This window comes from Cherax quadricarinatus, chromosome 35, assembly GCF_038502225.1.
Source record: "Cherax quadricarinatus isolate ZL_2023a chromosome 35, ASM3850222v1, whole genome shotgun sequence".
NCBI lineage: Eukaryota > Metazoa > Arthropoda > Malacostraca > Decapoda > Parastacidae > Cherax > Cherax quadricarinatus.
The window spans coordinates 8739356-8811444 of record NC_091326.1 but is presented as its reverse complement, the minus strand read 5'-3'; the positions used below and the strand labels follow the sequence as shown (position 1 = coordinate 8811444).

The following is a 72089-nucleotide window of genomic DNA, read 5'->3' as shown; positions in this document are numbered from 1 at the left end:
TGTATTCTGTCTATTAATAAAATTTCATATAGAATACAAAATATGGGGGGATGGCAGGAGAAAATATTCAAACAACTCAGGGTAGAACCTCCAGTTTTCCATGAGGTACGTTTGTCTTCTCTGAGGATGACTGTCCCCATGCTCCAAGGGTCTCTGACCCTTGGAGCATGGGGCAAGTGTGCTCTAAAGTTCCTCAAAGAGCTGGGTGAAAAGCTCATCATAGAAACCAAGGACCACAGGGCGACCAGCTTTCTCTTTCAGAGACTCAGTGTTGCGATCCAGAGAGGAAATGCCTGCAGCATTCTGGGCATGCGGCCCACTGCAGGGGAGCTGGACGAAGTATTCGAGATGTAGCTCTGAGTTACCTATGTTGTTTTGCTTTCTGTTGTATTTTTGTGAATGTTTGGCCAATGTATTTTTGTCTTTAAATAAAACATACTTGAAATATAGGGGGTGGCAGGAGAAAATTCTCAAACAGCTTCAGGGAAAACCTTGAGTTTTCCCTGAAGCAAGTTTATTCTTTTCTCTGAGGATGAGGGTCCCTATGACAGTTCTACAGGTGGTACCTCCCTATATATATATATATATATATATATATATATATATATATATATATATATATATATATATATATATATATATATATATATATATATATATATAGATATATATATATATATATATATATATATATATATATATATGAATACATGCAATAAGATCACAGTAAACAGGTGATTTTAAAATATGCAAAACAACCACTGTGAAAGAGTAGTGAAATTCCAAGCGCTTTCGTGACTACTCACATTGTATATATGTATATGTGTATATTGTATATATGTATATATGTATATATATATATATGTATATATATATATATATATATATATATATATATATATATATATATATATATATATATATATATATATATATATGTGTGTGTGTGTGTGTGTGTGTGTGTGTGTGTGTGTGTGTGTGTGTGTGTGTGTGTGTGTGTGTGTGTGTGTGTGTGTGTGTGTGTGCGTGTGTGTGTGTGTGTGTACTCACCTAATTGTGGTTGCAGGGGTCGAGACTCAGCTCCTGGCCCCGCCTCTTCACTGATCGCTACTGGCTCCTCTCTCTCTCTCTGCTTCCTGAGCTTTGTCATACCTCTTCTTAAAACTATGTATGGTTCCTGCCTCCACTACTTCACTTGCTAGGCTATTCCACTTGCTGACAACTCTATGACTGAAGAAATACTTCCTAACGTCCCTGTGACTCGTCTGAGTCTTCAGCTTCCAGTTGTGACCCCTTGTCCCTGTGTCCCCTCTCTGGAACATCCTATCTCTGTCCACCTTGTCTATTCCCCGCAGTATCTTGTATGTCGTTATCATGTCTCCCCTGACCCTTCTGTCCTCCAGTGTCGTCAGTCGTGTGTGTATGTGTGTGTGTGTGTGTGTGTGTGTGTGTGTGTGTGTGTGTGTGTGTGTGTGTGTGTGTGTGTGTGTGTGTGTGTGTAATGTCACTATGGTTATTTAATATATTTATAGATGGGGTTGTAAAAGAAGTAAATACTAGGGTGTTCGGGAGAGGGGTGGGATTAAATTATGGGGAATCAAATTCAAAATGGGAATTGACAAAGTTACTTTTTGCTGAGGATACTGTGCATATGGGAGATTTTAGAGAGATATTGCAAAGGTTAGTGGATGAGTTTGGGAATGTGTGTAAAGGTAGAAAGTGGAAAGTGAACATAGAAAAGAGTAAGGTTATGAGGGTATCAAATGATTTTGATAAAGAAAAATTGGATATCAAATTGGAGAGGAGTATGGAAGAAGTGAATGTTTTCAGATATTTGGGAGTTGACTTGTCAGCGGATGGATTTATGAAGGATGAGGTTAATCATTATCTATGGAGGCAAGTAAGGGAATGCATGAAAGTATAGTGGTACCAACACTCTTATATGGGTGTGAAGCTTGGGTGGTAAATGCTGCAGCGAGGAGACAGTTGGAGGCAGTGGAGATGTCCTGTCTAAGGGCAATGTGTGGTGTAAATATTATGCAAAAAATTCGGAGTGTGGAAATTAGGAAGTGTGGAGTTAATAAAAGTATTAGTCAGAGGGCGGAAGAGGATTGTTGAGGTGGTTTGGTCATTTAGAGAATGGATCAAAGTAGAATGACATGGAGAGCGTATAAATCTGTAGGGAAAGGAAGGCGGGGTAGGGGTCGTCCTCGAAAAGGTTGGAGGGAGGGGGTAAAGGAGGTTTTGTGGGCGAGGGTCTTGGGCTTCCAGCAAGCGTGCGTGGGCGTGTTAGATAGGAGTGAATGGAGACGAATAGTATTTGGGACCTGACGAGCTGTTTGAGTGTGAGCAGGGTAATATTTAGTGAAGGGATTCAGAGAAACCGGTTATTTTTACATAGCCGGACTTGAGTCGTAGAAATGGGAAGCACAATGCCTGCACTTTAAAGGAGGGGTTTATGATATTGGCAGTTTTGAGGGATATGTTGTGTATCTTTATACGTACATGCTTCTAAACTGTTTATATATATATATATATATATATATTATATATATATATATATATATATATATATATATATATATATATATATATATATATATATATATATATATATATATATAATACATATATATAGTAGGTTGGTAGACAGCAACCACCCAGGGAGGTACTACCGTCCTGCCAAGTGAGTGTAAAACGAAAGCCTATAATTGTTTTACATGATGGTAGGATTGCTGGTGTCTTTTGTCTGTCTCATAAATATGCAAGATTACAGGCATGTCTTGCTACTTCTATTTACACTTAGGTCAAATTATACATACATGTACACGTTTATTTATACACACTCATCTGAGTTTTCTTTGATTTTATCTTAATAGTTCTTGGTCTTATTACTTTTCCTTTTATATCCATGGGGAAGTGGAATAAGAATCTTTCCTCCGTAAGTCATGCGTGTTGTTCTTCTTATGACCAGAGCTTTGGTAAGATGGGTAAGGGAGAAGGATGGGTAAGGATAGAAATATTGGAAAAGGGTGGGAGGGGGGAGAGAGGTAGGATATAAAAGGTAAGTGGCCCAACCACTTTGGTGTAATTTAAAAAGTATATGTGAAATGATAAGATATTCTTTAAGGGGTATAATACTAACCCATCAGAGTCACATAGATATAACAGATATATAAGTACATGACTCTGAATTGGTAGTAATTATACAAGTTGCAATTGCTTTTTTTTTTTTTTTTTTTTTTGGGGAGGGGGGGATTGCACAACGTTGCACAACGGATATTTATGCGACAATGAAGGCAATAATTTTCTGGCCAGTTTATAGAATTACGTGACAATGGCTTCTTACAGGTGGTGTCCAGCCATAATAAATAGCATAATTTTTACATTAGATTGTTATATAAGATGTCTCCCTAGTTGGGGGCGATGATTTTCTCAGTATACATAGAAGGGTTCTGGTGCTACCCAATCTTCTTCATCAGGGAGGTTGCTCAATATCATGGGTCGATGGTAATCATCTTTATGGATAAAACGACGGACCCTCTGTGGGAGAGTCATTCTTTGAGTCCTGTGAGGAGGAGTATTGATGATATAATCCGTGGTATTTACCACTTGTATAGGATGTTCTCTATCTGGCATGTATAGTTCTTGCATTGTATAGAGTTGTTTCTTTTTTAGGGTGTCAAGGCGTACATTTATGGCAGTAATATCTTGTTGTATGTGTAAATCTGCCATTTTAACTCTGTCTCTCCTCCTGGTATTGGTAATGAAGCGAAGAGCTCTATTCTGGACCCTTTGTAACCGTAGCATGTTGGTCTTTGTTGTTAATGACATTGGGACACAAGGGTATTCGAGTATAGGTCTTATTATCATTTTATACAGATGTGTGTTGTAAAAGTCAACTAAAATGCCGGTAACAATGGGCTAGTAACCCCTTTTCCTGTAAAGGTTACTAAAAAGAATAAGAAAATTGTTAAAGTGGAAAGTCTGAATGTGCGTGGATGTTGTGCAAATGATAAGAAAGAGGTGATTGTGGATGTTATGAATGAGAAGAAGCTGGATGTCCTGGCTTTAAGTGAAACAAAGCTGAAAGGGGTGGGAGAGTTTCAGTGGAGAGGAATAAATGGGATTAGGTCAGGGGTTTCAAATAGTTAGAGCTAAAGAAGGAGTAGCAATAATGTTGAAGGATAAGATATGGCAGGAAAAGAGGGACTATAAATGTATTAATTCAAGGATTATGTGGAGTAAAATAAAGGTTGGATGTGAAAAGTGGGTTATAGTAAGCGTATATGCACCTGGAGAAGAGAGAAGTGTAGAGGAGAGAGAGGGATTTTGGGAAATATTGAGTAAATGCGTGGGGAGTTTTGAACCAAGTGTGAGAGTAATGGTGGTTGGGGATTTCAATGCTAAAGTGGGTAAAAATGTTGTGGAGGGAGTAGTAGGTAAATTTGGGGTGCCAAAGGTAAATGTAAATGGGGAGCCTTTAATTGAGCTATGTGTAGAAAGAGATTTGGCAATAAGTAATACATATTTTATGAAAAAGAGGATAAATAAATATGTACACAAGGTATGATGTAGCACGTAATGAAAGTAGTTTGTTAGACTATGTATTGGTGGATAAAAGGTTAATGGGTAGGCTCCAGGATGTACATGTTTATAGAGGGGCAACTGATATATCGGATCATTATTTAGTTGTAGCTACAGTTAGAGTAAGAGGTAGATGGGAGAAGAGGAAGGTGGCAACAAGTAGGAGGGAAGTGAAAGTGTATAAACTAAGGGAGGAGGAAGTTTGGGCGAGACATAAGCGACTATTGGCAGAAAGGTGGGCTAGTGCAAAGATGAGTAGTGGAGGGGGGGGGGGGTTGAAGATGGTTGGATGAGTTTTAAAAATGCAGTATTAGAATGTGGGGCAGAAGTTTGTGGTTATAGGAGGGTGGGGGCAGGAGGAAAGAGGAGTGATTGGATTGATGAAGTAAAGGGTGTGATAAAAGAAAAAAGTTAGCTTATGAGAGGTTTTTACAAAGCAAAAGTGTTATAAGAAGAGCAGAGTATATGGAGAGTAAAAGAAAGGTGAATTATTATTATTATAATCAAAAAGAAGCGCTAAGCCACAAGGGCTATACAGCGCTGCAGGGCAGGAAGGAAGCGAGGGCATCAGGTGGCAAAAGGGAGGTGGATGAGTAATAGGTTACGGATAACAGCGGAGCAGTGGATGGTGAAAGGGTAAAGGGCAGCAAGAGACTGAGCTAGAAAGGGCTGAGGGGAGTGCGTAAGGTATCATCATCAGAGTTTGTGGAGTAAATCAGTCGTTGTCAAGAAGTCAATGAGAGAGTCAGGATTAAAGGAGGGTCCATCAGCAAGAAGGGAAGGCAAAGAGAGAGTAGTAGAACGAAGACGGCGTTGGAGGTAAATTCTGCGTGCTCGTTGATAGAGAGGGCAGTCTAACAGAATGTGGCTAATCGATTCAGGAACTTGACACTGCTCACAGAGAGGTACAGGGTGCCTCTCCATGAGATACCCGTGAGTAAGACGAGTGTGGCCAATGCGAAGACAGGAGAGAGTGGTCTCCCAACCACGGCACTGATGACAAGAAGACGGCCAGTAACCTATGCTCGGTTTAATAGAATGAAGTTTGTTACCAAGCAGAGTTGACCAACGTTGTTGCCAACAGGTGTGAAGGTGGGTAGCTATTGCAGCAAAATAGTCCAGAAATGGAACACCTCTGTAGGAAATTGGTAGGTCATGTACTGCTGACCGCGCAGCAGTGTCTGCCTGTTCATTGCCCTGTACGTCGACATGACCAGGGACCCAACAAAAAATAATATCTTTATGCTTCGTAGAGATACAGTGTAACCAAAGTTGGATATGGAGAACTAGGGGGTGAGATGTATCAAATTTTCGTATAGCCTGTAGAGCACTAAGGGAGTCTGAGACTACCACAAATGATGACACAGGCACAGATGCGATACGAATAAGTGCTGCAAGAATGGCATACAATTCAGCAGTAAAAATGCTAGCCGAAGATAGTAAATGCCCCCGCACGATGCTGTCCGGAAACACTGCTGCGAATCCGATGCCGTCTGAAGACTTAGAGCCATCTGTGTACACAGCGATGGCATGAGAATGGGAGTGGAAGTGATCAAGAAAAAGAGAGCGGGAAGCCACCGTAGGCAGTTGAGCTTTCGAGCATGGGAGTGAGAAAGAACAGACCCGAACAGCTGGAACTTCCCAGGGAGGTAGGGAAAAGTGAGATGCTACATGAACATATAAAGGTGGTAACTGAAGGGAACACAAGAGTGAATGTAGGCGAAGAGAAAAGGGATGGAGCAAACAGGGGCGGCGAACGAATAAAGAATGTCTACTAATATCAGTGACCATTCTATAAATGGAAGGATTGTGGAGATCGTGAGAGCGTACATAGTAGCGAAGGCAATGGGCATCACGGCGATCAGACAAGGATGGAACATTCGCTTCTGCATAGAGGCTCTCAACAGAGGAAGAGCGAAAAGCACCAAGGCACAAACATAATCCTTGGTGATGGATAGGGTTAAGGCTAGAGAGAGTAGCAGGAGAGGCCGCTGAATAAATCTGGTCACCATAATCGAGTTTCGATAAAACGAGGGCTGAATGTAGGCGAAGCAGAGTTCGACGATCAGCTCCCCAGGAAAGATGAGCAAGGGTTTTAAGAAGGTTTAGCCGGCTGTGACAAGTTGCCTTCAGAGAGGTAATGTGAGGTTTCCAGGATAACCTACGGTCAAAGAGAAGGCCTAGAAACCTGACTGTATCACGTTCGGGGATACGGGAGCCATAGAGATACAAAGGATGATCAGAGATGACAGAGCGTCTAGTGAAAGTAATTTAGTGAGTTTTGGTACTTGAAAATTTAAACCCATGCATGGTGGCCCAAGTGAAAACATGGTCGACCACATACTGGAGAGAAACTGCAATGAGATGACAGTCAGCGCCTGCACAAGCAATAGCGAAGTCATCAACATAGAGTAATGACCAAATATTGGGTGGAAGAACAGAGGTCAAATCATTTATAGCAAGAAGAAAAAGTGTTGTGCTTAGAAGACATCCCTGAGGGACACCTTCAGCTTGGACGAAGTCCGGGGAAAGAACATTATTGACTCGAACACGGAAATGTCTGTCAGTTAAAAAGTTCTTAAGGAAGGATGGTAGATTGCCTCGGAGGCCTAAGGAGTGGGCCTGGGCCAAAATATTATACCTCCAAGTTGTGTCATATGCCTTCTCAAGGTCAAAAAATATGGCAATAACTGAGTGATTATTCGCAAAGGCATTACGAACATACGTATCCAAGCGTAGTAAGGGGTCTATGGTAGAACGGCCCTTAAGAAAGCCATATTGACTAGCGGAGAGACTGTTGTGTGTCTCTAAATACCACATTAAACGTCGATTTACGAGACATTCCATCACTTTGCAAACTGCACTAGTAAGAGCGATGGGACGATAGTGAGAGGCATCATGTCCTGTAGTACCCGGTTTGCGGAAAGGGAGAACAATGGCAGATTTCCACAGCTAGGGAAGAACTCCTTGTGCCCAAATAAGATTGAAGAGGTGTAAGAGGACTACAAGGGCTGACCGATGTAAATGTTGTAACATACGAATATGAATGTCGTCAGGCCCAGCTGCCGATGATCGGCAAGCTGAGAGCGTTGCCTCCAGTTCTTGAAGTGTAAAAGGCATATTATACTGTTCTTCTCTGAGAGAAGAAAAGTCCAAGGGTACTAACTCTCTGGCAGACTTTGCGGAAAGAAACGAGGGGCATAGATGGAGCCCCCGGGAAATACGGACCAGATGTGTGCCAAGTTCAATGGCAACGTCGAGAGGGTTTGCTACATCAACACCAGCGACCCGTAGAACAGGAGCCGGGTCAGGAGAGTATTTACCACTCAATTTCCTCACTTTTTTCCAGACTGCACTCATAGAAGAAGCAGAGGTGATGGTGGAAACATAGTCTCGCCAGCAAGTGCGTTTAGCTTCACGGATGACATGGCGAGCGATCGCACGCTTCTGCTTAAAATCAAGAAGTCTCTCAGCGGTTCTATTGTACCGGTACCTGCCCCATGCAGCGCATTTCAAACGTACTGCATGAGCACAAGCAGGAGACCACCAAGGCATGCACTTCTGAGAATGCCTGCCTGAGGTTTGGGGTTTAGAATGAGAAGCTGCGGTATAAACTGACGTCGAGAAGAGGTGTAGGAGCTCATCAATGGAGGATGAAGAAGGAACCTCACTAAAAGCAGTGAGTTGCGAGTAAAGATCCCAATTTGCCCGATCAAATTGCCAGCGAGGGCTACGGAAAGGTGGTGAATAGGAAGGAGAAGTAAGAATGATTGGAAAATGATCGGTCATGTAAGTCTGGTAGAACAGACCAGGTGAAGTCTAGTGCAGTGGAGGAAGAGCAGACTGATAGATCGATGCAAGAGAGAGTATGAGTACGAGGATCAAAATGGGTGGGAGTACCCGTATTTAAAACATGGAGGGGGTGAGAGGCGAGAAAAGCCTCCAACTGGATGCCTCGTGAGTCACAATGAGACCCCCCCCAGAGGAAATGGTGTGCGTTAAAATCACCAAGTAACAGAAGTGGTGGTGGTAAGGATGGAACAAGAAAGGTAAAGTCTGGGATAGAAAATGCTCGAGAAGGAGAGAGATATAAAGAACATATTGTAAACCACTTATTCAAGTGGATACGGGCTGCAGTGTAATGCAGCGAGGTATGGACAAATAGTTGGCAGTACGGAATATCATTGCATAGAAGGGCACTTTCATTAAAAGTCCCATCTGAGAAAGGATCTGAAGAATACAATAAATTATAGCCTGAGATAGGTTGGAAAACAGCCGAGTGTAATTTTGGTTCTTGTAAGCAAGCACCAACAGGGGAAAACCTGGAAAGCAACATCTGAAGCTCACCCCAATTACCCCTGAGGCTGCGGATATTCCACTGTAAATAGGTCATGATTGGCGATGAAGAAAATACCAGGAATCCGTAGGGAAAGGCCCCTACAGACTAGAGGGGTTAAAAGTCAACGTGTGGTGGCATTGGAAGACGTTCAAGCAGCGAAGGAACGGAGCGTTGCGAAGAATGGGGTTGTGAAGATGGAGGAGAGAGAAGAGAAGAAACAGGAAGTGAATCAGTGTCCATTGAAGGTTTAGTCTCTGCAATATATTCTGAAATGGCTTCAAGTGTTTCTGAATTCAAAGATGTATGGGAGACCATATTGGAGATAGAAGGGGGAGGGTGAGTAAAGATTGGGACAGTAATGGACTGTACCAAAGTAGAGGGGGAGGAAAGAGTGTAAGGGACTGGAGATGAAGTGTGGGGGGGGACAGAAGAGGCAGAAACCTGGGAGGTGGCAGAAGAGGGAGAAACTTGGGAGGGGACGGGGGTGGAAGGCATAGTACGAGGAGGGTGAATCTCCACACTTGTAATAGAGCCAGAGAGAGGGGAAGAACTAGGCACAGAGACTGGAAAGGTAAAGTGTGGAGGTGGAAGAAGGGAAGGGGCAAAGAAGATTTGAACAATGTGGATTTTTTGGACTTCTGAGAAGTAGAGGGGCGATTGGTATTAGGTGTCGTACGAGGTCTTGTCGATACTGGGGCTTGTGAGGAAGGACGCGAAGATGTGAGAACAGACTGAGTTGTAGTCAGGACGTCAGAGCCAAGGACAGCAAAAGGATTAGATGCCAGAGTGGCTATGGGAGGGGTAACAACAGAGGAGGCTGCAGAAGATGGGACCCCAGAAGTGGGGGGATGTTTTGAAACACAAGAATAAGAAACACGGGGTAGTCTCCCTTGGAGGCGGAGATGAGTAACTGCCATAGCATAAGGGAGACCTTCTGCCTCTTTGAGGCAATGGATTTCACGTTCATTTAAGTAGACCTGGCAATGGCGGGAGTACGAAGGGTGAGCTTCATTACAATTAAGGCAAGATGGAGGTTGACTGCAAGATGTATTAGAATGGTCGTCGGCACCACAGACTGGGCATTCGGCCATAGATCTGCAGTATTTCGCTGGGTGACCAAAACGCCAGCAATTTCTACACTGTTGCGGTGTAGGTATCACCTTTCGAACTTGCAACCGATGTCCCGCGACATATACAGAGGACGGGAGTTCTCGGCTGTCAAAAGTTAAACGAGCTACATTGCAAGGGTAACGTCTCTGCCCACGGGCAGGAAGGACATAAGTGTCTACTTTGAGGATTGGGAGATCCTGGAGTTCCAGCTGTTCAAGAATGTCATTGCCACATGACTGGAAATTCTGTTGGACAATATTATGGGGCAGAATGACAGTACCACTACAAGAATTGAGAGAAAGATGTTTTTCAATAGTGATAGGAGTAGTATCTATATGCGAAAGGAGAGAAAGATCATGAGCTTGGGTAGCATTCTGGACAGTGACGATGCGCGTACCGCTCTTGAGAGCATGAAATGAAAAATCTCATACCAACATGACGCAGGAGCGCTTTGCCAATACTATGGTCAGAAAGGTAGGCAGAAGTCGGTCTTAAAGTAAAGAATTTAGTCCATTGTGTGGTCCGAAACTGAGCGTGGAGAGGGAGTGCGTGACGTGTCGGTCTTTTCCGAGTAGAATGGGAAGGTAATGAAGGAGCATCATCAAGAGATTGACGTTGGCGTTTAGGAGTAGGACCGGAGTTGGTCTGGCGTGAAATGGGCGGGCGATTCGAAAATTGCCGTACCCTAGAGGGAGAAGCCGGAAGCATAGTCAAAGGAGAGCGGAGTTCAGACAAATCGAAGGAGTCAGTTGAAGCCCCGGTACCTGAAGCGGGTGAGGAAACAGCACCAGCAAGAGGTACAGGGGCATCAGGAGTGTCCGAAGAGTGGTCTAAAAACAAGGCAGGGTCAGAATGGGGTGCAGTATCAAGAAGGGGCCCGGGGGTAGTGGGTTCTGCATGGTTAGGTTACTCCTTTGCTTTTTGCTTTTAAGAAAAAAAAGAAAGAAAAGAAAATAAAAATAAAAAAAAAGAATAAAAAAAAAGGGGGGAGCCGGGAGGAATAGTTCCCAGGAGGAATGAAAGGGCCGGAAATCTCCATCCGCGCCCAAGAGGACCTCAACACCACTAGTAGCGCAGATGCAGCATGGAACCCGTGCCATACCCTACCCTTCATGCCAGTAAACCAGCAATCCAGGATAGCAACCTCACATCTGCCGAGCTACCTCGGTGGACAAAAGAGAGGGCGGCCGGATATCCGCCACAAAGCATACCTCCTTTGGCCACCACCCCCGGAATCCGAAAGGTGGCTTCCCGAGATACACCCGTCGCCCGAAAGACACCCAGAGCTACTCCGGGATACCGGAGAGGGATCGGGACATCCCCAGGCGATCCAGATTCCACGGCAAACTACGCCACCGCCAAGAACCTCAACGGAATGGGATGGACCCCAGTATCCTTTCCCCTACCTAGGAACTAGCGCGCCTGTGGGAGAAATCCCACAGGCCAAAAAGAGGAAGGGCAAAAGGGAGGGGTGGGGAGGAGGAGGAGGAAAGGAAAAAGGGGAGGATGGGATAGGGGAGGGGAGATTGGGGGGTAATTAGGTTCGGTCTGAGGAAGAAGACCGAGTGGTCTAATTCCTCAGACCAAAAGCCTCTTCACCACGCCAAGGAGCCCCCCTTGAAGAGGAAAGAAAGGTGAAGAGAGTGGTGAGAGAGTGCAAAAGGAGAGCAGATGATAGAGTGGGAGAGGCACTGTCAAATTTTAATGAAAATAAGAAAAAGTTTTGGAGTGAGTTAAACAAGTTAAGAAAGCCTAGGGAACGTATGGATTTGTCAGTTAAAAACAGAGTAGGGGAGTTAGTAGATGGGGAGAGGGAGGTATTAGGTAGATGGGGAGAGGGAGGTATTAGGTAGATGGGGAGAGGGAGGTATTAGGTAGATGGCGAGAATACTTTGAAGAACTTTTAAATGTTGAGGAAGAAAGGGAGGCGGTAATTTCATGCACTGGCCAGGGAGGTATACCATCTTTTAGGAGTGAAGAAGAGCAGAATGTAAGTGTGGGGGAGGTACGTGAGGCATTACACAGAATGAAAGGGGGTAAAGCAGCTGGAACTGATGGGATCATGACAGAAATGTTAAAAGCAGGGGGGTATATAGTGCTGGAGTAGTTGGTATTTTTGTTTAATAAATGTATGAAGGGAAGGGGGACAAAAGAGATTGTAAAAATTATAGAGGAATAAGTTTACCGAGTATACCAGGATTGCGGATGAGCAGGGAGGCTTCAGAGTGGGTAGGGGATGTGTAGATCAAGTGTTTACAATGAAGCATATATGTGAACAGTATTTAAAGGTAGGGAAGTTTTTATTGCATTTATGGATTTAGAAAAGGCATATGATAGAGTGGATAGGGGAGCAATGTGGCAGATGTTGCAAGTATATGGAATAGGTGGTAAGTTACTAAATGCTGTAAAGAGTTTTTATGAGGATAGTGAGGCTCAGGTTAGGGTGTGTAGAAAAGAGGGAGACTACTTCCCGGTAAAAGTAGGTCTTAGACAGGGATGTGTAATGTCACCATGGTTGTTTAATACATTTATAGATGGGGTTGTAAAAGAAGTAAATGTTAGGGTGTTCAGGAGAGGGGTGGGATTAAATTATGGGAAATCAAATACAAAATGGGAATTGACACAGTTACTTTTTGCTGATGATACTGTGCTTATGGGAGATTCTAAAGAAAAATTGGATATCAAATTGGGGAGGAGTATGGAATTATTATTATAATAAAAAAGAAGCGCTAAACCACAAGGGCTATACAGCGCTGCAAGGAGGAGTATGGAAGAAGTGAATGTTTCCAGATACTTGGGAGTTGACGTGTTGGCGGATGGATTTATGAAGGATGAGGTTAATCATAGAATTGATGACGGAAAAAAGGTGAGTGGTGCGTTGAGGTATATGTAGAGTCAAAAAACGTTATCTATGGAGGCAAAGAAGGGAATGTATGAAATTATAGTAGTACCAACACTCTTACATGGGTGTGAAGCTTGGGTTGTGAATGCAGCAGCGAGGAGGCAGTGATGTCCTGTCTAAGGGCAATGTGTGGTGTAAATATTATGCAGAAAATTCGGAGTGTGGAAATTAGGTGTGGAGTTAATAAAGGTATTAGTCAGAGGGCAGAAGAAGGGTTGTTGAGGTGGTTTGGTCATTTAGAGAGAATGGATCAAAGTAGAATGACATGGAGAGCGTATAAATCTGTAGGAAGGCGGGGTAGGGGTCATCCTAGAAAAGGTTGGAAGGAAGGGGTAAGGGAGGTTTTGTGGGCGAGGGGCCTGGACTTCCAGCAGGCGTGCATGAGCGTGTTCGGTAGGAGTGAATGGAGACGAATGGTATTTGGGACCTGACGATCTGTTGGAGTGTGAGCAGGGTAATATTTAGTGAAGGGATTCAAGGAAACCGGTTATTTTTACATAGCCGGACTTGAGTCCTGTAAATGGGAAGTACAATGCCTGCATTTTAAAGGAGGGGTTCGGGATATTAGCAGTTTGGAGGGATATTTGTGTATCTTTATACGTATATGCTTCTAAACTGTTGTGTTCTGAGCACCTCTGCAAAAACAGTGATTATGTGTGAGTGAGGTGAAAGTGTTGAATGATGAAAGTATTTTCTTTTTGGGTCACCCTGCCTCGGTCGGAGACGGCCGACTTGTTGAAAAAAAAAAATATATATATATATATATATATTATGTATATATATATATATATATATATATATATATATATATATATTATATATATAATATATATATATTTTTTTTTTTTCAACAAGTCGGTCGTCTCCCACCGAGGCAAGGTGACCCAAAAAAAAAAAGAAAGAAAATACTTTCATCATCATTCAACACTTTCACCACACTCACACATTATCACTGCTTTTGCAGAGGTGCTCAGAATATAACAGTTTAGAAGCATATACGTATAGAGATACACAACATATCCCTCCAAACTGCCAATATCCCAAACCCCTCCTTTAAAGTGCAGGCATTGTACTTCCCATTTCCAGGACTCAAGTCCGACTATATGAAAATAATATAAATATATATATATATATATATATATATATATATATATATATATATATATATATATATATATATATATATATATATATATACATATATATATACATACATATTTATAATTTATTTATTTATTCATATATAATAGGTGTTTTAAACTGCAATAATAGTTTTGAATTAACTTTATTTCTGCAATTTGAGTAGTAAACACTGAAAAACCGCATTTCAAAATTTCTAGAGTAAAAATGAATTTCTCTTCCACCTGAATAGTGAACACTGAAGAAAAACTATTTAAACAAAAAATATCTAATTATGTCCATATGAGAACTTTAAATTACAAATATATAAATGCAATTAAACATGTAACGGTAAATCCAAGTTTTATTAGAATCTGTTTTAATAAAATATTTTCCTTCAAGAAATTAATAATAAAAAGACTTGCATTATTGAAAAAAATCTGCCAAAAATGTATTTCCCTTAATTTAGAATTAAAGCACGTGTTTTCTGCTTCACTGAGAATATTAATAATGAAAACCATTCAGAAATTTATTCAATAATATAAAAATCCATCCCCCCAATGAAAAGCAGGGGTGTCACTAGCACGTTAAGAGACCATACAATAAGTGTCAGGGGCCCGAGACTGTTCAACTGCCTCCCAGCACACATAAGGGGGATTACCAACAGACCCCTGGCAGTCTTCAAGCTGGCACTGGACAAGCACCTAAAGTCAGTTCCTGATCAGCCGGGCTGTGGCTCGTACGTTGGTTTGATGCAGCCAGCAGCAACAGCCTGGTTGATCAGGGGCTGATCCACCAAGAGGCCTGGTCACAGACCGGGCCGCGGGGGCGTTGACCCCCGAAACTCTCTCCAGGTAAACTCCAGGTAAGCAATAACCGAAAAGTAACATCATTTTAAAGAACAAAGCACTCATAGTATATATAAATTAAAAAGCAACACAACATAATAAAAATTAACAAAGATATTTATGGAAATAAAGTATATAATTTTTTTCATGAACTTCAAGAATTAACATTAGTTTTTTTTTTGTAATAGCAGGTTTTGTTCATTAAAGTTTTAATAAATTCAATTTAAAAATTTCACACTAATATATGCAACAATTATTATTATTATACTATCATACAAATTTGCTTACTACTCGCTTGTAAAACTTTCACCAAAATTATTACATTATGATAAACTCAGCGAACTTGCAAATCATCACTCAAACGCTACGGAAATTCCACTCACTGTTCAGTAAATTCAAGTTACTTATATGTGAAATTCAGTATATACTTGGTATGAACCACTTAATTAAATTAAGATGGTAGACCAGAGGTCTAGCTTCTCCCTACGAGCCCCGTGAGGGCGGGGACTGTGACTAGGCCTGGGGACACTTGGTCCCAAAGATGAGGGGGTACGTGTACCTCCTCCCATGAGACTTAGGTCTCGAGATACTCTCCAGATAGGGAGCCAAGGCCGGGAAAAGACCCGGGCCGGGAGAATACCGACGAATAAGAAAAAAAAATTAAACTGTATATTGTCTTCACACAAGAAAACGAAAACTTTGCCCCTTTTTTTCTGCAGGGTTAACAAATACAGCGTAAAATATAAAAAGTCAGTTGTATGCTTCTGATCCTCAAAATGAAAGTAACGAGAAAATAAGTGCCTTGTTTTCACAAGAAACTCTATAAAACGGCAATGTATAAAATAAACATTTCCTACAAAAATATCAAATAGGAAATCACTATAATTAGTAAGCTAAACAAATTTACTAATGCAATTGTTTTAAATCGGACAAGCTGCTTGAAGATGAACAATGAGATTTTTATCAACAAATAACAGCAAACCGTAAAAAGAATACGGTCTATATAGCATATGCAAGAAAACAGATTTGTTGAAAAAAAAATTAATTACAATATACATAAAAAGGCATTTCCAAGGCGTGGCATGCTAATTTAGTTCAGTTAGATCCCTTCCAAAATACAAAATCTAGATATTTAAATATAAACCTTGTGCTTATTACTGCATTGTTGTAAACATGAGTAACACATACAATTCTAATAAATTATTTTGGTATTAAATAGTTAATTGTGGCAAATATGCACACGCGTAGGGTGTGTCTAAATAAATTGGAAAAAGGGCCAAAAATTTTCACCTACATAAATGTGATATGACCCATCGCATGAACCGTGAGGTCAGTTAATGTGGAGAAAACTTGACCGCATACACTACACTGAATACTACTGTCATTACTGCCATTAACAAAATGCTCCACATGATGATTGCCATTATTAACAAATTGCTCCATTTGGTGACTGTCATTACTCACAAAGTGTGCCATGCGATGACCTTCATTATTCACATACTCCATGCGATGACCGTCATTATTCACATACTCCATGCGATGACCATTATTTACATACTCCATTCGATGATCGTCATTATTCACATACTCCATGCGATGACCGTCATTATTCACATACTCCATGCGGTGACAATTACTCACATACTCCATGGGATGACCGTCATTATTCACATACTCCATGCGGTGAGTCTCATTATTCACATAATATTCCATGTGGTGACCATCATTATTCACGTATTTGGTGTGGTAACCGTCATTATTCACGTAATATTCTATGCGGTGACAGTCATTATTCACAGAATGCTCAATGCGGTGATAGTCATTATTCACAGAATGGTCAATGCAGTGACAGTCATTATTCACAGAATGTTCAATGCGTTGACTGTCATTATTCACAGAATGATCAATGCGATGACCGTCATTATTCACAGAATGCTCGATGCGGTGACAGTCATTATTCACAGAATGGTCAATGCGATGACAGTCATTATTCACAGAATGGTCAATGCAGTGACAGTCATTATTCACAGAATGTTCAATGCATTGACTGTCATTATTCACAGAATGTTCAATGCGTTGACTTTCATTATTCACATGTTCAATGCATTGACTGTCATTATTCACAGAGTGATCAATGCAGTGACCGTCATTATTCACAGAATGTTCAATGCGTTGACTGATATTATTCACAGAATGATCCATGCGGTGACCGTCATTATTCACAGAATGTTCAATGCGTTGACTGATATTATTCACAGAATGATCAATGCAGTGACCGTCATTATTCACAGAATGCTCAATGCGTTGACTGATATTATTCACAGAATGATCCATGCGGTGACCGTCATTATTCACAAAATGTTCAATATAGTGACTGTCATTATTTGTATATGCCACACGGTGATTGTCACCATTCACAATATGTTCCATATCGTGACTGTCACCATTCACAAAGTGTTCCACGTCGTGACTGTCACCATTCACAGTAAGTTCCATGGGGTGACTGTCATTATTCACAAAATGTTCCGTACAATTATATGTATGTACATCCCCATTAGGAAATGTATCTACACAACTCTCTTGAGATGATGCAAGTTCGGTAGTGACTTCAGTGCTAGATAATTGTTTTCCGTCTCTCATTTGGGTGACAGTCTCAGCAGTTCCTACTAAAATATACTTATCTGGGATCCCTGGCCTTTCACCAGACCTGTTGGATACTGGTACACACTGATCACGGCTAACAAAATTTGTTTTAATGACTGAATCATTCTCACCTTGGGGTTCACCTACCTGTTCTACAACGCCTTCAATAATATTGTAATTATTAATTTCAACCTTAAATAATTCTTGGCAATTATTAAGTTCAATTTCAACTATTTCCAGGTAGTTCCGTTCTTCGTGATTTTCTGGAAAAGTAAATAACACTTCCTTGTTTTTTTCATTTTCATTCGGGATATCACTCGAATGATTTGCTCCCAGCATAGCTACGTCACTTTCTTCATTACTTCCAATAAACTTCTGAGATGCCTTATGATAATTATATGGACTTTTGTGAAAGCAAATTATGTAACTACATTTAAATTGCTTGCCACAAATATTGCAATCTATACATTTTTGGTGATTCATAATGTCATCTTTTGAAACAAAAACTGCCCCACACACTTCACATTTATATACTTTATTCCTAGATTTCTCAATTATGTCCCCGTGTGCCATTTTGCAATTCAGAGTTAGTTTGTTTGAGTTTGCAAAACTTTCTCTGCAGAGCCTACCTTCAGACTTCACTTCTGTTAGTTTGTTCCTGTTGTTTTGTAGTTCACTGTGGCATTTTGGTCTCTTTCTGTGTTTTCTTATTTTGTATGGATTTCTAACTGAATGTACTCGATCATGACTCTTCAGATTAAATGAATGTAGAAAACATTTGCCACACTCATCGCATTTGAATGTTTTTTTACTTGCATGCACTTTATTATGCTTCAAAAGATCACAGTATTCAATGAATGATTTATCACACATCAAACATACATAAGGCTTTTCACTTGTATGAACTCGAGAGTGAATCTTCCAATCTCTAGATTTTGTAAAACTCTTTTCACAAACATGACACACATATGTTTTATTTTCATGGGCTTTTAAATGGTTAATAAGACATTTTGTGTACACGTATGTCTTCTTACAGGTATCACATTGCTTATATCCCTTATTATATTGCCTATGATCCTCATCATCTACCGTTACTAATTGTCCTTCAATTATTGGTGAATCTGTCATAACTTGACTGATTTTAGATCGATCTGGTCTGTTACTAGAATGCTGGATTTTATGACTCTCAAGAGATGAGTTGGCACTGAATCTTCTCTCACAAATATTGCACTTAAATAACTTCTCGTCAAAGTTGATCCTACCGTATACTTTCAAATTTGCACCATTTATTTCATTGTATGTGTATGAATCTTCATCCATGTGTTGCCTTACATGAGCCTTGAGTTGGCAAAAAACTGCACACTTAACACCGCAAATGCTACACTCACATGGCTCCTTACATGACTGAGACTTTTTATGTTTCCAAAGCTGCTGGTAATACACAAAGCATTTCTGGCAATAATTACACTGGAAACGTTTTTCCCCTGTGTGTTTTCTTGAGTGATTCCAAAGACACTGGTAAAATGTAAATGTTTTCTTGCAATCCTTGCATTTATAAGGTCTTTCTCCAGTATGCTTTCTTAAGTGACTCCTAAGGGAAGATTTCTGCGTTAATCTCTGTTTGCAAACCTGGCATTCGTAATAAAGTCTACCATCAACCATTACTTTCACCTCTTCATTAATTAAATTAACAATGCTTTCTTTGTAAGATTCCCTTGTTTTTTCGTCTTTATGAAAGACCTGACAATCATTTATCTGGTTATCTTCACTAATACCTTTATTACTAAACATACATAAACTGGGATTCATCTCCTCATACTGCTGGGTATCAATGAAATCTGGCAATGGTGCAAATTCATTCCAAAATAACTGACCTTCATCTGTCATATGGACATGTGTGTGGCTCTTTAGCTTGGACAATTGTGAAAATGTTTTGCCGCACACTTCACAAGTGCAAACATTAAGATTATCAGACATATTTCTAAGGCTTCTTCCGCAAAACATTAAAAAAATTAGCTTTACATCTACAGTTTGTCTCAGTTCGTTGAGTTTCTCAAATCCCGAAACTTCTGAGACAGAAAATACTTCAAATACCAGCAAGTGAACATTCAGAATGTGTACTACTGGGATTAATATTTAGAATCTAAAAGTATCATTAGAAAATTATCAAAAAGTTCACCAATACATTTTTTACTGATACACATGTAATTTAAATCCATGCAAATAAATGAAGAATAGTGAATCCTAATTCAATTTAGTTTAGCAAAACTGTTGCATACTTATTCGAAGTCATTCGGAAACACTGTTACATGCTTTTTCCAACAGTCATTCGGAAATTATTGATGAACTGTAACTCGAGTCAGGCGAGGATTGAAGTTTGTGTTCCATATAGAAGGGACGTTTTGTGCGGGAGTGAAGAAAAGTTTATGGCTGCAGACTAAGCACCCTACGCCCTTTTCCTTGGTGTAGTAACAAACCTGTAAATAAAAACACATTTTGTAAAATATTGTTTAGTCACAAATCTTCATTAACACAATATAATTATATTCAACCAAAGATTACAAACGCTGTTGTTTTTATTGTCTTTTTTTATTCTTTATTAGTATCTTAATCAATTCTGTACACCTACTCGCCATGGGTTTGAATCCCACCCGTTCCGTGGTTTGTTTGTAATTGTGTTATTACGATTTCGTGAGTTACGACCCAGTGGTCTAGTTGGTGTTGATGTGGTCTTGCATGAATTAAATATTAGGCTCTGTCCCAGTACTCCTTACACAATATATTACTTTCACAGTATTGTAAAATTCTCATTTTATTCTATGAACCCTATTACAGATATGAATGCTACTGGGAACATGCTTACACCCAGCTATATCATGTAAAAACTGAATAGTAAGCTTTTACTGTTAACCTAAAGAAAAATGTACTGTATATAATACCTATGAATCACACTTTGCAAGAATTGTAACATTTGAATTTCACTTGCATTATCCTTACAAACCTTGTACATAGATCAACCTACAGTCTTAACTGTCTTAAAGATGCAAATGCTGCTAACGCTGAAGTAGCCATCTGGCGTAAACTGAAAACCATTAGTCTTTCTTTAAAATTTTCTTTCCCCTCCTAGTATAAGGACTGTCATTCACTTATCACAAAAGATACACTTCAATAGGCTAAGTGTAAACAATAATTTTGCTGGTTATTTTCTTGGAAAAATCTCGAATAAGATTTAGGTGAATAAAATTTTTTACCGAAAGTATAATCATTCGAACAAAGCTATCCATTTACAACGTTAAAGAATATCCAGCTTCTTCTATCATTATCATGCCAGAAAGCTACAACTTTACCATGCTAGTGGCCTATAAACTGAAGCTCTCGCTTCACACGGTGAGTGTCCGGGTTAGATTCCTTGTGCGGGCTGAAATATTGGGCGCGTTTCCTTACACCGGTTGTCTATGTTCACCATCAGTATAAAATGGGTGCCTGGGTGTTGGTCGACTGGTGTGGGTCGCAACCCGGGACAAAATTGGCCTATTTGCCAGAAACGCTTTGCATAACAAGTGGCTTTCTATATAGTACTATGTCATTGATGTCAGCTAGGCCTGTATACCTCGTACATGTACATAAAATAATAATATTATATTATTATAAATGCTTGGTGTTCATATTATACATCGGGCAGCAATCATTCCTTTGTGTTGCACTTTCTGGCTTTGACATAAAAATTATAAGAGGAGGCGAGCAACGATGGATACCTGGAGGTTACCTGGAGATTATTCCGGGGATCAACGCCCCCGCGGCCCGGTCCATGACCAGGCCTCCCGATGGATCAGGGCCTGATCAACTAGGCTGTTACTGCTGGCCGCACGCAGTCCAACGTACGAGCCACAGCCCGGCTGATCTGGCTCTGACTTTAGGTATCTGCTGATGCTTTGTAAAGTGTACATCATCTGGCCAGGCTAACAGAGGATGACATTAGAACTGTCCAGAAACTGAGATATAAACTTAACTAAACCAGATGAACCATACATCCAGGATGCAGACACTGCCATAGGATCAAAAACTAGCAAGCAAAATCCGAAAGACTATCTTACTTGAAATTACCCAAATACTCTATATTTAGGTCCTATCAATCCTACTGAAGGCTCACTCATCATAGTCACTTAAAAAACAAGACAGGAAACTTGCTACCACTCATGTACAAAAAGAAAAAGCAGCTCATGTGCTGTCGCCCGCTATTACAACTATTTACCAAATCAGTTGAATCTTCAACTTTCCCATCCATACTCAAGATTGCAAGGATTACCCTGATCCAAAAAGGAGGCGATCCAACTTAAGTGAATAATTATAGGCCTATATCAAACGTGGCCATAATATCTAAAATCCTCGAAAAAAATAATATATAAGCGAGTTTACTCCTAGCTAATATCTCACAACATACTTAACCCTTGCCAATTTGGGTTTAGACCTGCGGAAACCATTCGATACAGTGGACCTGCAGGGGTCGAGTCCAAGCTCCTGTGTGTGTGTGTGTGTGAGTACTCACCTATTTGTGGTTGCAGGGGTCGAGTCACAGCTCCTGGCCCCGCCTCTTCGCTGATTGCTACTAGGTCCTCTCTCTCCCTGCCCCATGAGCTCTATCATACCTCGCCTTAAAACTATGTATGGTTCCTGCCTCCACCACATCACTTTCTAGGCTATTCCATGGCCTGACTACTCTATGACTGAAGAAATACTTCCTAACATCCCTTTGTGTGTGTGTGTGTGTGTGTGTTAGTTACCATTTTGTCCTAGGCACATGTCGATTAGACACTAGGCCTGTTGTATATGAGTACGTGTGTGTGTGTGTTTATGTGTGTGTGTGTGTATGAATTTGTATATGTGTGTGTGTGTGTGTGACTCAACAATCAATATTTGCACCAATAACTCACTACAGTTGTGACCGGGTGTGGAAGTGTGAATTGCTCATTACTCTAAAATTTGTTCATGATTGTAGCCATGTATAAACGTAAGTAACCATTCTTACAGTATTCATTATCTTTGTAACTTGTGGGTTCATTACCTTGTACCTAGTTCAGCCATCAAAACTTTGGGGCCCGGTCCCTGGACCCATTGTGTACCTCTGTAATCTGTAAATACCTTTGTAACTTGTCATGATTGTGACTAGACCTACCTGGAGTTCATTACCTTTGTAAATTGTGAGTTCATTACCTTTGTAAATTGTGAATTCATTACCTCTGTAACTTGCTCAGCTATCAAAACTTTGAGGCCCAGTCCCTGGACCCATTATGTACCTCTGTAATCTTTTGACTACCGCCCACAGGATGGGTATGGGGTGCATAATAAACATATTAAACTTAACTTACAGTGGACCACAATATCTTGCACCTTAAACTAGAACATTACGGAGTCAGAGGACATACCCTTGAATACCTAAAATCTTATCTTAGCAAGACACCAGTATGTCTCTACAAACGGTGTAATCTCGACTACTGAACCTGTAGCCGTAGGAAAGCCACAAGGCGGTGTCCTTGGCTCTCTACTCATTCTCATTTACATCATCTCCCCATCGCATCTCATCTCCTTAAACCAGTTCTATTCTCAATGACATTACTTATGTCTTCTCCCACTCAAACCCGACTATGCTTAGTGACACTATTAACGACGATCTACTAAAAATATCTACGTGGATGACGAACAACAAACTCCCTCTCAATATAGACAAAAGCCACTACACGCTGTTTGGAAACAGAGCTTTAAATATCCAACTTAACATATTGGTCAATCGTTCCCCCATTACAAGACACACCGAAGGCAATTTTTTTGGTCTTTATCGTGACTGCAATCTTAAATTTCATACCCATATCCAGCATATAGCCAAGAAAGTCTCCAAAACAGTTGGCATCCTTTCCAAGATACAATACTATATACCCCAAATGACACTATGCCACTCCCTTATCTACCCTTACCTCGCCTAAGTACCTGTGCTTTGGGATGTACTACGACTAATCACCTTAAACTATTAGTGACCCAACAAAAAACTGCTGTGAGGATTATCACCCATTCCTGCGCCTGACAACACACCCCTCCGCTCTTCAAGAGTTTGGACTTACTTAATATACAAAATATGCACTCATATTACTGTACCTAGAGCATTAAACTCCAATATAATCCTTCCTCTCAAACTGTTCCTTGATAGCTACAGCAGAACACAGGTACAACACAAGGCACAAAACTCTCTTCGACATCCCCAGTGCCTGCCTCACCTTACGCAAAAATGCAATTCAGATAAAAGGCCCCAAGATCTGGAATTCATTTCCCGAACTAGCAAAAGCTCCCCTGTCTGCCAATCAATATAGAGTTATAATTAAAAATCGCCCATCTCCCTATACCAAACATAACCAACTCATCCAACTACTTCCAGTTTTTTTCACCCTTATAATCATCCCGTAGCCTGAAATCACTGAGTCAGTTTGAAACTACTTCAATTCCAATTATTTCAAGATCACTAAATTCTACTAACTGTAATATCATTGTCTGCATCGCTCTTGGGCCGTGCGGACAGGCTGCGCGGTGGCTCCTGATTAGTCTAGTCTCTGCGTAGTTTTCTCCAGTCTACTCACGATGGCGGAGGGAGGACGCAGGCGCATAACACTGTCTGCCTGGACCTAGTGACTGGCTTACTTAATAGTCAGAATGCTCATCTACTGTTGATGGCGATCCTCAGAGACACGTATGGGATTACTAATGAAGATTTTTATGGAGTAGCTTTAAATGGCAATTCAAGATTGTTCGTCAAGTTCAGACAAGGCGCCACTTATGAAAACATGGTGGCTAAGTACCAGGATGTGCTGAAAACCGTCAACCCTGGTGTTACTGCTCGTCTTCGAGATGTGTCTCGCTATTACACCTTGGTGAAAGTGCGCAACGTTCCGTTTGAGGCGGACGAATGCGATTTACGGAATGTGTTTGAACAGTATGGTACTGTGCATATGGCGACATTGGGACGATAGCGTGACGGTCCCCTTGTTGGTATGCCAGAAGGGTCGTTTTCTCTGAAAATGTCCCTTAAACACCCGATACCGTCATATGTGGTCATGGAGGACTTCCGAACGCAAGTATATGTAACGTATTCAGGTCAAAGGCGTACGTGCAGGCTTTGTGGGACGTACGATCACACTGCAGCACAATGCCCTACGAGGCGTGGAAGAACAGAGGTTGCAACAAGGATAGATGGGGCAGCAGCGCCACAGTCATACGCTGTAGCCACATAGAGTGCACCTTCGACTGGAAAACTGTGGAGTGAGGAGGTCGAGGGGGAACAAGAGGAGTCACCTGTTTGTTTGACTACCTGGCGTAGGGGAAAACGAAGGCTTGGTGTCGGCGATATCAGAGGAGGTATCCGTACCTCCCCAGGATATTATGGAGGCATCCCTTCAAGAGGCTTTGAATGTTTTGTTAGATGCTTTGGCGTACGATGGAAATCAGGAAGGAATGGAGGATGCAAGCACACAGGAGGAGGAAGGTGACATAGGGCCGGTTGCGGACCAGCAGGTTGTCATTGTGGAGGTACACAGGGATAATAGTTCAGAGGACGATATGATCACTGATCGTAGTTGCCGCAAGAGGGCTGCGGTGATAACGGATAGTGACAATGTCTTAACTCCTGGCCAAAGATCTGGGAAAAAAGCATGGAAAGACGAGACCCGTCGAGATACGGGCGGATCTAAAAGTGTTCAGCAGTTCAGCATGAGAAAAAAGAAGGCATAGGGGGGCGTGAGGGAAGAAGTGGGGAGTGCCGCAAGGGCGTTAAGAATGTAAAGACGTCTAAGGGTAAACCGCCAATGAAATCTTCAGGTGCGTTACTTTAAATATTAACGGATTAAAGTCGATTAATAAGCACAAATGTCTGGAGATGCTATTAAGGAAATACGTTCTTGATGTAGTGTTTTTACAGGAGCATAATTATAAATCTTCAGGGGAATTGATAATTCCTGATTATGTGGTGTACATGGGTTGTTCTAGTAGATTGAAAGGTGTGGCAGTGTTAACAAAAGAGGTCAGCCCGTTTTCTCTACAAAAATGTGAGGTTGGAGAGGAGGGGAGGGTGGTGCGGGTGGTTGGGGCATGGGGTGGGGTGCAAGTGGGATTCATTGGTGTTTACGGGCCAGTGGAAAGTGATATGCATATTAAAAATGTTTTTTTTTAGGGACGTTTTTGGTGTACCATTTAAGGTCGCTGCCAGGCGTAACGATTATTGGGGGAGACTGGAATTGCACTGATCGTCGCAAAGATGTAGAGCCATGAGGACGGGTTTTTTTTTCAGGGTTTTTAGGGGATTTACTGAGGAGTGTGAATGTTATGGATGTGGGGGGGGGGATGAGGTAGGGGGGGACTGCACACGTTTATTAGGAAGGAGTATGCAGCGAGATTGGATCGAATATATGTTTCTAGAGGAATTAAGGTCCGAAATGTTTGCGCTTTAAATGTGAGTTACTCCGATCATAGAGGAGTTATGGTGGATGTGGATTGGGTGGGATTACCAAGGCATTTTAGGGGTTTCTGGAAATTGAATGTTGGGTTAATGCATAAAAAAGGTTTAAGGGAGTCATTTGCGAGAGTGTGGAAGGATTGGTGGAATGAATGTCGGGTAGGGGATGACGTTATTGAATGGTGGGACACAATCAGAAAAAGGAAGGTGAGGGACTTTCATCAGAAGAGTGGTGTAGAACAGAGAATGCAATATGGGTTTTTGCACTATCTGGAAGGACAACTGCAGGAATGTTATGTGAATGGCAGGGGGGTGTATCCGGTGGCTGAAATTGAAAGTTTAAAACAACTAATTGGGGATATCCACAATCATAACTTTGATGCGGCCCGGATAGCGAGTGGTATAAATGAGGTATTATGGGGTGATCGTCCTTCGGCGTTTGTTTTAAGGGAGCAGGGCAAGCGTCGAAGGGCGACAGAAATAATGGAATTGGAAGTTCAGGAGCAATTGGGAACGTATCGTAGGGGACAACTCATTACGTCCACTGAGGGCATGGGATGCTATATAGATTCATGGTATGAAGTGCAATACAAAAAAGTGGGAATTTCAAAAGAAGTAATAGGAGACATGGGTGAATGGGTATGTTGTGATCTTGAGAATAAGGACTGAATGAATTTGAAAGGACCTATAAGTGAGGAGGAGGTTAGAATAGCTGTTGAGAGTATGAACGCTGGGAAATCACCGGGGATCGATGGTATCCCATGTGATTTCTATAAGGAAAGCTGGGAATGTCTCCGTGAATTTTTAGTGGTTTTATTTAATACTATGAAAGATAGTGGACGACTCGGGGTACAACAAACAACAGGTGTTGTGGTTATGATTCCGAAAAAGGCGTCGGGAAACTGTATACATAACTATAGGTCGATATCATTAATGTGTGGCTGTTGCAACCCCTGAATGGGTTACAATGTATATTATGATTATGAATATAATGTATATATATAATTATCACCTTTTCATATAATTTTATATTGCTTATATTTGCGATAATAGCTAAATCGTAAATATATTGCTTTATATTATTATTATTTGACTTAGCTAAATTTTGTGAGATAGGATGTAACATATTATGTGCTCAGTTCAAATCTTGATTGTCTAACTACTGTAATTATCGCTATTTGCTCGTTATTCTGCTGGCTTCTGTTGCTGGGCAGTACTGTCCACGGAGCTATCACGTGATCGAGGGGGGGTGTCCTCACCTCACCTGAAGTATTCAGTCTGGTCTAGACTCGCTTGGTGGTTGGACGTATTCTGACAAGAAGAGCCTAAGTCTACCTTATTGGCTCTTGTTGGAAGATCGTCTCTTGTCTCATTATTCTTGTTAGTTCTGTAGAACTCTGTTCACAGAACATTGTATAGACTTAGTGATTTTCGACGTTGTACTGAGGTTGTGTGTCGCTTAGACACTCTGAGCAACTCAGGTCCTGAGCTGTAGCTTCTGACCTAACTTGTACTGGTATCACTACGACAAGGTCCTAAATGCACTAGAAGATAAAAAGAATGCTGATGTAATATATACAGACTTTGCAAAAGCCTTCGACAAGTGTGACTATGGCGTAATAGCGCACAAAATGCGTGCTAAAGGGATAACAGGAAAAGTCGGTCGATGGATCTATAATTTCCTCACTAACAGAACACAGAGAGTAGTCGTCAACAGAGTAAAGTCCGAGGCAGCTACGGTGAAAAGCTCTGTTCCACAAGGCACAGTACTCGCTCCCATCTTGTTCCTCATCCTCATATCCGACATAGACAAGGATGTCAGCCACAGCACCGTGTCTTCCTTTGCAGATGACACCCGAATCTGCATGACAGTGTCTTCCATTGCAGACACTGCAAGGCTCCAGGCGGACATCAACCGAATCTTTCAGTGGGCTGCAGAAAACAATATGAAGTTCAACGATGAGAAATTTCAATTACTCAGATATGGTAAACACGAGGAAATTAAATCTTCATCAGAGTACAAAACAAATTCTGGCCACAAAATAGAGCAAAACACCAACGTCAAAGACCTGGGAGTGATCATGTCAGAGGATCTCACCTTCAAGGACCATAACATTGTATCAATCGCATCTGCTAGAAAAATGACAGGATGGATAATGAGAACTTTCAAAACTAGGGAGGCCAAGCCCATGATGACACTCTTCAGGTCACTTGTTCTATCTAGGCTGGAATATTGCTGCACACTAACAGCACCTTTCAAGGCAGGTGAAATTGCTGACCTAGAAAATGTACAGAGAACCTTCACGGCGTGCATAACGGAGATAAAACACCTCAATTACTGGGAGCGCTTGAGGTTCCTGAACCTGTATTCCCTGGAACGCAGGCAGGAGAGATACATGATTATATACACCTGGAAAATCCTAGAGGGACTAGTACCGAACTTGCACACGAAAATCACTCACTACGAAAGCAAAAGACTTGGCAGACGATGCAACATCCCCCCAATGAAAAGCAGGGGTGTCACTAGCACGTTAAGAGACCATATAATAAGTGTCAGGGGCCCGAGACTGTTCAACTGCCTCCCAGCATACATAAGGGGGATTACCAACAGACCCCTGGCAGTCTTCAAGCTGGCACTGGACAAGCACCTAAAGTCAGTTCCTGACCATCCGGGCTGTGGCTCGTACATTGGTTTGCGTGCAGCCAGCAGCAACAGCCTGGTTGATCAGGCTCTGATCCACCAGGAGGCCTGGTCACAGACTGGGCCGCAGGGGCGTTGACCCCCGGAACTCTCTCCAGGTAAACTCCAGGTATCTGTGCATTGTCACAGTCGGGTATTTTCGTATGCTGAACTTAGATTCAGTAGTATGGGAGTTTTGTGACTTTTGTGGAGGATCTGCTGATGGTCCCTACTAGCTGTCTTTATATTATCTCCTTGTTCCTGATTGTCGCAGTTGCTTGTTATATTGCTATTGGGCTTAGCATTCTTTTTATTGTTCAAGCAGACTGTTCTGATTGCCAGTTGGTAAAGAAGTTAGTTTATTTGAGGACTTTGTCAGTCACTTGTTTAAGTCTAGTAGAGTCGTGAGACATAGCGAACTACTTAGAGCACTTACACACAAACTTGTACATATTTGTAATATCTTATTAAATGTTAATGTATCAGACGGTACTTAAGAAATATAAATGTGATATGTGCTTTCAGCACACTACTACTGTACTCGAGAGAAGTGATTAATATTATTTTGATTACTGTGATTAATTTAATTTAATCTGATATACGCCTAGACAACTTTATTAATAAATTTATTAAATTTTAATTTCTCTAGTTAGTAGCCTACCAGTTGTAATCCTGAAGCACTATTGAATCATACTGAATTCTAATGGATAATTGGACAAGGATACTGACTACTTGTTACGAAAACCCAGTAACAGGCTGGATTCTAGAAGGGCAGTCCTTTCTAGTATTCACTGGAGATCTCTAAGCTTTCAGAATCGCGTTTTTTGTAACAGTGGCGATTATAAATTTTTTGCAAAAATGCTAGGTAATAGGATTAAGAGGGTGTTAGAGAAGGTATTGGATGAAGGGCAATATGGGATACCCGGGAGATCAATGTGTGTGGGTCAAGGCATAATACTTAGGTTTATTGAGGAAAGTGGGAAGGGTAAGGCAGGGGGAATATTGGCTCTGGACTGGCACGCGGCATTCGATTGTGTGGAGCGTGAGGCTTTGTGGAAAATTATGCAGTGGAAAGGATTTGGGAAAGAAATAGTAAACTGGGCAATGGCTTTGTATGAGCAAGCTACGTTTAAGGTACAGGTAAATGGCAGGTTGGGGAAATTAGTTGGAATGCAAAGGGGTTTGAGACAGGGGTGTCCTGTGTCGCAGATTCTGTTTGCATTAATTCAGGACCCCTTTTTCAGGGCTGTATGGGGGAGTGTAAATGAGAGTGAGAGGCGAGGGGGGTGGGGGTAAACGCAGGAATCGTAGGATATGTGGACGACACTATGATTTTATACAGGGGATCACAGGATTTATGAAAAGTCCATGCTTATGCGTGTGGGGGATTATATCCGGGGGGGACTTAGGTCAGGAGGAAGGTTGGTCTTCAGTTAACAAAATTAAGGTATGTGGGATCGTCCATATGAGGAATATTCAGGAAGCGAGGAAGGTTAATTCTAGAGAGGCTGTGGATAGGGTTTTAGGACGGCTGGCGGGACTGCGTGCAGGGAGCTTATCTTTGCATCAGCGTGCAATCGTGGCGAATGTGCTTTTGTTTGGTAAGTTGTGGCATGTGGTATGTATCCGTTAGTCCAGTGCGATGAGACAAGGTTATTGAAGCGTGTATTTCGATATCTCTGGGGTTCTGGATGTGACTGGTTAGCGAGAGATGTTGTGTATTTGCCGACTCGTTGGGGTGGACTGGGGTTAATGAACCTGCATACGCGAGTGTTAGGTATGTATGTAAAACATAGTTATTTGAGGGAGGGTCGGGGGGCAGGTACAGGTCTGACAGGGATTAGTAGTTGTTAGTTTAATATGTTTATTATGCACCCCATACCCATCCTGTGGGCGGTAGTCAAAAGATTACAGAGGTACATAATTGGTCCAGGGACTGGACTCCAAAGTTTTGATAGCTGAGCAAGTTACAAAGGTAATGAACTAGATCTGGTCATAATCATGACCAAGTTACAAAGGTAATGAGCTCCAGGTAGAACTGGTCACACTCATGAATAATTGCAAAGGTAATGAATCATAAACACATTAATCATGAGAATTTACAAAGGTAATGAGCTCCAGGTAGAGCTGGTCAAAATCATGACAAGTTTCAAAGGTAATGAATGATAAACACGTTATCACATGATTACAATCATAGACAAATAACAGAGTAATGAGCAGTTAACAAACATAGCAGGGAATTCATCCACTGCCCCAACAACAGATGTTGCAAGGTGCCTGTCTCTCCTCGGTAGACAGCCATTGCAAACAGCAGCAAGTTGCCCCGGGATCTGCTGCTTGCACGAACACCATCGACCCTCCCCAAGAGGTCCAAGAAGCCAGTGACTCCGTTAGCAGCCCGATGGAGAGGTCCCCTAGGGACATGTCAGCGTCCTGGTGGACGCCAAGTTGACTGAAGATCCCAGGCCCTCGTGTGCACGGATGTTGAAGCTTGAGGAACTGAGTACACACTGCCTGTGGCACACCTGACAGCTGCCTCGCGGTTGAACTCCACGATGCTGTCCCTGTAGTGGAAGTTCCTGTGAGCCCGGCACTCCCTGCAGTGCCATCGCTGACATCGTGGGTTAGGGAAGAAGTACCCTCTACAGATGGGGTGGCACTGGGAGTTGGGTGGGTGAGGCGGGGGAGACGCGCAGGGGTGAGGCGTTATGAGAGGGTCACTGTTTACTACACACGCCCTCCCCCTCCCCCCCATCAGAGAGGGGGGGAGGCGCTGACTGGTCCTGACTCGACAACACCAAATCCTCTGAAACTGCACAACACTTCAACTATTTACGCTGAAACGATGCACTGGGATGTCCGTTCGCTGCTCTGGTATCTTCTCAAAGCATTCACACTGAGTTCTGTTAGGTAGGGACCTGGTCAGCCTCTTTGACCAGGAGCTATCCTTGAAAATTCCGCAGCTAGCCCGCTACACAACCTGCCGTGTCGGCCATGTTGAGAAAAAGTCTGACAGGGATTCGAAGGGATTTGGTACGTTGGGTGAATGGCGGGGATCTTAAAAGATGGGAGAACATGTTGAGGGTCTTAACTTATGCAAGGGAGCCATGTAGGATCAAGATTGGAAAATTGGCGTTGGTGGGAGGTAGGAAGGGGGTGGCTAGAGTAGAGGGAGTATTTCCGATGTATGCATGGCATGATATTTGGGGACGTCTGACGAAGTTACGATTGCGGGCCGGGGTACGGGAGGTAATGTACAAATTTCTTCATAATATATTGCCGTGCGGGGAAGTGTTAGCGAATAGGCGTGTGCAAGGGGAAGGGGGAGCGTTGTGCGTGTGGGGAGATCGAGACGGTGTATCATGCAGTGTATTTTTGTGAGAGACTGGAATCAGTGAGGGTGTGGTTTAGCAGGGTTTTACGTATGGTGGGGGAATTAGTGTCTTAAGAGCGTTAAGTTTATATGTGGGAGGGGGGGGGATAGGGTTGCTGGTGCAGAACGCAATGGGATATTTAGTTACGGATTTTGTATATATTTCATGGGTTTATAGACACTAACCAGTAAGAGAGGATCAGGGCGTTGGCAGCGATTTTCTATGGTACACAGCAGCGGAATAAGAATATTGCTGGAAGCAAATGGCTTCTGACTTTTTCGGAGGGATATTGCAGATTTCATGTAAGGGATTTATGGGGTTTAATACCGTAGACGTGGCTGGTCTCTTTGGCGTTTGGGAGGGTATGACTGTTGGACTTGGTATGGTGAGGAATTATGTCTGGATGCTGGGTAGAGGTGGATATGGTAGGTTGATGGAGTATAAACAAGACTGAAATAGGGTTTTGACATGTAATTAATTAATTGGAGGATTATAGTGTATGCCAAGCGAGCAGGTTTCATGAAATGTATGATTACCCCATCTGATAAATCACTAATGTATCAGTGTACCTTATGTAAGAATGATACTTGTAGACATGATGATGCTGGGTTTGAAATACAAGTTAGGTCCTGATATTATTTGGGTTTAAGTAAACCTTGGCGCTAGTCTATAATATCATTTGTTAATGGCAGATCATTGATGTGATCTTGGTTTTATGATATTGCATCGATAATACGATATTAATGATTGTTATGTACGGATTTTGAAGTGAGATGGTTACAGGTAATGTAATTTATGTAACATTTAACAGGTGATCGTGAATGATTCGTGTGTGTATATTATGTTGCTGTCTGGATTAGTTTGTAAATAGTTAAAAATTGTGTAATTTAGTTGTAGAAGTCAAAAGGCATCATGATCAACAATTGTTGGAAAGACGTTGATGTTATAATAATAATATGAGGTCTTGGGACTACAGGCTAAAGTTTGTTATTATAAGGTTTCTGTAATCTGTGATATATGTATATAGGTATATTACATATTTAATCACGTGTATGGTTGAATGGCGTGGATGTGTTGCGTGATGGTTTATAGTGGAATACACACTAGTCTTGGGTGTGTGTATTGTAATTTGTGAAAATGTGTGTGTACGAGCTGGGTATGAATTCGTTGTGAATGTTCATTGGTCCCCTTTTAGTTGTTGTAATTTCACTAGAAATTGGCGAGTTTGTGGTATAGTGTAAAGTAAAATTTAAGCTTTTATTTTCATGTTAATTAAGAGTTTCCTGCTTCTTGCGGGAAGTATTATTGTGGTGTGTCTTTGCAATTTTCTTGTAGGTTTAGGTTTGTCTTTTGTTTAACATTTGTAATGTATAATTTAATCCTTCGTATGCTGAATCACATCATCTGTTGCATTTCGCGCAAGAGGGACTTAGTGTACTGTATAACAGGCATGAAGTGTAGGTTTAGACTTTGTTAATGTTTTTTTCTTTTTGAGGTGTTATCCTGTTCTTTTCATTGTTAGGTGACGGTATATCCTTTAATACACATATGACTGTAACACTTAGGGTATGTTATGGGGTTGCTGGTAGTTCACTGTATTTGCAAACGGTTCATTATTGTATTCTTTTATTTATTTATGTCTTGTAATGTGTTCTTTTAAATAAAAATATAAAAAAAAAATTGTAATATTTTTGCTACCTCTCTTATTATATTAATTAATGCATAATTAAAATTTTACCACTCAATAACCTATGTCTAGTCTTAAATAGTCTGTAAGAATTATTATAAATTTTATTAATTGTAATATTCTTTGCTACTTCTCTTATCGTAATATTTTATTAAAATTTACCTCTCAATAGCCTCTGTTTAATCTTAATTAAGTAGTCTGTAAGCATTAGGATTAGTCTGCCCCATATGCACAAGCATGCTAGTGGCTTTCTTTCTGCTTAATAATATTTTATGACATGTAAATTACTTTGTATACTACACAAATAAATTGTTCATTGCTTTATAGAAATGTTATGTGCAGGAACAAGGTTAAGTACCTTGCCCATAGCTCTTGAGTTTTTTTTATACTGCACCTAATGTTAAAACGTAAACATGGTAACAAGTCAGTTTTTTTCTTTCTGAATGAAGTGACGTGATTGAGCCCTTGCTTTCTTAAGTCATGATAACAATTAAAAATGGTTTTGTACCGATAACGGCCCCAAGAGACCCATTAACTTATCCATGTTGATGTTAAATGGTTAGAAAAAAAATAGTGCAAGACACGAGTGTGGCACCATGAGTGGGTACGTTGGGCAATGAAGTGAGGGAACATTAAAAAAAATTGTCACTACCAGGACGATTCACTCACCTGTCATACGGTCTAAGTTTCGATAGATTAACGCAATATTTTAACGAAATTTTAAACTGACGAAACTTATATTTTGAAAGCAAGTTTGCTTGATGATAACGCTTTTTTATCCTAGGAATAATCCCTGGTCTTATAAATTAAAATAATATCAACACTAAGACGAATTATAGATATATTAATGTGCCTCAATATATTAAAGTTGTATGAATACTTCACATCATAATCAACGTGTTATGTTTAGTGTATGAAGCGGGAATGTATTACTAATATATTGACGGAAGAGCCAAACCCGTATGTGTCATACAGCGCCCTACGATGAGGTAATCAGGTTGGATCCAAGGGAAAGGTAACTCCAGTTTCTTCCATCCAAGGATATACTTCCCTTCAAGGGAAGCAAGCGGTTTTGCAGCAAATTGAAATAAAAAAATAAGAAAACAGACAAGGCGCAAAGTCCTTCATAAGAACATAGTTCAACGAACACCTACATACACTTCACATCAATCTTTTTATCAGTTTCACAAGGAAGCGCTAAACCCGTACGCCATCCAGTCCCTGAGGAATGGTGGTAATCAGGTTTGATTTGATGAAAGAGGGGGGAGGGGTTAGTTCCAATTCCTAGCATAAATGGGACAAAATTAATTCAGGAAGCTATCAAAATACTCGCCTCTGATTTGTCAGTCAGCGGTGACAGGAGGTCCGTATCTCACCGTAGCCCGTCTTCGTTATTTTACAGATGAGCATTAGGATTTTAACAATTTCTGTGTATCGTAGGCTTACCAAGCCGCTGTTACTCATCTTGTTTAATAGATTTTTAAGTAATTTGCCGTTACTTTCTATTAAATTGCAAATTATCTAAATAAATTGCAAATAACCTAAATAAATTGTAAATAACCTAAATAATTGCAAATAGCCTAAATAAATGCAAATAACGTAAATAAATTTCAAATAACTTAAATAAGCTGCAAATAACCTAAAATAACTATTCGTGATAGAAGACGAAGCATGTAGTTTGCCTGCCTACAGAGGAAGTCCCCTTAGTCATGTATATACTCACTCCCCACCCTCCCCAATCCCTTACTATGTGTAACAGTAAGTAATTTCCCAGACTACAATGAATCACTTGCAACAATGATTTACCAGACTGAAAAAAAGTATCAGTAAAATATCACTGAAAAAAAAAGAACAATTTACAATAGAAATTTACCAGACCGAAAAAAGCGAGGCTCACATTGCCATCACAACGCCAGTGATTTAAATACACAAATTCATGCATCAGTTATATTCACTGAGAAACGTTCGACTCGTAGGGACTGATCCAAGGAACGGGACGGCAGTTCCAATTCCTTGGATCGAGTGTTTAGCCGGGATAAAAGCATCCCCTTGAATGTAACACTCATTAAATTACTTTTGTTCCTGAAAAAGAGCTACTCGAATGGGTTGTTATGCCAACTCAATTATTCTAGGTGTTTGGAATCTTTGTAGACCACATACATCACTAACATTTTTTTTTATTCCACGGAGCAAAATCCATTGCCTTAGGACAGATTCAGTCCAGGAAAAGGGAGGGTAGGGTGGTCTCAATTCTTTGGATCAAGAGCCCTTCATCAGCGTAAAGGCTGTTTGAACATAGTAGTACAAAAGTATTACGGCTTAAAAAATATGTAATGGCTTCATATCTAAAGTATAAATAATAGAAGTCCTCAGGTTGTTCTTCAACTCTATATATCTTTGGTTAGGCCTCATTTAGACTAGGTTGCTCAGTTCTGGTCACCGTATTACAGAATGGAAAAAGTACAGAGGATGACAAAAATGATCCCATGTATCAGAAATCTTCCCTATGAGGATAGACTGAGGGCCCTGAATCTTCACTCTCTCGAAAGGCGTAGAATTAGGGGGGATATGATCGGTGTATAAATGGAAAACAGGAATAAATAAAGGGGATGTAAATAGCGTGCTGAAAATTTCCAGCAAAGACAGGACTCGCAGCAATGGTTTCAAGTTGGAGAAATTCAGATTCAGGAAGGATGTAGGAAAGCACTGGTTTGGTAATAGAGTTATGGATGAGTGAAAAACTCCCGAGTACAGGTATTCAGGCTAAAACATTGTGTAGTTTTAAAAATAGGTTAGATAAATACATGAGTGGGTGTAAGTTGGACCTGGCTAGCTTGTGCTGCTGTCTGGTGCGTGCTCCATCCTTGAGTGGGGGTGACCAGACTGGGTGGGTCATTGGGCTAATCCGGGAGAGGACATGGACTTGCTCCGCATGGGTCATTAGGCCTGTTGCAGTGTTTCTTCTTTCTTGTTTTTATAACAAACGTTTTGCATTACTTATTCATGGGAGAGCTAAATCAGTAGGGGCCGTGCAGCACTCGAAAAATTAGAGGCATTCAGGTTCGATCCATGGAAAGGCAACAAATGTACAATTCTTTATATCAAAAGCTTCTCACCAGCATCAGTTTCACATGCGCCATTACTAATGACGCCGACGGCCCCACAAAAGCATTATACATATGAAACACCTTTCATTTATCAAGCAATACCACTTACCATATCAGGAGAAGTTACTTCGCTTGCTCTCTCTACTTGCTGAAGAACAGAAGACCTCAAGGGGACAGGAAGATGGTGGAGTTACGCATCAAGGATGGAGACCTGGTCAGCAACATCCTCCCCTGTTGGACTCCTTAGTCGCTCTGCTAGCACCATGGCGCGTCATCTCCCCCCCCCCCCCCCCCCCGAGTTTAAAAAAAACGAATTTGTCCCTTCTCTTAACAACCTAAATTGGTATTCAAGATGGAAAAAAAATCCTGTATAAAAAATTCAGCAAATAGTAAATAGAGATAAATTTAAATTAGCTCATTGTGAATATGAGATTAAAATTTCTGAACACACGAAGATTTTTATTGTTGGGTTAAAAATTCTTCTTGTTTATTTAAACACAAATATAAATCTAAGAGTAGCTGTTGATGCATTCTGGTAACTGTTGCTAAGACTTAATCGCTATAATCATGTTCCATATTAATATATAGGGGCTCATTAACTTTTGCCCTAATGAATAGCCTGATGAGAGCATCTGAGAGTTGCAGGATAAACTGCATGATTTGCAGAAGCTGTGGAAAATACTGTATATATTTTCCGGAAATACGGTAATTTATAGGTAATTTATAGGTAAAAAGAAGTAAATATGGTTATGAATTTTGTACAAACGTTGGTGTAATGGGAAGAATTTTTCGTGCTCTAGAGGTTAAAATTGTGTTGACACCTCTCAAATAGGAGGCGAAATTGGTGGATGTGCATTCCTGCATAACTTGAGATATCAGGCGACTGGACAAGACCTCTCCAGGAACCTCAGATAAGCTCTCTAGATTTGTGTGTAATTCTGGCCAGCATTATTTTCATAGATTTAGTTAGAGTGAGGTTTTCTGAGTATTATACACATTAATCTCCAGTCAAATTGGTGAGTGATATTAAGATATATTTTCCTTCTGTTATGTAATTGTGTATATATATATAACCATTTATTATTTTTAATATAGAGTCCACAAATTTATATATTTACCAGTATTCCTGGTGTATGTATATTTCATTTAATTAATAGGTCCAGAGCAACTTGTGGTTATGACAGTGGTAGGTATCGAAGGGGGACATTTTTTGCGACCTAGGTGTCCCAAATTCCTACTTGTCTATGTAACCTGGAGTTTACCTGGAGAGAGTTCCGGGGGTCAACGCCCCCGCGGCCCGGTCTGTGACCAGGCCTCCTGGTGGATCAGAGCCTGATCAACCAGACTGTTGCTGCTGGCTGCACGCAAACCAACGTACGAGCCACAGCCCGGCTGATCAGGAACTGACTTTAGGTGCTTGTCCAGTGCCAGCTTGAAGACTGCCAGGGGTCTGTTGGTAATCCCCCTTATGTGTGCTGGGAGGCAGTTGAACAGTCTCGGGCCCCTGACACTTATTGTATGGTCTCTTAACGTGCTAGTGACACCCCTGCTTTTCATTGGGGGGATGGTGCATCGTCTGCCAAGTCTTTTGCTTTCATAGTGAGTGATTTTCGTGTGCAAGTTCGGTACTAGTCCCTCTAGGATTTTCCAGGTGTATATAATCATGTATCTCTCCCTCCTGCGTTCCAGGGAATACAGGTTTAGGAACCTCAAGCGCTCCCAGTAATTGAGGTGTTTTATCTCCGTTATGCGCGCCGTGAAAGTTCTCTGTACATTTTCTAGGTCGGCAATTTCACCTGCCTTGAAAGGTGCTGTTAGTGTGCAGCAATATTCCAGCCTAGATAGAACAAGTGACCTGAAGAGTGTCATCATGGGCTTGGCCTCCCTAGTTTTGAAGGTTCTCATTATCCATCCTGTCATTTTTCTAGCAGATGCGATTGATACAATGTTATGGTTCTTGAAGGTGAGATCCTCCGGCATGATCACTCCCAGGTCTTTGACGTTGGTGTTTCGCTCTATTTTGTGGCTAGAATTTGTTTTGTACTCTGATGAAGATTTAATTTCCTCATGTTTACCATATCTGAGTAATTGAAATTTCTCATCGTTGAACTTCATATTGTTTTCTGCAGCCCACTGAAAGATTTGGTTGATGTCCGCCTGGAGCCTTGCAGTGTCTGCATTGGAAGACACTGTCATGCAGATTCGGGTGTCATCTGCAAAGGAAGACACGGTGCTGTGGCTAACATCCTTGTCTATGTCGGATATGAGGATGAGGAACAAGATGGGAGCGAGTACTGTGCTTTGTAGAACAGAGCTTTTCACCGTAGCTGCCTCGGACTTTACTCTGTTGACGACTACTCTCTGTGTTCTGTTAGTGAGGAAATTATAGATCCATCGACCGACTTTTCCTGTTATTCCTTTAGCACGCATTTTGTGCGCTATTACGCCATGGTCACACTTGTCGAATGCTTTTGCAAAGTCTGTATATATTACATCTGCATTCTTTTTGTCTTCTAGTGCATTTAGGACCTTGTCGTAGTGATCCAATAGTTGAGACAGACAGGAGCGACCTGTTCTAAACCCATGTTGCCCTGCATTGTGTAACTGATGGGTTTCTAGATGGGTGGTGATCTTGCTTCTTAGGACCCTTTCAAAGATTTTTATGATATGGGATGTTAGTGCTATTGGTCTGTAGTTCTTTGTTGTTGCTTTACTGCCCCCTTTGTGGAGTGGGGCTATGTCTGTTGTTTTTAGTAACTGTGGGACGACCCCCGTGTCCATGCTCCCTCTCCATAGGATGGAAAAGGCTCGTGATAGGGGCTTCTTGCAGTTCTTGATGAACACAGAGTTCCATGAGTCTGGCCCTGGGGCAGAGTGCATGGGCATGTCATTTATCGCCTGTTCGAAGTCATTTGGCGTCAGGATAACATCGGATAGGCTTGTGTTAATCAAATTTTGTGGCTCTCTCATAAAAAATTCATTTTGATCTTCGACTCTCAGTCTGGTTAGCGGCTTGCTAAAAACTGAGTCATATTGGGACTTGAGTAGCTCACTCATTTCCTTGCTGTCATCTGTGTAGGACCCATCTTGCTTAAGTAGGGGCCCAATACTGGACGTTGTTCTCGATTTTGATTTGGCATAGGAGAAGAAATACTTTGGGTTTCTTTCGATTTCATTTACGGCTTTTAGTTCTTCCGGCGATTCCTGACCCCTAAAGGATTCTTTTAGCTTAAGTTCGATGCTTGCTATTTCTCTGACCAGTGTCTCCCTACGCATTTCAGATATATTGACCTCTTTTAGCCGCTCTGTTACTCTTTTCCGTCGCCTGTAAAGGGAGCGCCTGTCTCTTTCTATTTTACATCTACTCCTCCTTTTTCTTAGAGGAATAAGCCTTGTGCATACATCGAGTGCCACCGAGTTAATCTGTTCTAGGCATAAGTTGGGGTCTGTGTTGCTTAGTATATCTTCCCAGCTTATATCGGTTAGGACTTGGTTTACTTGGTCCCACTTTATGTTTTTGTTATTGAAGTTGAATTTGGTGAATGCTCCCTCGTGACTAGTCTCATTATGTCGGACTGGGGCTCCACGCATACATGTCTGAACCTCAATTATGTTGTGATCTGAGTATATTGTTTTTGATTGATAAATAATAATTATCTTTGTTATCATTTACTGTTATGTACATAATTAGTTACATTCAGATAAATGCAATTTTCCACATTTAATTTGCCCGTTGGTCCTTCTTGAACCGGAGGTAATTAGTGAAGTCATTAATCAGTTAATTACTTAATAATTATATGTGAAATGACAGAAGGAGGTGGATGTTAAGTTCACAAATTTACTTAATGTGTAGCGGATTATAATTATTACAATATTAATTTGGGTAAGTCAAGTGTGGCTAAAGATTATATTAATGTGTATAAGTGTATGTGTAATTCATAAGCCAAGTGTAGCTAATTAATGTGTATATTAATTTTGCAAAGCCAAAGTGGCTAGGATTTATATTAATGTATTTGTATAATATTAATTTGATAAGATAATTCTGGCCAAGATTTATATCAGTGTATGTGTAATTGATAAGCCAAGTGTAAATAATATTATTGTGTATAATATTAATTTTGCTATTCCAAATTCTGGCAAGGATTTATATTAATTTGTATAATAATTTTGATAAGCCAAGTCTGGCTAAAGGTTTGTTTGTATTAATGTACATTTAAAATTTATATTATAATTTTTTTGCATGTAATTGCTAAGCTCAAGTAGCTAGGATTTATTCAAAGGTAAGTTGTACTATTTACCTTTATAAAGTGCATAATTTAGTACATAATCAGTGTTATTAAGTGGAATTTAATACATTGCATCATGGCTGGAAATGAGGAAATTAATATAGAAGACAAACATATGGAATATAGAGCAAAGAAAGCCTCACTGCAGGCTCGAAAGGGTCATGTAACCAAGGCATATAATAAATGTTTGGAATTAATGAATCAAGAAACTGTGAATACTGATGATTTAAAATTGTATTTAGATGCTTTAGGTAATAGATATGATTCATACAAATTATATTACAACAAATATGAAGGAGATTTATTAGTAAACTGTTTAGATGAGACTGAAATAGATCTCATGATTAATCAGTATTATGAATTAGAGGAAAAGATTCTTTCTTGTAAAAGTCAGGCCTTGAATAAATTAAAAATGTGTAAACCAGGCAGTTGGTCAGTCTGCTCCAACAAATAATATGTCTTTGCCAAAACTCCCAGAATTGTGTTTGCCTGTGTTTAATCCTGGAGAAAATTGGGAGGAATTTTGGTCAATTTTTAAAGCAGCTGTGCATGACAGGAGTGACCTAGCCTGTGTAACTAAATTATTTTACCTCAAAGGACAGGTAAGAGGAGATGCTCAAATACTGATACAAGCCTTTCACAATGTAGATGACTCTTACAAGGAAGCAGTTGACCTATTGAAGGTCACTTATGGTAATATAGAACAAAGTAGGTTGGATCTAGTGAATATCATTGTTAATTTAAAATCTCCAGATCACACTTACAAAGGTTACAGCTGTTTAGAGTTAAACTGGATAGCACTCTCAAAACTTTAAGTAATAAATATAATCTGAAGGAATCAGACTGGTTATTGAGTGCCATGGTACAGAATAAATTAAGCTGTAAAACACTTGAATGGCTCTCAAACGAATATCACAAGGGTTATTTTGGTCTGGAGGAAATAAGACTAGGTCTACAAGAATTAATTGTGCAGTTGTAGAAAAGCCAACTAACTCATTTTAAAGGTGCAACACATAATAACTCTGAGGTATCTGTCAAGTTTCACATAGGGAGAAATTATCCCAATAGTAATAATCAAAATTCATTTCCTAAAAAGAGGTGCATAGGTGCATATCAATTAGCAAGAATCAGAAATAATGATTCTCCACTAGGTAAGAAGAATAAGTACCCTCCTAAGAGTAGCCCAGTTAATAAGAAACCAGTCAGAGAAAAGAGAGATTGTCTTTTCTGCAAGGGTACTCATTTATCTAAGAATTGCAATGCATATCTAGAGTTTACCTGGAGAGAGTTTCGGGGGTCAACGCCCCCGCAGCCCGGTCTGTGACCAGGCCTCCTGGTGGATGAGCCTGATCAACCAGGCTGTTGCTGCTGGCTGCACGCAAACCAACGTACGAGCCACAGCCCGGCTGGTCAGGAACCGACTTTAGGTGCTTGTCCAGTGCCAGCTTGAAGACTGCCAGGGGTCTATTGGTAATCCCCCCTTATGTATGCTGGGAGGCAGTTGAACAGTCTCGGGCCCCTGACACTTATTGTATGGTCTCTTAACGTGCTAGTGACACCCCTGCTTTTCATTGGGGGGATGTTGCATCGTCTGCCAAGTCTTTTGCTTTCGTAGTGAGTGATTTTCGTGTGCAAGTTCGGTACTAGTCCCTCTAGGATTTTCCAGGTGTATATAATCATGTATCTCTCCCACCTGCATTCCAGGGAATACAGGTTTAGGAACCTCAAGCGCTCCCAGTAATTGAGGTGTTTTATCTCCGTTATGCGCACCGTGAAGGTTCTCTGTACATTTTGTAGGTCAGCAATTTCACCTGCCTTGAAAGGTGCTGTTAGTGTGCAGCAATATTCCAGCCTAGATAGAACAAGTGACCTGAAGAGTGTCATCATGGGCTTGGCCTCCCTAGTTTTGAAGGTTCTCATTATCCATCCTGTCATTTTTCTAGCAGATGCGATTGATACAATGTTATGGTCCTTGAAGGTGAGATCCTCCGACATGATCACTCCCAGGTCTTTGACGTTGGTGTTTCGCTCTATTTTGTGGCCAGAATTTGTTTTGTACTCTGATGAAGATTTAATTTCCTCATGTTTACCATATCTGAGTAATTGAAATTTCTCATCGTTGAACTTCATATTGTTTTCTGCAGCCCACTGAAAGATTTGGTTGATGTCTGCCTGGAGCCTTGCAGTGTCTGCAATGGAAGACACTGTCATGCAGATTCGGGTGTCATCTGCAAAGGAAGACACGGTGCTGTGGCTGACATCCTTGTCTATGTCGGATATGAGGATGAGGAACAAGATGGGAGTGAGTACTGTGCCTTGTGGAACAGAGCTTTTCACCGTAGCTGCCTCGGACTTTACTCTGTTGACGACTACTCTCTGTGTTCTGTTAGTGAGGAAATTATAGATCCATTGACCGACTTTTCCTGTTATTCCTTTAGCACGCATTTTGTGCGCTATTACGCCATAGTCACACTTGTCGAAGGCTTTTGCAAAGTCTGTATATATTACATCTGCATTCTTTTTGTCTTCTAGTGCATTTAGGACCTTGTCGTAGTGATCCAATCGTTGAGACAGACAGGAGCGACCTGTTCTAAACCCATGTTGCCCTGGGTTGTGTAACTGATGGGTTTCTAGATGGGTGGTGATCTTGCTTCTTAGGACCCTTTCAAGGATTTTTATGATATGGTATGTTAGTGCTATCGGCCTGTAGTTCTTTGCTGTTGCTTTATAATTCATGGAATTCATGCATACAATTCATGGAATGATAAAGTTGAAAGATTGGAGGAACTTGACAGATGTATCAGATGTTTAGGTAATCACAATGTAAAGGATTGTTATGCCAAATTAAACAACTGTTATCAATGTCACAAAGGAAGACACCATATAGCCATGTGTAAAGGTCTATATGATAATGTTGATAATAATGATAATGTTGACAATCCTGACACAACAGTGGCTAATGTAAAAAATGCTGCTGTTAATAATGATGGTTTTGCTGAAGTAGACGTACCTGTGTTACATTTAAAAATTGATGATAAAAAGCATAAATCAAAAATTGTAAATGCATTATTGGACCAGGGATCCCAGCGTATTTTCATAAAACGTAAATGTCTTGATGGTATGAAAGTACAGATGGGAGATCCCACAACTTTAAAATTATCTGGTTTTCTCTCGGATAAAAGGGCTCAATTGTATGACACTTTATGTAACTATCAGATTGGGCAATGAGAAAAAACGTGTTAATGCAGTAATTGTAGATAGACTTTCAGAGAAAATATCTACAGTAGGGCTTAGTAAAGCTACAGAAAGACTTTCGCATAATGTAAATTTAGCACCTTCTGGGGTAAGTGATGATTCTGTAGGCCCAATAAATATTTTGATAAGTAGTGACTATTATGCCTCCTTTGTAAAGGGTATGGTAAAGAAATGTGGTGTCACCCTTTTGAAGACAGCAGGAGGCCATGTAATGTATGGTAGGATTCCTCGTAATAATAATTCATGACTAGAGGAAACTACAAATACCATAACTGTGTGTCTTACTCATGAAATCGTGTCCCAGTATAATTCTTCCATAGAGGATGGTGTTGAGCCAGTGCATAAATTGTGGGAATTAGACAACATTAGAATAAATGTAAATGAAGAAAGTCCAGACGATTCTTTTACTCAGGAGCAATACCTGAGAGATGTAAAATTTGAATCTGGACAATACTGGGTGCGACTTCCATGGAGACTGAACCATCCAGAATTGCCCACTAATTACAGAATGGCATATGGACAGTTAAAGGCTCAGCTCCGCGAACTGAGTAAGACACCAGAATTGTTAACTGGCTATAATGATATAATTGCTGAGCAGCTAATTAATAAATTTATAGAAGAGGTACCTCCTGAGCAAGCCAAAATTTATGGTCACTATTTGCCATATCACGGAGTGAAGAAAGATTCTAAGACCACTCCTCTGAGAATTGTGTTTAATTGTAGTGACAGGTCCATCGTTGACGGAAAAATTAGGAGATATCTTATTAAATTTCAGGGTGAAGAATTACGCCTTTACGGCTGACATAAGTAAAGCTTTCCTAAGAGTGGGTTTACAAGAGGCTGACCGGGATTGTACCCGCTTCTTATGGCCTGAGAATCCTATTGACCCACTTAGCCCTCTGAAAACCTTTCGCTTTAGGAGCGTATTATTTGGTGCTACATCCAGTCCGTTCCTTCTTAAAGCGACGATAAATGCACACCTTAAACGTATGGAAAGTCCATTGAGTAAAGAAATGAGCAAACAATTTTATGTGGACAATTTCCTGGGTGTGACGTCAACTGAAGACGAACTGTTAATGACTTATGGAGAGGCTAATAAAATAATGCAAAGTGCAAATATGCCTCTGAGAGAATGGAATAGTAATTCGTCCAAATTGAAGAACAAAATAAGTAAAGATTACCCTGGAAATGAAGTGCCAAAATGTAGTAATGTATTGGGATTAACTTGGGATACTGAGAGAGATTTGTTAATGTTAAAACCTAATAATTACAGTATGCCCATTAAATTAACTAAGAGAGTCTTGCTTGCTGAAGTTTCCAAATGTTTTGATCCACTAGGTTTAGTGTCACCCCTTACTATAAGAGGAAAATTATTAATACAGGAAGCATGGAAACTTAAATGTGCTTGGGATGAAACTCTACCTGAGGAATTCATTAACAGGTGGGATGAATTAATTGGTGATTATGAGAAAATTCCAATGTTGGAGTTCCCACACCAGGTGGCCAATCCAAAGGGGAAAAATGTACTCCACATTTTTTGTGATGCTTCAAAATTGGCATATGGAGCAGTTGCTTACCTTCAATGTAATAGTGTTATTTCTCTTGTTATGTCTAAGGCTAAAGTGTCTCCAATTAAATCACGTACCTTACCTCAGTTGGAATTAACAGCCATTTATGTAGGTGTCAAATTAGCTAATTATATAAGAAATAAGTTGCAGGAGATAAATATTAGCGACACTGTAATTTGGTCTGATAATGAGGTATCCTTACAATGGATTCGTAATGGAAACAGTAAAATTGTGTACGTACAAAACAGAGTCGCTGAAATTAATCAGATGCAAGAGAAGTACAATAGTTTGGGTCAGCATATGTTAACATTTAATCATATACCTGGTGAGGAGAATCCAGCTGATTTCTTGTCTCGAGGTTTACCTTATGCTAAATTTGTAAATGCTTTATCATGGTTTAAAGGACTGAGCTGGTTGGTAAATAAAGCTAATTGGCCTATACAAAAGGCGTATATTGCTCCTGTTGAAATTACTGTGACCACCGCTCCAATAGTTTGTCCTCCCTTAGCCATTGATATAAATAGGTATTCTTCTTTACCCAAACTAATCAATGTAACTAAGTTGGTGTTTAAATTTCTAAACAAGATGAATAATTCATTTAAGTTTTCACATCCTCTTGAATATTGGATAAAGAGGGTATAGGAGGAAATCTATGGAAATGATATTAAATTGATGATGGAAAGAAAAATTGTGAAAGGTTCCATAATAGAGAAATTGGGGCTGTATTTAGAGAACAATGTAATTAGGTGCAGAGGTAGGCTACAAAATGCTGAATTGGGTGATTATGCTAAACACCCTATCTTACTGCCCAAAACTCATTATCTAACAAATTTAATTGTTCTAAATGCCCATAAAAATGTAATGCATGGTAGGGTACAAGATACCTTAAATTGTATTAGGGAAACTTTCTGGATTCCACAAGGACGGCAAAGTGTAAAAAGGGTGATTAAATCTTGTGTAATATGTCACTGTGTGGATGCCAGATCCTATATGTACCCAGGTTCTCCACTATTGTCAAATGAGCAATTTGAGTCGTTTAGCAACGAACTCCGCCCGGCCGCAGTGTGGAAAATACTGTATATATTTTCCAGAAATACGGTAATTTATAGGTAAATAGATGGCCTATATTGTATTTAATAAATTATGTTATCGAAAATGGGAACCTGCGCCTGCGCAGACGACACTGGCCATTGTTGTTTGTTTTGAATTGAGAGTAACAGACATTTGTTAATAATGTGAAGAATTTTCGTGCTCTAGAGGTAAAATTGGGTTGACACCTCTCAAATAGGAGACGAAATTGTTGGATGTGCATTCCTGCATAACTTGAGATATCAGGCGACTGGACAAGACAGCTCCAGGAACCTCAGATAAGCTATTTAGATTTATGTTATAATTCTGGCCAGTGTTTTCATAAATTTAGTTAGTGAGGTTTTCTGAGTATGATACACCTTAGTCTCCAGTCAAATTGGTGAGTGATATTAAGATATTCTCTTTCTGTTATGTATATGTGTATATATATAATCATTTATTATTTTTAATGTACAGTCCACAAATTTATATATTTACCAACATTCCTGGTGATACATATTTTATTTGTAATTAATGGGTCCAGAGCAACTTGTGGATATGGCAGTGGTAGGTATCGAAGGGGAACATTTTTTGCGACCAAGGTGTCCCAAATTCCTACTTGTCTAACTGATAAATAATAATTATCTTTGTTCATTTACTGTTATGTACATAATGATACATTCAGATAAATGTAATTTTCCACAGGATTCATTACCTTTGTACCAAGTTCAGCTATCAAAACTTGGGGGCCCAGTCCCTGGACCCATTACGTACCTCTGTAATCTGTAAATACCTTTGTAATTTGTCATGATTGTGACCAGACCTACCTGGAGTTCATTACCTTTGTAAATTGTGAGTTCATTACCTTTGTAAATTGTGAGTTCATTACCTCTGTAACTTGCGCAGCTATCAAAACTTTGGAGTCCAGTCCCTGGACCAATTATGTACCTCTGTAATCTTTTGACTACCGCCCACAGGATGGGTATTGGGTGCATAATAAACATATTAAACTAACTAACTTAATTAGGAAACACGTCCTAATATTTTCCAGCCGTACCAGAGAAACGATCTCCGGACACCACTGTGTTTACCTGGAGAGAGTTCCGGGGGTCAACGCCCCCGCGGCCCGGTCTGTGACCAGGCCTCCTGGTGGATCAGAGCCTGATCAACTAGGCTGTTACTGCTGGCTGCACGCAAACCAACGTACGAGCCACAGCCCGGCTGGTCAGGAACCGACTTTAGGTGCTTGTCCAGTGCCAGCTTGAAGACTGCCAGGGGTCTGTTGGTAATCCCCCTTATGTATGCTGGGAGGCAGTTGAACAGTCTCGGGCCCCTGACACTTATTGTATGGTCTCTTAACGTGCTAGTGACGCCCTTGCTTTTCATTGGGGGATGTTGCATCGTCTGCCAAGTCTTTTGCTTTCGTAGTGAGTGATTTTCGTGTGCAAGTTCGGTACTAGTCCCTCTAGGATTTTCCAGGTGTATATAATCATGTATCTCTCCACCTGCATTCCAGGGAATACAGGTTTAGGAACCTCAAGCGCTCCCAGTAATTGAGGTGTTTTATCTCTGTTATGCGCGCCGTGAAGGTTCTCTGTACATTTTCTAGGTCAGCAATTTCACCTGCCTTGAAAGGTGCTGTTAGTGTGCAGCAATATTCCAGCCTAGATAAGATAAGATAAGATAAGATTTCGTTCGGATTTTTAACCCCGGAGGGTTAGCCACCCAGGATAACCCAAGAAAGTCAGTGCGTCATCGAGGACTGTCTAACTTATTTCCATTGGGGTCCTTAATCTTGTCCCCCAGGATGCGACCCACACCAGTCGACTAACACCCAGGTACCTATTTGCTGCTAGGTGAACAGGACAACAGGTGTAAGGAAACGTGTCGAAATGTTTCCACCCGCCGGGAATCGAACCCGGGCCCTCCGTGTGTGAAGCGGGAGCTTTAGCCACCAGGCCACCGGGCTAAGTGACCTGAAGAGTGTCATCATGGGCTTGGCCTCCCTAGTTTTGAAGGTTCTCATTATCCATCCTGTCATTTTGTGGCCAGAATTTGTTTTGTACTCTGATGAAGATTTAATTTCCTCATGTTTACCATATCTGAGTAATTGAAATTTCTCATCGTTGAACTTCATATTGTTTTCTGCAGCCCACTGAAAGATTTGGTTGATGTCCGCCTGAAGCCTTGCAGTGTCTGCAATGGAAGACACTGTCATGCAGATTCGGGTGTCAGCTGCAAAGGAAGACACGGTGCTGTGGCCGACATCCTTGTCTATGTCGGATATGAGGATGAGGAACAAGATGGGAGCGAGTACTGTGCCTTGTGGAACAGAGCTTTTCACCGTAGCTGCCTCGGACTTGACTCTGTTGACGACTACTCTCTGTGTTCTGTTAGTGAGGAAATTATAGATCCATCGACCGACTTTTCCTGTTATTCCTTTAGCACGCATTTTGTGCGCTATTACGCCATGGTCACACTTGTCGAAGGCTTTTGCGAAGTCTGTATATATTACATCTGCATTCTTTTTGTCTTTTAGTGCATCTAGGACCTTGTCGTAGTGATCCAATAGTTGAGACAGACAGGAGCGACCTGTTCTAAACCCATGTTGCCCTGGGTTGTGTAACTGATGGGTTTCTAGATGGGTGGTGATCTTGCTTCTTAGGACCCTTTCAAAGATTTTTATGATATGAGATGTTAGTGCTATCGGTCTGTAGTTCTTTGCTGTTGCTTTACTGCCCCCTTTGTGGAGTGGGGCTATGTCTGTTGTTTTTAGTAACTGTGGGACGACCCTCGTGTCCATGCTCCCTCTCCATAGGATGGTAAAGGCTCGTGATAGGGGCTTCTTGCAGTTCTTGATGAACACGGAGTTCCATGAGTCTGGCCCTGGGGCAGAGTGCATGGGCATGTTATCTATCGCCTGTTCGAAGTCATTTGGCGTCAGGATAACATCGGATAGGCTTGTGTTAACCAAATTTTGTGGCTCTCTCATAAAAAATTCATTTTGATCTTCGACTCTCAGTCTGGTTAGCGGCTTGCTAAAAACTGAGTCATATTGGGACTTGAGTAGCTCACTCATTTCCTTGCTGTCATCTGTGTAGGACCCATCTTGTTTAAGTAGGGGCCCAATACTGGACGTTGTTCTCGACTTTGATTTGGCATAGGAGAAGAAATACTTTGGGTTTCTTTCGATTTCATTTATGGCTTTTAGTTCTTCCCGGGAGCGAGTGAGTGCGCTAGCGATCGAACTACGGGACGCCTCAACAGACTTATTCCCTTATAATTTTTGCACTCTCTTTTGTCCCTTTTGCCTTTATACAAAGGAATTATGCATGCTCTCTGCCAATCCCTAGACACCTTAACCTCTTCCATACATCTGTTAAATAAAAGCACCAACAACCTCAAAACTATATACGGGTTTAGCGCTTCACTTTGATTATAATAATAATAATAATTCAAAACTATATTCCCACCAGCTTATAACATTTCTATCTTTATCTCATGAATTCCAGCTGCCTTACCCGCTTTCATTCTACCAACTGCCTCACTAGCTTCCCCCACACTTACATAACCATTTAGTCCAGTCCCTAGACTAAATGGTTATAACTATGACCATCATTTTTAGAGAAGTGGACCGGTAAGCCAGCAGAAGGTCTCGGTCAGATGACCAAAAGCTCCAGCTGTGAATCATCATACGACTAAGACCTGCGTCAGGAAGCACTTGTCCTGTTTCCTGACAAACCTTACCAAACCAACCAGTCCCTGGACGGTCCAGGGATTTGGTGGTTTGGTAAGGTTTTCAGAAGTATATAATGGGTCAAAGAATTACAGAGGTACATAATAGGTCTAGGCTGGACCCATTATATGGGTCTGTAATCCTTTAACTGCCACCCACAGGATGGGTATAGGGTGCATAATAAAGATGTTAAACTAACTTTCCTAACTCACTCTCTCAATCTATATTTTTTGTTTTATACACCGTCCTAAGGAACTTTATTTAGGCACAGCTGCACATAAGTACAATTATCATACATTATCATTCAAGAAGCCCAATGGAAATAAGTCACTTTGACTTTTCAGGGTTATCCTAGGTAATATACACATATTCTACTATATATAATCATTTATGTGACTGTATTTATGTGTATCCTACCTGAATAAACTTACAAGTGTAAGGGAGCATGCGGCAGCAGCAGTAGTGTCTCATCCTCCCTCAGTCAGTGTCTCATCTACTTCCCTTGTCGGGTGTAAGTTATCTCTGTGGTGTGAGACATAATATTCCTGGTCCACCGCTAAGGCAGCCTCTCCCATCAATTATGTCTTACTGTAAACAGGAAGGTAAGAAAATCAATTGTAATGAGTGTGGTTGAGGTATTCTTGCGTCATTGTAGACCGTAATTAACGTTATACACTGTACGTTTATTTAAGTATAGTGACGCAAAATTTATTAAAATTAACGTATGTAGTAACATATGTGTAAATTACTGACGATAACCCCCCAAAATGTTAGACGAAGTGACTTGCTTCCATTGGGGTGACTGGAGTTACTGGGGCATGGTTCAAAAATTATTTTTTTCATGGGAACCATGAGGGCCATGAAGTGTGACACTAGCCAGGGAGGTATAACAGTTAATTTTTATCCCCTTATCTCCTTTTAGCATCAGTCCATTATAAAATAAACAATTGTAATAAATGCCTAGCCAGCGCTGACTTGCTTTTTATTTCTGCCGGTTAAAATTCGTTTAAAAAAAATACCTGGAGATCCTCATGGAAATAAATCACATTGACCCCATAGTATTGTTCTGTGTTAAGTCTACATAATGAAGTACAATACATATGAGATTGTCAGTATGTATGTGTCCTCATAATGTAAAAAATGTACATAATTTTATCTATTTGTTCAGTAAAAACTTATTTGGAACATTTTTTCCATTGAATTTTGGGCTATAGGAGCCAGTAATGAGTTCAGGACCTACTCAGAACTCCACCAATTTTTTTTTATCTACAATACAAGCAGGTTACCTAACATAATAGAGCCAGAGTAGAAACATTGGGTGTGTTTCTTTACACCTGTTGTCTATGTTCACCCATCAGTAAAATAGGTACCTGGGTGTTAGTCGACTGGTGTGGGTCGCATCCTGGGACACTGACCTAATATGCCCAAAATGCTGAGCATATTAGAAGGGGCTTTCTATATAGTAGTATGTCATTGATGTCAGCTAGGCCTGTATACCTTGTACATGTACTTGTAGTAAATAAAGATATAATTATTATTATTAGCAACCAGTGAAGAGGCAGGGCCAGGAGCTATGAATCGACCCCCTCATCCATAATTAGGTGAATACCTATACTTTGTGATAATTAGTTTATTGTGCAAATTATGTTTTGTAATGTAGTAGAATTGCTAACAATGTTAGATAATGGACATGTGTAATTATTATTATAATCAGCATTTTGCTCTCCAGCTTTGTATAAGTAGATACAGTGGAACCTCAGTGTTTGAACGTACCGGACCTCGGATGAACCAGAATCCAAACAATTTTGTTCAGAAAAAACTGACCTGGTCTTTGAATGTTTTTCTTGAGTCTGAATATGCCAGCTTGTTTACAATTCAGTTGTAAAAAAAACTTTGCATGAAAACCCTGTTTCAAAGTGCTTTGAAGTGACCTCTGACACTAACCTAACACTCAGAGACTCTTGGAAGAGTCAATTCAACATCTTCCAGTGTGTGAGGCTGATAATTAAAGGGCCCCACTGGAAATGAGTTGCTGACTTTTTTGGGTTATCCTAGGTTCTCTACACATATGCTGCTGTGTAACTGTATTTGTGTATTTGTGCCTGAATAAACTTACTTATTTAAAACCTGGGAAATACGGTTTTGAACATCGAACTTTTCGCAGTTTGGACACCACCTAGGAACCAATTAAGTTCAAGCATTGAGGTTCTACTGTAAGTTCATTTAGGTACAAGTACACATAAGTATAATTATCATGCATAGTTTAACAAACACGTATGTGCAAATTACCTAGGAGAACCCAAAGCTCCTGGAGATCAAAAAGTTTTCGAAATAAAATATCTCGATAGTGTCACGTGTCCTTTTACCAGATAAATTCGCTTTTACATAAGATTAAGTTGGGTTACATTAGGTTAAGTTGGGTTACATTAGGTTAAGTTGGGTTACATTAGGTTAAGTTGGGTTACATTAGGTTAAGTTGGGTTACATTAGGTTATGTTGGGTTATACAGTGGACCCCCGCATAACAATTACCTCCGAATGTGACCAATTATGTAAGTGTATTTATGTAAGTGCGTTTGTACGTATATGTTTGGGGGTCTGAAATGGACTAATCTACTTCACAATATTTCTTATGGGAACAAATTCGGTCAGTACTGGCACCTGAACATACTTCTGGAGTGAAAAAATATCGTTAACCGGGGGTCCACTGTATTAGGTTAAGTTGGTTGATCAGGCCCTGATCCACCATGAGGCCTGGTCACAGACCGGGCCGCGGGGGCGTTGACCCTTGGAACTCTCTCCAGGTATATTAAGTTGGGTTATATTAGGTTAAGTTGGGTTTTATTAGGCAGTTTTGTTATATTAGGCTATGTTGGTTATATTAGGCTACGTTGAGTTAAGGTTGGTTATATTAGGTTAGGTTAAGTTTAGTTTTTTTTTTTTATGTTAAAAAATTTTAATTTTTCGCAATTGATTCAAGACAAAATATTCCAGATTTTTTTTTTCAGTATGCACTAAATAATAATGTTCATTGGTTAAAATACAGTGGAACCCCGAGTTTCAGCCGTAGTCCATTCCAGAAGCTTGGCCTAAACTCAGGGCAATATTTCCCATAAGAAATAATGTAAATCCAGTTACGTAATCCATTCCAGACCCACAAAAATATTCACAAAAAATACATTTTTTTAAGAATAACTGTAGTTTTACATACACAAAACAATTATAAATACATATAGTACCTAAATGAGTAATGAAATAGATAAACATTTAAATACACATTTAAAATCATATTTACGTACCTTTATTGAAGACTTTTGTTGGCATCTGGAGATAGGGAGGAGGAGAGAGGGAGGACTTATTATTGCCTCCACCACTGCCTCCACCACTGCCTCTACCACTGCTTCAGCCACTGCCTCAACCACTGCCTCAACCACTGCCTCAACCACTGTCTCAATCACTGCCTCCACCATGGAGGGTAACGTTCACACGAGGATAAACAAAGCCACACTGACTCACGATGCCTGCACAGGCAGGCAGACAGGTCTGGTACATGGGCCAAAACACGGGGCACAGTGTGAAACCTGGGACTTAATTTAGCCGAAAAAAGCGATCGAAACTCGAAGCGGTCGAAGCTAAGAGGTGGCTGAAACTCGAGGTTCTACTGTAGTGACTTTGAGGTGTTTTCTGAGGTTTTATTGGTATCACTTCATAAAATGGAAGATATACTAGTGAAATAGAGATGACTTGGTCAGTTTCAGACTGAAAGTAGCTTGAAATAAGACTCGAAGTGATGGAAGTACATACAGTGGTACCGCAAATTTTGGCCATAATTCGTTCCAGAAGGCTGTTCGAGTGCCTTTACCGAATAAATTTGTTCCCATAAGGAATAATGTAAATTAGATTAATCTGTTTCAGACCCCCAAAAATACACTTACAAGTGCACATACAAAAATACACTTACATAATTGTTTGTGTTGGGAGCTGTTCGAAACTCGAGGTACCACTGTATTTTATTTTTTTGCTTCTTGAGGAAAGGTAGGGCTCCTCTAGCCTCTCCAGTCTGTTTATGGGTTTTTACATGGTCGACTTCAATAATTGGGATGGCCAAAACTATGACAAATCCTTCTTAGTTAAACATATTTTATTATCTGAGAAAAAGTGTAAAACTTTGATTTTTTTTGACATCTGGGATCTGGCTGAGTGGCTTAATTGCTACATACTTTGATGCAGAGTATGTAGATTCATATCCTGCTGTGGACTGAAATATGATGTTGGTAAATAGTAACGTGTGTAAATTATCAAGGATAGCCTAAAAAAAGTAAGACAAAGTGACTTTTTTTCCATTGGGGTCCTTGTAATATATGTATCTTATTATTTAAAGCCTAGCAGAAAGTTAAGGTAGAAACCATTTATGATTATAACCTTAAAAGGTAGCACAGCTAAATAGCTGAACTGTGAAAATCAGTTACAGTAAAAGGAGAGAGAATAGGAATAAAATGAGCTGAGTTATATAATCATTAAAGATAGGTTCAACTGACAATAATAGGGACATGAATGTCAGATACAGTACACAAATAACCTGCACATTGAAGAGAGGAGCTTACGACGACATTTCAGTCCAACCTGGACCACTTACAAAGTGTGACTTTGGAAATGGTCCAAGTCGGACCGAAACATTGTCGTAAGCTCCTCTCTTCTATGTATGGGTTATTTGTGTATTGTTCCAGTCATGGTATTGTGCATTTTTTTTATGTTTGATATAGAATAAATCACTCTCCTTCCTTTTAGGGTGTGACCCACAACAATCTTCTAGGTAAACTGTGGCAACAGGTGTAAGAGACTGGTGGGCTAATAACCTGATAATTGTCTTTAGTATAACAAGAAAATCTTTTAAAATTATAAGATGGAATTGGTTGTATATATAGCATAGTGAAACCTAAATGCATTACTATACAGTATTTTAAAAATCAGCACAAACTGAGTATACAGTAGAACCCCTGTATCCAATAGATTTTGCTACCGAAGTGGCTAGTGTATTGTGCACCCCATATCCATCCTGTGGATGGTAGCACAAGAGCATATGGATACACAAAATGCCCAGGAACTAGGCCCCAAAAGGTTAACAGGAATACATATGGATTTATATCAACATATCTATAGTTCACTTATTTGTTACAAGCAAATTTAGGAAATTTGCTTAGTATATATATCTTATTTTCAGTAATAAGATATCTTGACAAATCACATAGGTTATTATGCTGTCTGTCTCTGTATTCCTCAATAAGTGGACAATTAAGCACATAGTGTTCAAGACAGTGACCATATGCCTGATCACATAATTTACATTTAGTTTGATCATCATCTGTGTGTCTCCCAAACTGCCAGAAGTACTTGTAACCAAGCCTAAGTCTGGCCACTACAACATCAGTCAGTCTGTTCACATTGCACGTTGCTCCATAAACATACTTATCTATGTTCATGTTATCATAGTGGGTTATAGATCTACTCAGGCTTCTAATTGCATTCCTATAACAATTTTTACTTCTCTCCTAATATTATTCCTAATGCTAGACAGTTACACCAAAGTTATATTCTACATTCTCCTTCTGGGTACTCTTCTTGGCTAACACTGGACAGGCACCTAAAGTCAGTACCTGACCAACCAGGCTGTAGTTCAGTTTGCATGTGGCCAGCAGTAACAGCCTGGTTGATCAGACCCTGATCCACCACGAGGCCTGATCTCAGACCGAACCGCAGGGGCGTTGACCCCTGAAACCCTTTCCAGGTAATGGATTTGGTTTCCACAGTTTCAGTTATTTGTGTTTTACCGTGGCCTGAAAATAAGCCCTAATTTTGTTTAATAATGGCACCAAAGCATAATAGTATACTTTATATATTTCCTAGCTATTATAGGCAGGCTCCCAGGCCAAGCCTGAAAGTGCTAAGTCTCAACTTGATACAAGAAAAAAAATTGCATGCTGAGGTCGCTAAAATGTACAGCAAGAATGAATCTTACATTCATGAAGTATAATACAGTGGTACCTCGAATTTTGGACATAATTTTTTCCAGAAGGCTGTTCAAGTGTCGTTACCAAACGAATTTGTTCCCATAAGGAATAATGTAAATTAGACTAGTCCGTTTCAGACCCCCAAAAATACACTTACAAAAATACACTTACATAATTGTTCGAGTTGGGAGCTGTTCGAAATTCGAGGTATCGCTGTAATGTACAATGTATTTTATTATTATTTTATGTTGATGATGTCTTTGTGCGTAATTTATCAGTTAAACTTTATCATAGTTATGTTTTCTTCTTTCAACAAACTGGCCGTATCCCTCCGAAGCAGGGTGGCCCAAAAAGAACAACAAAAATTTCTCTTTTTAAATTTAGTAATTTATACGGGAGAAGGGGTTACTAGCCCCTTGCTCCCGGCATTTTAGTCGCCTCTTACAACACGCATGGCTTACGAAGGAAGAATTCTGTTCCACTTCCCCATGGAGATAAGAGGAAATAAACAAGAACAAGAACTAGAAAGAAAATAGGAGAAAACCCAGAGGGGTGTTTGTATATACAGTGGACCCCTGCATACCGTTGGCATCACATAACGTTAAATCCGCATACCGATACATTTTATCGCTAAGATTTTGCCTCGCATACCGCTAAAAAACCCGCTCAACGCTATTCGTCCGAGACGCGTCTAATGTGCGGCCTGAGCCAGCCTCACATGTTTCGCGGGTGGCATTGTTTACCAGCCAGCCTCTGCGGTAACATCCAAGCATACAATCGGAACATTTCGTATTATTACAGCGTTTTTGGTGATTTTATCTGCAAAATAAGTGACCATGGGCCCCAAGAAAGCTTCTAGTGCCAACCCTACAGGAATAAGGGCGAGAATTACTATAGAGATGAAGAAAGAGATCATTGCTAAGTATGAAAGTGGAGTACGTGTCTCCGAGCTGGCCAGGTTGTATAGTAAACCCCAATCAACCCTCGCTACTATTGTGTCCAAGAAAACGGCAATCAAGGAAGCTGTTCTTGCCAAAGGTTCAACTGTGTTTTCGAAACAGAGATCGCAAGTGATAGAAGATGTTGAGAGACTCTTATTGGTGTGGATAAACGAAAAACAGATAGCAGGAGATAGCATCTCTCAAGCGATCATAAGTGAAAAGGCTAGGAAGTTGCATCAGGATTTAATTAGAAAAATGCCTGCAACTAGTGATGAGTGAATTTAAGGCCAGCAAAGGTTGGTTTGAGAGATTTAAGAAGCGTAGTGGCATACATAGTGTGATAAGGCATGGTGAGGCTGCCAGTTCGGACCACAAAGCAGCTGAAAAATATGTGCAGGAATTCAAGGAGTACATAGACAGTGAAGGACTGAAACCTGAACAAGTGTTTAATTGTGACGAAACAGGCCTGTTTTGGAAGAAAATGCCAAGCAGGACCTACATTACTCAGGAGGAAAAGGCACTCCCAGGACATAAGCCTATGAAAGACAGGCTTACTCTGTTGATGTGTACCAATGCTAGTGGTGATTGCAAAGTGAAGCCTTTATTGGTGTATCACTCTGAAACTCCCAGAGCATTCAGGCAAAAGAATATCCTCAAGGCTAATTTGTGTGTGCTGTAGAGAGCAAACAGTAAGGCATGGGTCACTAGGGACTTTTTCTATGACTGGTTACACCAAGCATTTGCCCCCAATGTGAAAAACTACCTAACTGAAAAGAAATTAGACCTTAAGTGCCTCCTGGTGTTAGACAATGCCCCTGGTCATCCTACAGACTTGGCAGAGCGACTTTGTGGGGACATGAGCTTCATTAAGGTCAAGTTTTTGCCTCCTAATACCACTCCTCTCCTGCAGCCCATGGACCAGCAGGTTATTGCAAACTTCAAAAAATTGTACACAAAAGCTCTGTTTGAAAGGTGCTTTGTAGTGACCTCAGAAACTCAATTGACTAAGAGAGTTTTGGAGAGAGCACTTTAATATCCTCAGTTGTGTAAACCTTATAGGTAAGGCTTGGGAGGGAGTGACTAAGAGGACCTTGAACTCTGCTTGGAAGAAACTGTGGCCACAATGTGTAGACCAAAGGGATTTTGAAGGGTTTGAGGCTAACCTTGGGAATCCTATGCCAGTTGAGGAATCCATTGTGGCATTGGGAAAGTCCTTGGGGTTGGAGGTTAGTGGGGAGGATGTGGAAGAGTTGGTGGAGGAGGACAATGAAGGACTAACCACTGATGAGCTGCTAGATCATCTTCATCAGCATGAGGCCACACCTGAGGAAACTGCTTCGGAGGAGGGGAGAGAGAAATTGAAGAAGTTGCCTACTTCAAAGATTAAGGAAATCTGTGCTATGTGGCTTAAAGTGCAAACCTTCATGGATGAAAATCGCCCTCAGACAGCTGTTGCAAGCCGTGCTGGTGACTATTACACTGACAATGTTGTGGACCACTTTAGGAAAGTCATAAAGGAACGAGAGGTACAGACCTCTATGGACAGATATGTTGTGCGGCAGAAGTCCAGTGACTCTGAAGCTGGTCCTAGTGGCATTAAAAGAAGAAGGGAAGTAACCCCGGAAAAGGACTTGACACCTCAAGTCTTATTGGAAGGGGATTCCCCTTCTAAACACTAAGACACTCTCCTCCCATCCCATCAATCATCACCAGATCTTCAGTAAAGGTAAGTGTCATGTAACTGTGCACGTCTTCAGTTTGTGTGTATTAAAATTAATGTTTCATGTGGTAAAATTTTTTTTTTTCATACTTTTGGGTGTCAGGAACGGATTAATTTGATTTCCATTATTTCTTATGGGGAAAATTAATTCGCATAACGATAATTTCGCATAACATTGAGCTCTCAGGAACGGATTAATATCGTTATGCGGGGGTCCACTGTACTGTATATGCTTGTACATGTATGTGTAGTGTGACCTAAGTGTAAGTAGAAGTAGCAAGACGTACCTGAAATCTTGCATGTTTATGAGACTGAAAAAAGGACACCAGCAATCCTACCATCATGTAAAACAATTACAGGCTTTCATTTTACACTCGCTTGGCAGGACGGTAGTACCTCCCTGGGCAATTGCTGTCTACCAACCTACTACCTAGGATCATAGGTATGTATGTAAAAAAAAACTATGCATATGTATATATACGTATATGTATAGTGTTCGCTACTATCCACTGTTTCGGGCATCAGTGGTAGGTCTTGGAATGTATCACCCGCAGATATGGAGAGACTACTATAAATGGTAAAAATCAAGATATTTTATATTTAATTTATTTGATTTTTTTTACCTCAATGATTGTCTCCTGCCAAGGCAGAGTGGCCCAAAGGAAATGCATTCACCTTCTTTCATTCAATTCCTATTTTGGCAGGAGTGTGCTAACATCACAATTCAGATAACCCTCTCATTACTGCAACATCCCCACCCCTCCTTCAGAGTGCAGGCACTGCCTTTCCCACCTCCAGGATTAAGTCTAGATAACAGATTTCCCTGAATCCCTTCATAAAAGTTACCTTGCTCACACTCCAACAGCACTTTCATTAAAAACCCCTTTTTTCTATTCATTTTCATCTAACATACACACAGAATTTTGCCAAATGTTCAAGCCCCTAAAACTCAAAGCCTCTATTACCCTGTCCCCTCCCTCCAACTGTTCTGCACCTACCTTCCACTCCATATTTATACATTGTCGCCCTAACCACCTCAGCAACCCCATCCTCAGCCTCTGAATTATAGCCCTTTATAAATTGGTATTTTCACTTGCTATCAACAACAGTGCCCAGTATCAATATAACTGTATTTGATGTGATATTTAAGGTAGAACAGTGCAAGTTGACATTATTATGCAGCTCCTGTATTAACTTGATTTGTAAAGTAGCTTTTCTCTTGACAGGAAAGGATCGTGTTGTTTTTGTGACTGAAGAGGATCACAATGCACCTGCAGCTGTGTCATTGCCTGAGGAGGATGAACCTCCAGGTACGAACCTAATTTTGTATTAGTTAACACAATAGAAACCTCTGTTTTGAAAAAAATGGAGACCATAAAACAGCAATGAGACTAGACCTCTATACAGTCAGAGGTTTTATATTTATTATAGTACTGGCTCATTCACAATGTTTTCAAATATGAGAATTTGGAAAACAAAATACTGCAAGAGGGCAGCACCTAATACATTAATTAAAAGATGTAATAATATGGTAATAATAATATTGAAGTGTAGTAATGATGACAGTAACAGATCAGAATTTTTATTTGTAAGAATTTACATTAGTTCTGTGTAATTACCTGGAGTATACCTGGAGGGCATTTTGAGGGGTCAGTACCCCTGCAGCCCTGTCCATAACCAGGCCTTGAGGTGGATCAGAGCCTGATCAACCAGGCTGTTACTACTGGCCACTCGCAAATGGACGTGCGAACCACAGCTCAGCTGGCCAGGTACTGACTTTAGGTGTCTGTCCAGCTCCTACTTGAAGACAGCCAAAGGTCTATTGGTAATCCCCCTTATGTATGCTGGGAGGCAGTTGAACAGTCTTGGGCCCCTGACACTTACTGCATTGTCTCCTAGCATTCTCATGGCACCCCTGTTTTTCATTGGGGGGATGTTGCACTGCAGGCTGAGTCTTTTGCTTTTGTAGGGAGTGATTTCCATGTGCGGATTTGGGACTAGTCCCTCTAGGATTTTCCAAGTGTATCTTTCTTGCCTACGTTCCAAGGAGTACAGGTCAAGGGACTTCAACCATTCCTAGTAATTTAGGTGCTTTATGGTACTTATATGTGCAGTGAAAGTTCTTTGTATATTCTCCAGGTCTGCAATTTTGCCTGCCTTGAAAGGGGCCATTAGTGTACAGCAGTGATTCCCAAAGTGGGCAGTACCACCTGCATGGGGGTGGTGGAAAGATCCAGGGGGGCATTGAGGAAAAGGGGGCAGCAGGGTGGCATCACAACTAAGTGAGCATTTGTTTTGCAAAATTTGTATGACATAATCTAAGTCACAAAAAGTAATACCAGTGCTTTACAAAGAATAAAATGAACATAGAGTTACACATGAAAGCGTAGTTTTGTTTCATTTTGTGGTCCAAAGTTGGAGTTAAAAGTCCAAATGTTTGTTTGGATGCACCACATGCCAGCCAGATCAGAAAGCAAAACATTTCTGACCACAACCCTGCACTGTTGAACAAAGTCAAGGTGTGGAAATAAATGGTATAAAATACCGACACAATGGAAATATAAACACAAATGCAGTATAATGTGATCCTTTATTGACAACGTTTCACCCACACAGTGGGCTTTTTCAAGTCACACACGTGTGTGACTTGAAAAAGCCCACTGTGTGGGTGAAACGTTGTCAATAAAGGATCACATTATACTGCATTTGTGTTTATATTTCCAAAGTCAATGTGTACTTTATTTCCTTCCCAACATCATATTTAATAGATCGAGGCTTCAGTGCAGTTGCCAAGCTTCTTTCCAAGCAGAGAAAGACTGAAAATTATTGATGCTGAGAAGCTGATGTCCCTGCACCAAGCACATCCATCTAATTAAAATTGTGATGACATTGTGGTTACAGATGAGATGTAAATTTACCCTTTCATGGTTTACTATGTTAATTTTTATTTGTGAAATAAGTACACTTTTTTTTAGTGTTAGATTAGTTGTTGTTTTGAGTTTTTAGTAAACCTAATACCAAGAAAGGTGTGTGTTTGTATGTGTGTGTGTGGGGGGGGGGCACTAAGGATGTGGCCTGGGAGCCAAGGGTTTAGCAGCCTGAAAAAATTTTGGGAACCACTGGTGTACAGCAATATTCAAGCCTAGAGAGAACAAGCGATTTGAAGAGAATCATCATTGGCTTGGCATCCCTAGTTTTGAAGGTTCTCATTATCCATCCTGTTAATTTCCTAGCAGATGTGGTAAATACATTGTTGTGATCTTTGAAAGTGAGATTCTCTGACTGTACCACTTCCAGGTCCTTCACATTAGTTTTTTACTCTATTATGTAGTTGGAATTTGTTGGAAAAAATTATAACTTAATTTTTAATGCCCAGCTTGTTCAGTATGTAATATTTGGAAAGTCTAAGACTGAGATGATATAAACAAAATAGTTAAACAGTTTGGATTGTACATAGATGTGAGATAAACTATGAGATCATTTACTGCTTGAATGGAGCCAGTGGAGCATCTAAACTGCTAGACACATCTCAAAATACCTGAAATGTACTTTGGAGCAGAGGAGTGAGATACCTGATAACACTATGTACATGGATGATACTTAGGATTCATCCTAAACCTATACACTGTCATAATGACGTACTGGAATGAGAGGTATGGAAAGAAGTGTAAAATAAACCCAGTGAAATGCAGAGGTGTAATAGGTATAATAAGGTAATACTGTCAATATCTTTGGCTAAAGCTCTTCGATGAACCACTGTACTGTACCAGCAGATACTAGAAATGTTGCTGGGACAAGTGTAGAAGTCTTCAAGAAGAAACCGAACAACTACCTCCACAAAGGGCAAAATCAACTAGGCATGGTAAGAAAATTTGTGAATGAACATGCCACTGTACAGAGGCTTGTATTATATGGAAAAGATGAAGCCTGTCATGGAGTGGTGAACATTAACAACAAGAAAAGGAAGTAATGAGTTTCATTCCCATTCAGCTTTGAATTTGACAGAGGGAGCAAGATTGTTAAGGGCATCAAGAAAGGGTTGGAAGTGACTGGACATGTGACCAGCTAGCAGACATGATCAACATAGCAAAACCAGAGAGAGGGACATAGTGATGTCTCACTGCAGCTTTGCAGGGTCCTCATTTATTGACAAGCGTTTTCCAAAAAAACATCTGAGCCAATCTAACTAAACCATTAAATCTGGGTATTCCTTCACCTTATTCTAGAGTCTCACCCTTAGGCAGATAACTGTATTTTAATATTTACTTAAGCGAGAAAATACATGCTAGGTAAAAGGACACAAGTGCAGCTAATGTGACATTTTATTGTTGCAACGTTTCACTCCAGGAGCTTTATCAAGCCGTTACAAACAATACATGGACACAGGGTATATATGTATGTTTAGAGTGAGGTGTAGTAGTTGTAATACTAGTAATAGTAGTATGTAGTAGTATTACTAGTGGTGGTAGTAGTAGTAAAACATGTAAAAAAATAAACTTCTACATGAGTAAAAAGGTTATAAAAGCTTATTGCTTGGGTAGCATAAAAATAGGTTGAACAAATATTTCTGTTAGTGGTTGGATTTGAGAAGGCCTGTTTCAATGTTCCTCTACTGTTATGTTCTTGTTTACCTGGAGTTCGACAGGAGAGAGTTCCGGGGGTCAACGCCCCTGCAGCCCGGTCTGTGTAGTACAGTGGACCCTCGCTTAACGCTATTAATCCGTTCCTGAGAGCTCAACGTTAGGCGAAATTATCGTTAGGCGAATTAATTTTCCCCATAAAAAATAATGGAAATCAAATTAATCCGTTCCTGACACCCCAAAGTATGAACAAAAAAAAAAATTTTACCACATGAAATATTAATTTTAATACACACAAACTGAAGAAGACATGCACAGTTACATGACACTTACCTTTATTGAAGATCTGGTGATGATTGATGGGATGGGAGGAGGGGAGAGTGTTGATGGTCTTAGTGTTTAGAAGGGGAATCCCCTTCCATTAGGACTTGAGGTGGCAAGTCCTTTTCCGGGGTTACTTCCCTTCTTTTAATGCCACTAGGACCAGCTTGAGAGTCACTGGACCTCTGTCACACAACATATCTGTCCATAGAGGCCTGTACCTCCCATTCCTTTAGGACATTCATAAAGTGTTTCACAACATTGTCAGTGTAATAGTCACCAGCACGGCTTGCAATAGCTGTGCGAGGGTGATTTTCATCAAAAAAGGTTTGCATTTTAAGCCACATTGCACACATTTCCTTAATCTTTGAAGTAGGCAACTTCCTCAATTTCTCTATCCCCTCCTCCGAAGCAGTTTCCTCAGGTGTGGCCTCTTGCTGTTGAAGATGATCTAGCAGCTCATCAGTGGTTAGTTCTTCATTGTCCTCCTCCACCAACTCTTCCACATCCTCCCCACTAACCTCCAACCCCAAGGACTTCCCCATTGCCACAATGGATTCCTCAACTGGCATAGGATTCCCAGGGTTAGCCTCAAACCCTTCAAAATCCCTTTTGTCTACACATTCTGGCCACAGTTTCTTCCAAGCAGAGTTCAAGGTCCTCTTAGTCACTTCCTCCCAAGCCTTACCTATAATGTTTACACAATTGAGGATGCTAAAGTGATCTCTCCAAAACTCTCTTAGAGTCAATTGAGTTTCTGAGGTCACTACAAAGCACCTTTCAAACATAGCTTTTGTGTACAGTTTCTTGAAGCTGGAAATGACCTGCTGGTCCATGGGCTGCAGGAGAGGAGTGGTATTAGGAGGCAAAAACTTGACCTTAATGAAGCTCATTTCCGCAGAAAGTCGCTCTGCCAAGTCTGAAGGATGACCAGGAGCATTGTCTAATACCAGGAGGCACTTAAGGTCTAATTTCTTTTCAATTAGGTCATTTTTCACAGTGGGGGGCAAATGCATGGTGTAACCAGTCATAGAAAAAGTCCCTAGTGACCCATGCCTTACTGTTTGCCCTCCACAGCACACACAAATTAGCCTTGAGGACATTGTTTTTCCTGAACACACTGGGAGTTTCAGAGTGATACACCAATAAAGGCTTCACTTTGCAATCACCACTAGCATTGGTACACATCAACAGAGTAAGCCTGTCTTTCATAGGCTTATGTCCTGGGAGTGCCTTTTCCTCCTGAGTAATGTACGTCCTGTTTGGCATTTTCTTCCAAAACAGGCCTGTTTCGTCGCAATTAAACACTTGTTCAGGTTTGTCCTTCACTGTCTATGTACTCCTTGAATTCCTGCACATATTTTTCAGACGCTTTGTGGTCCGAACTGGCAGCCTCACCATGCCTTATCACACTATGTATGCCACTACGATTCTTAAATCTCTCAAACCAACCTTTGCTGGCCTTAAATTCACTCACATCATCACTAGTTGCAGGCATTTTTCTAATTAAATCGTCAGGCAACTTCCTAGCCTTTTCACATATGATCGCTTGAGAGATGCTATCTCCTACTATCTGTTTTTCGTTTATCCACACCAATAACAGTCTCTCAACATCTTCGAGTACTTGCGATCTCTGTTTCGAAAACAAAGTTGCACCTTTGGCAAGAACAGCTTCCTTGATTGCCGTTTTCTTGGCCACAATAGCAGCGATGGTTGATTGGGGTTTTGTGTACAACCTGGCCAGCTCGGAGACACGTACTCCACTTTCATACTTAGCAATGATCTCTTTCTTCATATCCAGAGTAATTCTCACTCTTTTTGCTGTAGGGTTGGCACTAGAAGCTTTCTTGGGGCCCATGGTGACTTATTTTGCAGGTGCAATCACTAAAAAGGCTGTGATAATATGAAATGTTCCGATTGTATGCTTGGAAGCGACCGCGGTGGCTGGCTTGTAAACACTGGCACCCACGGAACAAGTGAGGTGGGCTCAGGCCGCACGTGGATGCGTCTCGAACGAACCGCGTTGAGCGAGTTTTTTAGCGCTAGCCGAGGCAAAATTTTTGCGTTGAAATGTATCGGTATGCAGATTTAACGTTACGCGATGCATTCGTTAGGCTAGGTTCCACTGTATTAGCAGCAACAACTATGTGATGACAGGGTTTATTTTTTTGAGGAGGATTCTTGCTAATACATGTACTTCAAAGATGATGAAGCTGCCTTTATTTTGCTTAACCCTTAAACTGTCCAAACGTAGATCTATTTTTTTTCAACATTTGAAAGTATGTAAAAAAGTAGATCTTTTTTTTTTTTTTTTACATTTGAAAATGTGTAAAAAAACTTTGATCGTTTTTTTTGTTATGTTTGAAAATATGTAAAAAACACGTAGATCTACTTTTGGAGCACTACGCATGTGAACGTAGATCTGTTTGGACAGTTTAAGGGTTAATTGTGTTAGAAACAGCGATTAATGATGATTCAAGACATTTACGTCTGCGGCACATTGACATGGGGAAAATGATGGCAAGTTACGTTTACTTCTGCGAAAATGCAAATAATTATGGCTTCTAGAGAGCGTGGAGCTGTGGTAAGAATTAATGAAAGAGTTTTGAATGTTGGGATGAACTGGATGTCCTAAGAGTGAAATACGACTCCAAAATGTCTATGAAGAATCGTGTGGTAAATCTCGGAAGTTGGAATGCCAAGAAGCGAACTGCACTATGACGTATCTCATACGTGCTTAACCCTTTGACTGTTTTGGTTGTGTGTATACGTCTTACGAGCCACTCTTTTTGACGTATGTATACTCATAAATTCTAGTGGCTTCAAATCAAGCAGCAGAAAGCTGGTAGGCCCACATGTGAGAGAATGGGTCTGTGTGGTCAGTGTGCACCATATAAAAAAATCCTGCAGCACGCAGTGCATAATGAGAAAAAAAAACTCCTACTGCTTTTTTAATTAAAATGCCGACTTTGTGGTCTATTTTTGTATAGTATTTATAGTTGTATTCTCGTTTTCTTGGTCTCATTTGATAGAATGGAAAACATGTTATAGAAATAGAGGTGATTTTGAATGGTTTTACTATGAAAAGAACCTTGAAATGGAGCTCAAAGTAGGGGAAATGTTTGATTTTTGATGTTCAAAAGCAAACAAATGATGTTGTTTTCCAATAAATGTCCAAGTAGCCATTCTAATATACAGTCTTGAATGGGTTGACATTATTTATACAATTATTACAATATTGCAGTTGTCTGCATAACAGTAAATCTTCTACTTTTTGTTTGAATAAAAATTCAAAATAGAAAGCAAGAGTAATATCAGAGGGGCCTGGAGACATGACGGATGAACAAAGAAAATGTTATTTTAGAGCCAGGAAAAATTGGCCAAATTGCAAATTTCTGACCACGTTATTGGGTAGTTGAAATTGGTAAATTGGCAGTTTCTTGTACTCAGTCGATAGAAAAAATGGAGTTCTAAAGAAATAGCTGAAAATAGGGCTCAAAGTAGGCGAAATCACTGATTCGTAAATATCACAGAGGTCGCTAACTTCGCGAGAGCGTAATTCCGTCAGTTTTGCATCAAATTTCGTTCTTTTGGTGTCATTACAATCGGGAAAAGGTTCTCTATCATTTCATAAGGATTTTTTTGGGGGGTGGGGGGGAGTTTTGCGACACCAGGAGACACCTCAGGATTTGGGGTTGCGACAGTCAAGGGGTTAACAGCAGATGGTCTAAAGCTCTGTATAAGGCACAAGTGCACTCTCACTCTTTAGTATGCAAAACTTGCATTGCCCTTCACTTCACTCCTCCCTCCCTGTTTCATCTGAAACATCTGGACAGAATAGAGAAGTGTGCAAGGTGACTTATCTCTTTCCTGGACACAGCCTGGATGAATCTGTCATTTTGGCAGAGCCTTCAACACCAGAGAGGTGTGGGGTGACCTTACTGTTATGTACAAGGCCAGTGTTATCAAGGTACTACACTTTTCTAAACTTTGCACACAGTGATAGGACAGCTTTTATACCAAAAGATGGGCAGCAAGCAACAGCAAAACTCTGGCTATATCCATCTCAGGAACATGAATTCATCTGTGATCATTCATTCATTCATAGATTAACTAGAGTTTGGAACAAAATTCACAAATCCCAATATTAATGAGAGAGTCACTTGATCAAGAGAAATATTTGGCCCAGAGCTGGCTCCAGCTTCATCCTGTTTCTTGTTTGTGTATTTCACAGTAAAGGTTTAATAAAAGAATTCTAGGGAAGGCTTTTAAATGAGCTGAGATAGGTAATAGCTATTAGCTTATAACTATAGGTAGGAACTCTTAGCCTAACATTATAAGTCATTGAGTGTTTTATTATGAAATTAGTATACATTACCGACCAGTTGACGAGTAAAACATGTGCAGCAGTTAGGTATCCCTGTTATTGAAATGTTTTGCTTACACAGTAGTCTTTGTCAGTCAAATACTAAGGTGACTAAAAGTGTGGAGACAACAATAGTAGTGGTTAGGTAAAGAGGAAGTGAACAGTTAATCAACCTTGAAGTAGTTTTTGAGGTGGTTGGTCCCTCAGCACTATAGCCTGGTAATATATAAAGCTCCATTCTCCATTCTGAACCGTTCTCCAGGGTAAGGGACCGACCACTTCAAAAACTATTGCTTCAAGGTTGATGGACTGATCACATCATCTTGAACTTGCCATTACATCTTCTGTCAAAATACTTAGGTCACTTTTGTATTTGATTGAAGAGGCCTACTGTGTAAGCGAAAAGTTTCAATAATAAAGGTACCTAATTGTTGCACATGTCATAATCACCATCCCTTCATACTTAAGGGGAATTAATTACTAGCAGACTCTTAGCTGTCTTCAAGAGGGAACTGGATAATCACCTGAGCTGTCATGCCTAAACACTGGACTGCATGCTATCACCAACAGCCAGGTTGATTAGGTCATCAACTAGGAGGACCTGGCTGTGGGAGACAGTGACTCCTGAAATCATCTTAAGGTAACCTTCAGGTACACTGAGGTTTGGGAGAATTTTTCTGTCCACAATAATTTAATCTCTCCATATTTGGCTAAAAAAAGAATTGGAGATAGTAGAAGTTCTGTAGTACTGTATTAAAAATATTGTGCTGCAACATCATATTCACTTAGTACAGTATGGTCATTTTCTTGACAAACCATTTCTTGGTAAATTATGCACACTAACTATGAATTTTTTTCCTTTTTGGGACGTTGCCCATTTCTCACCACAAGACTTTAGAATTTCTAAAATGTTTATTTTTTGTAGTTTAGTTGCTTGTAGATTGTCCTGCATGATTATTGTTGACTTACCCTTATTTTGGCTACCACCCTTGGATTTCTTAAATGCTTTCTACTATATAAGAATTTAGCATTTGTGTTTGTCACTGAATCCTTCAAGAATGGCTAATTATGTCAGTTATGGTATCTTTCAACACAATCCATCACTTATGCTAGTCTGACAAATTCTACTGTTAGTTTTATTGCTCTTTTCCTACGTCTTGCTTGCTTGTTCCGGATTACAGTACAGTGGACCCTCGACCAACGATGGCATCGATTAACGATAAATCCGACTAGCGATACATTTTAATGCAAAATTTTTGCCTCCACTAGCGCTAAAAAACTCGACCAACACTATTCGTTCCGTCTGAGACGCGTCCACTTCTGGCCAGTGTTTACAAGCCAGCCAGCCACCGCGGTCGCTTCCAAGCATACAATCGGAACATTTCATATTATCACAGCCTTTTTAGTGATTGCACCTGCAAAATAAGTCACCATGGGCCCCAAGAAAGCTTCTAGTGCCAACCCTACAGCAAAAAGGGTGAGAATTACTATGGATATGAAGAAAGAGATCATTGCTAAGTATGAAAGTGGAGTGCGTGTCTCCGAGCTGGCCAGGTTGTACACAAAACCCCAATCAACCATCGCTACTATTGTGGCCAAGAAAAGGACAATCAAGGAAGCTGTTCTTGCCAAAGGTGCAACTATGTTTTCGAAACTGAGATCGCAAGTACTCAAAGATGTTGAGAGACTGTTATTGGTGTGGATAAACGAAAAACAGATAGTAGGAGATAGCATCTCTCAAGCGATCATATGTGAAAAGGCTAGGAAGTTGCATGACGATTTAATTAAAAAATGCCAGCAACTAGTGGTGATGTGAGTGAATTTAAGGCCAGTAAAGGTTGGTTTGAGAGATTTAAAGGGAAGGGAAGTAACCCCAGAAAAGGACTTACCACCTCAAGTCCTAATGGAAGGGGATTCCCCTTCTAAACACTAAGACCATCAACACTCTCCCCTCCTCCCATCCCATCAATCATCACCAGATCTTCAATAAAGGTAAGTGTCATGTAACTGTGCATGTCTTCTTCAGTTTGTGTGTATTAAAATTAATATTTCATGTGGTAAAAACAATTTTTTTTCATACTTTGGGGTGTCCTACACGGATTAATTTGATTTCCATTATTTCTTATGGGGAAAATTAACTTGACTAACGATAATTTTAACTAACGATGAGCTCTCAGGAACGGATTAATAGCGTTAGTCGAGGGTCCACTGTACTTGCATATTTAGTGCAACTGTACAAAACCACATCACTAGACTTATCAATTGACACTAGATATAACACAAGAAAATAAGTCTCCTACTTTTTCAGTTCTGCTTAATTTTCTGGGTTTGTCTATACTCTTACATATTAGAATGTACTCTATCTGATAACTATATTTGTAGAGTCATTAGTTTCTTTGAATTTCTTGACCATTCTCAATAAAGAATTATGAGTGTTACTGATAATTAGTATATTTCCAACAGCAGGACTAATACAACCAGATGGAGAGATCAACTGGGCTTGTCCATGCTTAGGAGGCATGACCACAGGTCCTTGTGGTGTTGAGTTCCGGGAATCATTTACATGTTTCCATTACTCAACTGCAGATCCCAAAGGAAGTGACTGTTTTGAACCTTTCAGTCGAATGACAGAGTGTATGTCTCAGTACCCTAATGTTTATGGTAGTAAAAACGATGATAGAGAGATGCCCAAAGATGAATTAACAAGTGAAGATTCATCAGAAATAGGACACTCGGAAGTCTCTGCTAAGGCATAGCACTTTCAAACCATTTTCCTTTGTGTGTATGTAAATGTGATGATGGCACAGTTTTTGTGCATTCTCACTGAAATCTGTTGGCCAGACTTCGGGCAGTTAATTTTTACACTTACTTAGGACTGATTTGATTTACAGTGGAACCTCAAATATCGAACTTTCTTCGGTCCAGAAGGCTGTTCAAGTGCCGCTACCAAACAAATTTATTCTCATCAGGAATAATGTAAATTAGATTAGTCCATTTCAGACCCTCAAAAATACACTTATAAAAGCACTTACAAAAATACACTTACATAATTGGTTGTGTTGGGAGCAGTTCGATTTTTGAGGTTCCACTGTACTTGGATAAATGAAGGCAGTTCTATACAGTATTTGAAGAAAAGGCACCACATTAATAAAAACAGGTTTGTGGTTTCAGTATTGTGTAAATACTAGCTTGTATACTGAAATGGTGGGTATATATACATATATATATATATATAGTGGGAAGATAAATAATGAACATCATTGTTATAATTAGGGTCCATTTCCACAGTAATTATTTCAGTTGTGTAATTGTATAACTTCGTTGTTAAAAAATATATGAAAAGAAATAGCCTAT

At 40.4% G+C, this 72089-nt stretch overlaps 2 protein-coding genes across 3 annotated transcripts; one reads left to right on the top strand and one right to left on the bottom strand.

Moving 5' to 3' along the window:
* Positions 1 to 14207: 14207 nt before the first annotated feature.
* LOC128694992 (uncharacterized) lies at positions 14208 to 37132 on the bottom strand. The gene is made up of 2 exons (XM_053785372.2): positions 36997 to 37132; positions 14208 to 20025 (listed from the first exon to the last, which is right to left on the bottom strand). Exon 2 carries the CDS (start codon positions 19550 to 19552, stop codon positions 16196 to 16198), a length of 3357 nt encoding a protein of 1118 aa, XP_053641347.2. The 5' UTR covers positions 19553 to 20025; positions 36997 to 37132; the 3' UTR covers positions 14208 to 16195.
* A 14109-nt stretch (positions 37133 to 51241) lies between these two features.
* On the top strand, positions 51242 to 71673 carry LOC128694991 (mitochondrial intermembrane space import and assembly protein 40). 2 transcript variants are annotated; one of them, XM_053785370.2, is made up of 3 exons: positions 51242 to 51402; positions 60695 to 60778; positions 71199 to 71673. In XM_053785370.2, the coding sequence occupies exons 1-3, from the start codon at positions 51381 to 51383 to the stop codon at positions 71489 to 71491; spliced, it is 399 nt and encodes a 132-aa protein (XP_053641345.1). In that variant the 5' UTR covers positions 51242 to 51380; the 3' UTR covers positions 71492 to 71673. The 2 variants fall into 2 exon arrangements, with proteins under 2 accessions (XP_053641345.1, XP_053641346.1); XM_053785371.2 differs by having other exon boundaries at positions 71202 to 71641.
* The last annotated feature ends 416 nt before the right edge of the window (positions 71674 to 72089 follow it).

Excerpts from the sequence above, each read along its gene's own strand:
- LOC128694992 (XM_053785372.2), bottom strand. The coding sequence starts at position 19,552 with ATGTTTTGCGGAAGAAGCCTTAGAAATATGTCTGATAATCTTAATGTT.
- LOC128694991 (XM_053785370.2), top strand. The coding sequence starts at position 51,381 with ATGTCTTACTGTAAACAGGAAG. Across the intron at positions 51,403-60,694 it reads GTCTTACTGTAAACAGGAAG|GAAAGGATCGTGTTGTTTTT; the intron begins GTAAGAAAATCA and ends TTCTCTTGACAG. Across the intron at positions 60,779-71,198 it reads TGAGGAGGATGAACCTCCAG|CAGGACTAATACAACCAGAT; the intron begins GTACGAACCTAA and ends TATTTCCAACAG.